Source organism: Chrysemys picta, chromosome 7 (assembly GCF_011386835.1).
Source record: "Chrysemys picta bellii isolate R12L10 chromosome 7, ASM1138683v2, whole genome shotgun sequence".
NCBI lineage: Eukaryota > Metazoa > Chordata > Testudines > Emydidae > Chrysemys > Chrysemys picta.
The window spans coordinates 50,805,324-50,875,335 of record NC_088797.1 but is presented as its reverse complement, the minus strand read 5'-3'; the positions used below and the strand labels follow the sequence as shown (position 1 = coordinate 50,875,335).

Here is a 70,012-nt window from a genome sequence, read left to right as displayed (position 1 = left end):
TGGTTTGGGTGTCGCAGGTGGAGTATGTGAGAGAACCTCTGTGCTAATGCAAAGTCATCAAACCTTTCAGTTGGCAAAACTACCCAGTTGAATAGACTGGGTATTTATGTGCAGAAAAAAAGTGTTTCCTGTTAATATTCAGCCTGCTCCAAAAGCAGCATCTCTAATGCTTGGACTTGGTATTGTAGACTGTGAAAGATGAGGGTGGCTTAAACAATTCACCCAGAACTTGGTGCACCTGTGCAAACCACCAGTGACTTGTATTCTGAGCACCTAGCTCTTGTTGTCTCAAAGTGCCAAGAGGGAATTCTTTGACTTTGGGTGTCTGGTGGAGTTGGCATCCCGCTTACAGCCATTTGCACTCAGTCCTACAGAATATATCTCATTGCAGATGAAATACAGAGACAGAGCTGCTGAACGGCGGGAGAAGTACGGCATCCCAGAACCCCCTGAGCCGAAGCGCAAGAAGGTGTTTGATGCTGGCACAGTGTATGTATTTGCCAGGCACTGTAGTGGCTTTCTAGAGTACATAACAAGCTTTCCTTAATCAAACGGTTTGTTCTCTTGTGTAGGAATTATGAGCAACCCACTAAAGATGGCATTGACCATAGTAATATTGGCAACAAAATGCTCCAGGCCATGGGCTGGAGGGAAGGTTCAGGACTCGGAAGGAAATGTCAGGGTATCACAGCTCCCATTGAGGTAAGCACGGTGTAGGAGGAGAGATGGCACTGGCTGTATGATCTGTTGTTGGCTTTGCCAATTACGGTGGAGGCTGTCCCCAGCAATTAGATGCTCTGAAGAAGTACTTTCCTGACTGTTGGAGCAGAATATGCTGCAACTAAGGTCTGAGCTGGCATGAACCCCCAGCTGTGACACCCTTCCCCAGTCATCAAGTATCTGCACCATTGTGGGAGTAGGGCTCCTGAAACTCTCCCGCAGCGGTGTGCACAGGATGGCATACATGTAGTTTTGAAAAGCTGTCTTAACAGGAAGGTAAACTTGTGCACGTATGTAGTGCAGCAGTCAGTGTTGGGGTCATGGGTTAAGTTAAGGGCTAGAACTTCACCATATTTACTATAATTCAAAATCTAGTTTTCTCTGACTTTAAGATGACATAGAAGTGAGCAAGGCTAGAGGTGCTTATCCTATTCTACTGCTCCAAGGTGGTCACTTCCATGCACATGTTCTAACATCCATTCTGACTCTTAGCTGGGCTGCGTCTGCCATGGTTTCTGTTTTGAATAGCAGCTTAGCTAACATGTGAGGCACATTCCCTCATCCTATTACGGCATGTTTCCTGGCAGTAGGTCAGTTGTGTGTACAGGTGAGACGTAAGCATGTAGCTCTTGCTGTATCTGTGGACTGGGGGCCTCTCCCAGAGACAGGCCTCCTAGTAATAAATCTACTTGAGGGACTTCAATAGTTGTTTAAAGGAGTGCAACAAATCTCTCATCTCCTCTCTCTCATAACATCTGCTAGGTGGCAGTTGACCTGATAAGAATTGTACTTATTTCCCACTGTAGCAGATTCTCTCAGGCAGCCAGCATAGGGATTTCAATAGTGGGTGCGGTGCGCAGGATATTGTATGCCCAATGCTAAAGTGCCTGTTTCCTTCCAGGCTCAAGTGCGCATGCGAGGAGCTGGCTTGGGAGCCAAGGGGAGTTCTTATGGAGTCTCCACGGCCGACTCATACAAGGATGCAGTGCGGAAAGCCATGTTTGCTCGCTTCACTGAGATGGAATGATGAGTTCCACACCCTCGAGGCTTACAAGCCAGCAAAGCACTTGACTTGTCTGTTACCTGGAACTGACTGTTAAACCCTGTGACCTTGGTGGCAGTGCCATGTTCTGAGTATGGGTTAGGATTAACCATTTCATTCCCTTGGACTGTCTTCCCTTCCAGCATGTAACTTCCATGATGGATTGTCTGAATTGCTATACCTTCATGCTGGAAAACTTGTGGCCAGACCAAAGGGGATGCTGCATCTTTATACATTCTTGTATATAGTGTAACATAATGTACTTTGATTTCGGAGTGCGTAGTGTCCATGTCACTCCAGGCCTCTGGAGCAGGTGAGAGATGTGTTAGCTGTGGTTTGACACTCTCTCCTCTCCTTTGTTGTATTGTCTCGTTTTGTTGGCACAACTTTCCTGTACATTTTGTATGATATACCTTTGTATAGATTTTTTTGAAGATTTTGATTCTAGTTGCCGGTTTTGGCTCCTTTCCAGAAGAAAAACACTCAAAACTGACCCTGTCATTGGTTCTCAGTGGTCGCTCTTATGGTTGAGATACACTCTGCAGGGTTGCAACTTCAAGGGTCAGATGAACTCTTGCTGGGGCAGTTGCTGTGCCCATGGCGTTGCCTGCTGGTACAGTTGGTTACTTTAGTAGGATTACATGTGCTATTCCTGTCACCCCTCTTATAAACCAGGCATCAGCCCTTGCCTGAAACAATGGGTACTTCAGCTAGTGAGGTAGTATGCTGTGAATCAGCCCTTCTGCTTGAACTGTTTAATATGTAAGTATTACCTGGTGGGGGAGGAGAGAGAGAAGCTAACCTGAGCCAGGGCTATGGCTGTGTTTTGTCAGTTTCAAGTAGGTGAGGTCTGTTTCATACACTCACTGCACTAGCCTGGAATTACCATTCTTGTAGCCTCTGTGTAACTGTCCAAAGCAGCCTGCTGTGTTAGTGCACCTTCTGGCTGTTTGGAATTGTGACTAGGAGCAATTTGCGAGTCCCCTTCCTCTGGCATGTCTTTATATATTTATATTGTAAATGTAACTTAAGTGCCATAGCTGGGAACCAAGCCCCACCCCTGACTTACAGTTATACCCAAAAAAAAACCCCTCCCCAGTACGTGCAGCTATGCTCCCGCACAGCCCTATGCTGGGGAGGTGGGTTGGGTCAGATAACACCACCTTTACTGCCAGCAACTAGACTTGGTGGCTAGTTGGGACAGCTAAGGAATGTAGGAGAGAAATAGCATCTGCCTAGACAGCTGTTCTGCCCTAAGCATCCCCTGTGTCTGCTGTTCTGGTTCCCTGAGCCTGGTCTCTACTACTGCCCAATCACAGGCACTGGGGCAGAGGTTTATCTTCCCACAACACTTGGTTCCCTTTCCCCTCCTCAGTGCTTGCTTCCTCTGAAAAGGGGCATCAGACCAAACCCTTCTCTTCATGAATCGGGGAGGCCAAGTTCTTAGCACTGGCCTCCTTATCTTGGCCCTAAGCTTGCCTTGTTTTCTGCAGATCTTACTCCTCACTGAAGCAAGTAAAAGCAGAATCTCAGGAGGAGGGAGCTCCAATTCACCCTCACAGGCTCAAATCATACTCTGTAGCCTGTGCTGGACACTCACCATCCAGCTGTACTAATGAAGCTACAGCGGGTGGGTGCACGTTTCTGGGCCTCTGGCATGCTGCACTCTGCCTTAAAGGAATGGATGGCTCCTGACATAGGATGGGGGAACTAGCCACCCTCCACTTGGGGCAGGCCCCTTCCATGCTTTCAGGCTGCTTGGGATGGGCATTGCATTTATGGAGCCCCTGGGTTTCAGCAAGCTTCAGTGTCTTCTGAGGAGATGCTCTCCACACCCAGATGTTACTGCTCCAGCTCATCTTCCACAAGCCCATGGGCAGAGATTCCAGCCCCCCTGCTTCCAGTGAATCCAGTCTTTAAAAAGGGCTATACCAGTAAGTTTGCCTCTTCTCTTCCCAGATCTGTCACAGCCCTGGGGTTCTGTTTTGGGGATGACTGGCAGCGTTGGCAACTTATGCTCTGGAATTACATCTGCTTGTGAAAAACAACTGCTAATGCAGCACCATGTACATGGGTCTGCAGATAGAGATATCATTCAAGGCTGCGAGCTTGACCACCTGCTTGTCCCTGCTGTGTGTTGACTCTGAAACATAATGTTGGCTGTCAATGTCGTTAACTATTTCAGTGCTGGCAACAAAGGAGGGGGTTTGTGTATTCTGAAGGCACACAATCTGTTGTAAGTGGACTCGCCTGCTCATCTGGGTTGGTGGAGCTTGTCTTGGGGGCGGAGCTTGAGGCTTGTCCTATTTCCCCACTTGTGTGATAGACATGCACTTGTCAGCTTCAATCATTTCTCATACTGCCATCTTTGCAGCTTCTGCCCCTCTACCCCACTTTCAAAATTGTAGCAAACTTTTTCTCAAATGTTTGTAATAAATTGGGGGACTTTCAAGAGCGGGAGGGGACGGGAGTAGGGATTCCACAACCACGAGGGTGTTATTTTGGTCCTAAAGAAGTGGCTGCATCTTTGTGTTGGATTCTTTCTATGGCCCCCACCAGCCTGGGCTGGGAAGTGAAACCCCTCTTCCCCTTTGACCTTTCCTAGCACCACTTGCTGGAAAAAATTTTCATACAGCTTTCAAGTCAGCCCGTGGAGCCAACAGGTAAATCTATCCAGTGCAGGGTGTGTGTGTGTATCTACCTGTGCATTTGTGTCCTTTGCAGAATTATTACAGAACTTGAAAAAGGCCCAGAGCTCTCCCTTGTGTCTCTGCTCCTTCCCCACAGGCCCACTCCTGTGGGCTGGGGATTGAACAGTCACAATATGTGTTCTGCAAGTGCTGCAGGGCCATGTTCTCCCCTGCTCCTCTCCTGAGGCCTAGTCTGCACCGTTTTTGTGCTGATCTCTATGGTTGTTAGGAGTGTGATTTCTCCCCCCCCCCCCCCCCCCCATATAGTTAAAGCAACACAAGCCCCTAGTATGGATACAGCTATGCTAGGCCCAAGGAGCTTTATTCCTGTGTAGCCTATTCACGTATGCACGCGTGAGCAGCCCAGTAAAAATGGCATCAACCATAGGAATATTGGCAACAAAATGTTCCAGGCCCTGGACTGGAAGGAAGGGTCAGGACGGGAAGGAAATGCCAGGGACTACCAGCTTCCACAGAGATGAGCACCGGCCTTCCCATTCAGAATTAATCTATACAGGCCTCAGCCTCTTAAACCAGTGTAACTGCATCCAGTCACTGATACAGAATGATCTGCATTGCTCCGTAAGCTGGGTGCAAGCAAACACTGTGTTTTAATATGGCTAAATGTAAATGCATGCATCTAGAAACAAAGAATGCAGGCCCTCCTTAAAGCATGGGGGACTTGATCCTGGGTAGCAGAGACTCAGCAAGATTGGGTGGGTGTGGCAGATAATCAGCTGAATGTGAGCTCCCGGTGTGCCACTGGTTAAAAGGGCTAATGTGACCCTGGGATGCATACAGGAATCTCTAGTAGGAGCAGAGAGGTTATTTTAATCTCTGTTTTTGGCACTGCTGGTGGAATCCTGGGTCCAGTTCCGGTGTCCACAATTCAAGAAAGTTGTTAAATTAGAGAAGGCCCATGAGAAAGATTAAAGGATTCAAAAGCCTGCCTTATAGTGCTTGATCTCCTTGAGTAGCTTAGCAAAGAGAAGGTGAAGGGCTGACTTGATCAGTCTATAAAAGTACCTTCATAGGGAACAAATATTTCACAATGGGCTGTTCAGTCTAGGACAGAAAAGTGTAACACAGCTCAATGGCTGCCAGTTGATGCTAGGCACATTCAGACTGAAAAGAAGGGGTACATTTTTAATCATGAGCATAATGAACAATGGGAACCCTTTACCAAGGGCTGTGGTGGGTTCTCCACCACAGGCAATTTTTAAATCACAATTGGCTATTTTTCTTAGAACTCAGCTGTAGGGATTATTGTGGGCTGGTCTCTGGGGGTCAGACCAGGGTCACCATGGTCCCTTCTGGCCTTGGAATCATGAATCTGCCCCGGGGATTGTGCTGCTTCCATTAACCGGGCCAGTTAATGCGCTGCAGCCTTTGCATGCAGACACGGCCCGCCGTGAGAAGTTGCAGAGCTCTACTGATCCCTGATCCCTGATCCCGAGGCTGTCCCTTTGCATGTTCCCGGTGTCCAAAACACAGTGAGAAAAGGAGCCAGGAACAGAGATGAGGCCCCTCCCCAACAACCTTGCATGCAGGAAAAATCTCTTGATTCTGCAATGGCAGAATATGGGAAATGGAGGGAGAGGAGGGGAACCTCCACTGTCCCACAGCTGGTCTGCAGCTGTAAACCCTAACTCACAACAGGGCCGGATTAACCTTTTGTGTGCCCAGCGCCAAAAATTTGTGGGCCTCCATGGAGGCAATGGAGCATGGCGGGTGGAGGTCAGTCCACAGAGCAAGGGGACAGCCAGGGACAATGGGGCAGGGCAGGGGCCGTCCCACTCTGCTCAGCCTAGTGCAAGGGCACTATTTACAAACTGGCAGTTGCCCGATGCACAGTGGCCCTGTGCTGCCAGCATGCCCCTTCCCCTTGGGGGGGGGGGGGTGGGCCCATGTTGTGCCACACAGCCCCCCCACCCCCTGACTCCCTATAGCCAGAGCCCCCATGGACCCAGTATGCCCAGCACCCACCCCAGACCCCTCCACAAATCCATAGCGCCCTGCCCAACACCACCCCTGCCCACAACCCCACCACAACTGCCCAGCACCCCCCACAGAACCCCCACTCCCTAGTGCCCCAACACACACATCTTCACCACTCCCTCACAGCCCAGCACCCCCTCCCCCCCTCCCCCGACACCTAAGAGACCCAGTTCCCCAAGCCCTGCCTCCCAGCCACACTCAGCGGCCCTACTGGGAGGTGACTGTCTGCCAGGCTGAGCTGGCAGCGCAGCCAGGGCTGGTCCCAGGGTGGGGAAATCGCTCCGGCCCCTTGAGAGTGGCACGATCAGCCAGGCCAGGGCCTGCCCCGACTGGGCTCCCTGAGGACCCACTTGCCGGGAGAGGCCCAGCCAAGGCCCCCCACTGTCGTCCTCCTGCACCAGCTGAGACCTGAGATTGGCCAGGCTTCTGCACCAGTCCCAGGCGGCTCAGCTCCCGGGAGACAGGCAGGCCCCTACAGGTGGTGGGAAGCAGGGCCCTACAGGTGGTGGGAAGCAGAGACTGCCCGGAGCCAGAGGTGCACTGGGGTCCGGGACAGCTAGGGGGCAGAGAGAAGCATGGGGGTGGGGATGGAGAGCAGCCTTCAGCCAGCCATCGTGCAGACTGAGAGGAGCAAGTGGTGGGCAGGACAGCCAGCAGGGTCTCGGGGCGCAGTGCAAGTGGAGCAGGCCAGGGCCCCTTCTGAGCATAGGCCTGGCTCCACGGGGCCACTGACGCCATTGTTCACGGCTCAAGCCTGACAGGGTTCCTGTGTGAAGGGGCTGTGGTGATGCACAACAGCCACTAGATGGCAGCCACTCCCCAGCAAGGCCCGCCCTTGCCTTCCCTAGGGCTCCGGGGTGGCGCCAGAGTTGGGTCCTGGGCTTGAGCGTGGAGGGTTTTGTCACAACCCTGTGCTCCTCCTGCCTGCTCCCTTCTCACCTGTCGGCTCTGCTCTGGGCCCCGTGTCAGCCACGGGTCACTGACCCCTGGCTAGACAGGCCTATCTCCCACCTTTGGAACCATGGGTGTGGGGCCTACAGGCTGAGCAGTGGTGGCGGCTCCAGGCACCAGCACACCAAGCGCATGCTTGGGGTGGCAAGCCGCGGAGGGCGGCAGTCAGACAGCCTTCGGCGGCTTGCCTGCAGGAGATCCGCTGGTCCCACGGATTCAGCGGCAATTTGGGGCTGGGTACGCCGAAGCCGCAGGATCGGCGGACCTCCCGCAGGCATGCCGCCGAAGGCAGCCTGCCTGCCATGCTTGGGGCGGCAAAAAAGCTAGAGCCGCCCCTGCTGAGCAGGTGACTCTGTGGGCCCAGCCCCACCCTGGTACGCCCAGCTGCAGGTCACAGACAGGGATGGGGACATAGGGGAGGGTTTGAGCCGGCCAGTGACTAACATAAACACCAGGGAGCAGAAGCCAGCCGGGGACGTGGAAATGGGGGGAGCACAGGGCCAGCGCAATCCATTAGGCGGTCGCCTAGGGCACTACAATTTGGGGGGCAGCAACCATGGCAGTATTTCGGCAGCGGGACCTTCCGTCGCCTCTGTGGGCTGCGGCATTTCGGGGCGGGACCTTCCGCCGCCTAGGGCGGTAGAAAAGCTGGCGGCGCTCCTGGGGGAGCAGCCACAGCTCTGTGTTGTGCCATGATCCCTCCTACCCCACAAGGGGGCGCTTTGGATAAGCTCCCAGCCCCAGGGCGTCTTGAGACCTGCTGGCCATGTGTAGCCTTGGGGCCCGCAATGGGACTGCTCAGCTCAGCCTCTGGCTAAGGATGCAAATCGAGGGGTTCCTGGCACCAGCAAATAACTGGGGGTTGACCCCACTCGCACAAAGCACATGGTTGGGGACATTTCACAGGGCTCTCTGGACATGCCTGACACTGATGCAGACTTGGGGGTTAGGGAAGAGGGCCCAGAACCTGGGGGAGGGGGGCTGGATCCTGAGCCTGAGCTGGGGGTTGAATCGTTGCCTGTGATGAGGTGGGGGCTCTTCCCTGGGACCCAGGGACCTCTCACCATCTGGAAGGTGCCTGAGGGCTCATTAGCACCTAGCTCTGTCGGGACCTCACTTCCGAGCACCCTCTGAGCACTCTGGCTGTGCCAGGGTAGGTGCCAGGCCTGCCTCGTGGTCTGGGGCGGGAACAGGCTCAAAGGGGCTGGAGGGTCCCTGAGGAAAGGAGCCCCATTCTGGGGACTGGGCTCCTGAGGGGAGTGGGTGGTAGTCGGTGTGGCTGATCAGATCATCCCAGCAGGGGATGCCAGGGCCTGGTGCAATTTGAGCAGTGGAGGCTTCTCTGCAGGGTCGCTGCACCATTTGGGAGCCTGTTAACCAGGGCTGGGACGTATGAGTGCCCCCTCCCCCTAGCAGTGCCCCCCCCCATCCCCTGTGAGCAGTTACAGGAGGGAAGTGGAAGCCAGACACCTGGTTTCTGTACCGGACTCCTTTTGTGGCCTCATGCAGGTCAGGTCTCCACTCGTAGGGTTACCATACGTCCTCTTTTTCCCGGACATGTCCGGCTTTTCGGCACTCAAACCTCCGTCCGGGGGGAATTGCCAAAAAGCCGAACATGTCCGGGAAAATGGCGGCTCTGCTCCTCCCCTGACTCTTCGGCTCTGTTTAAGAGCCGAGCTGCCCGAGCGCTATGGGCTTCAGGCAGCCCCCTTGCCTCCGGACCCCAGCCGCCGGCCGGGCACTTCCCCTCCCGGGCTCCGGCGGCGCAGGGTCCGGAGGCATGGGGGCTGCCCGAAGCCGGTAGCGCTGGGGCAGCTCGGCTCTTAAACAGAGCCGAAGAGTCAAGGGAGGAGCAGAGCCTCCGGCCGCGGCGGCTCTGCTCCTCCCCGACTCTTCGGCTCTGTTTAAGAGCCGAGCGCTAGGGGCTTTGGGCAGCCCCCATACCTCCGGACCCTGTGTCGCGGGAGCCCGGGAGGGGAAGTGCCTGGCCAGGGGCGCAGGGTCCGGAGGCAAGGGGGCTGCCCGAAGCCAGTAGCGCTTGGGCAGCCCGGCTCTTAAACAGAGCCGAAGAGTCAGGGGAGGAGCAGAGCCTCCAGCCGCGGCGGCTCTGCTCCTCCCCGATTCTTCGGCTCTGTTTAAGAGCCGGGCTGCCCCAGCGCTACCGGCTTCCGGGCAGCCCCCATGCCTCCGGACCCTGCGCCGCCAGAACCCGGGAGGGGAAGTGCCCAGCTGGGGGCGCAGAGTCCGGAGGCAAGGGGGCTGCCCGAAGCCCAAGCGCTACCGGCTTCACGGTTTGCCGGGCAGCCTCCAGACCCTGCGCCCCCGGCTGGGCGCTTCCCCTCCCGGGCGCTTCCCCTCCCGGGCTCCAGCTGCGCTGGGGAAGCGCTGGCCGTGGGCGCAGGTTCTGGGGGCTGCCCGGCAAACCGTGAAGCCGGTAGCGCTCGGGCAGCCCTTTCCGCGTGGCTGGGAGTGGGAGGGAGGAGGGGGCAGAGTTAGGGCGGGGAAGGGGCGGAGTTGGAGTGGGGCTGGGGTGGGGAAATGGGCGGGGCCAGGGCCCGTGGAGGGTCCTCTTTTTTTATTTATTAGATATGGTAACCCTACCCACTCGGTGCCTCAGTTTCTCTTTCTCAGGAGATGGAGCCCTGAGCCTTGCAGGGCTGGGGATGCTGAGCTGGGGATTCTTGCCGGGAGATTGGCCCCATGCAGGGACTGGGGGGCAGCCCAATCCCTCTCCTGGCAGTGCTAATGGGGTGCAGTGCTTGCCCCCTCCTAAGACACCTTGTCCATGGAGCCAGTGCCTGATTGCAGGGCACTGGGCCCGATCCTGGTGCTGGGATCCCTGACCAGAGAATGGTCCCTCCGTGGGCATGTGAATCACAGCAGCCCTCAGGACCATGTCAGCTCAGTGCCACCACGGTCCACAGGGAGCCAGGCCCTCCCTTGTCACTAGTGGGGGCTCTCATGCCTTCCTGGGAGGCAACTAGCGATCTGCAGCAGGAACCCCATCCTCTGCCCCCTGCCAACATGCCTCATTCTGCCGCAGAGGGACCCTCTTGGGGAGCCCCGTTTCCAGATTCCCCCCAGCTTTGCCACCCCACTGCGATGCCCGTTATTGGGCAGGCACCTGCCTGCTCACAATGGGCTGAGCCACAGCTGCGGCCCCAGCAGACAGGAGGGGCCTTTGGTCAGTGCCAGCCAGAGCGGGATTGCAGGCAGCAGCTCCAGAGCTGAAGCCCCTGCCTGGCTCTTATGACCTATCCTGGGGCAGGCAGCCTAGCAAGCCACCGCCCTGGAGCTGACACCTTGTGCCAGGGATGATCAGGGTCGTGCATTGCAGGGGTCGTAGGTGCTGTGCTGGCACAGAGAGGAGGCCCCAGAGCTGTACTGCCATGCCAGTTCCTTGCCCCACCTCAGGCCAGCATCAGCACCCAGCCATGAGAGGTTTTTCCTGCTCTCAGCTGGGTCCCCCCCGAGACTTCCCTTTTCTTTCTGGAAGCGGGGGGATGGGGGAGGCTCAAGGTCTGACTCATCCCCTTTGCCATCAGGCTATTTCTGAGCGAAATCGATAGACTCTGAAGGTGGAGAGACAAAGAAATGCATTTTATCGACCAGCTGAATCGCCATGCTGGGAAACTCTGGCCGGGAAATTGTTTCCCCTCCAATCAGAAACCATCACCCAGAGGATCAAAGCACTTTGCTGCGCTGCTGGCTCTTTGCCAGCCGGGCCTTGCACAGCTGGGGAAGGCGGGGTGTGTGCTAACCAGGAGGTTCCCTGCGGGGGGCACTGTCAGGTCAGAAACTGTGGCAGAATTCTCATCTGTTCCAGCCCTGGGTAGCACCAGCTCACAAGATCATAGAATCATAGAATATCAGAGTTGGAAGGGACCTCAAGAGGTCATCTAGTCTAACCCCCTGCTCAAGGCAGGACCAATTCCCAGCTAAATCATCCCAGCCAGGGCTTTGTCAAGCCGGGCCTTAAAAACCTCCAACGAAGAAGACTCCACCACCTCCCTAGGTAACGCATTCCAGTGTTTCACCACCCTTCTAGTGAAATAGTTTTTCCTGATATCCAACCTGGACCACGCCTCCTAGTTTAGTGTCATCTGCAAACTTGCTGAGAGTGCAGTCCACACCATCCTCCAGATCATTAATAAAGATATTAAACAAAACCGGCCCCAGGACCGACCCTTGGGGCACTCCGCTTGAAACCGGCTGCCAACTAGACATGGAGCCATTGATCACTACCCGTTGAGCCCGACGATCTAGCCAGCTTTCTATCCACCTTACAGTCTATTCATCCAGCCCATACTTCTTTAACTTGGCGGCAAGAATACTGTGGGAGACCGTATCAAAAGCTTTGCTAAAGTCAAGGAATAACACATCCACTGCTTTCCCCTCATCCACAGAGCCAATTATCTCATCATAGAAGGCAATTAGGTTAGTCAGGCACGACTTCCCCTTCGTGAATCCATGCTGACTGTTCCTGATCACTTTCCTCTCCTCTAAATGTTTCATAATTGATTCCTTGAGGACCTGCTCCATGATTTTTCTAGGGACTGAGGTGAGGCTGACTGGCCTGTAGTTCCCCGCATCCTCCTTCTTCCCTTTTTTAAAGATGGGCACTACATTAGCCTTTTTCCAGTCATCTGGGACCTCCCCCGATCGCCATGAGTTTTCAAAAATAATGGCTAATGGCTCTGCAATCTCACCCGCCAACTCCTTTAGCACCCTCGGATGCAGCGCATCCGGCCCCATGGACTTGTGCACGTCCAGTTTTTCTAAATAGTCCCGAACCACTTCTTTCTCCACAGAGGATTGGTCACCTTCTCCCCATGCTGTACTGCCCAGTGCAGCAATCTGGGAGCTGACCTTGTGCGTGAAGACAGAGGCAAAAAAAATCATTGAGTAGATTAGCTTTTTCCACATCCTCGGTCACTAGGTTGCCTCCCTCATTCAGTAAGGGGCCCAAACTTTCCTTCATTTTTTTCTTGTTGCTAACATACCTGAAGAAACCCTTCTTGTTACTCTTAACATCTCTTGCTAACTGCAACTCCAAGTGTGATTTGGCCTTCCTGATTTCACTCCTGCACGCCTGAGCAATATTTTTATACTCCTCCCTGGTCATTTGTCCAATCTTCCACTTCTTGTAAGCTTCTTTTTTGCGTTTAAGATCAGCAAGGATTTCACTGTTTAGCCAAGCTGGTCGCCTGCCATATTTACTATTCTTTCTACACATCGGGATGGTTTGTTCCTGCAACCTCAATAAGGATTCTTTAAAATACAGCCAGCTCTCCTGGACCCCTTTGCCCTTCATGTTATTCTCCCAGGGGATCCTGCCCATCTGTTCCCTGAGGGAGTCAAAGTCTGCTTTTCTGAAGTCCAGGGTCCGTATTCTGCTGCTCTCCTTTCTTCCTTGTGTCAGGATCCTGAACTCGACCATCTCATGGTCACTGCCTCCCAGGTTTCCATCCACTTTTGCTTCCCCTACTAGTTCTTCCCTGTTTGTGAGTAGCAGGTCAAGAAAAGCTTTGCCCCTAGTTGGTTCCTCCAGCACTTGCACCAGGAAATTGTCCCCTACACTATCCAAAAATTTCCTGGATTGCCTGAGCACCGCTGTATTGCTCTCCCAGCAGATATCAGGGTGATTAAAGTCTCCCATGAGAACCAGGGCCTGCGATCTAGCAACTTCTGCTAGTTGCCAGAAGAAAGCCTCGTCCACCTCATCCCCCTGGTCTGGTGGTCTATAGCAGACTCCAACCACGACATCACCCTTGTTGCTCACACTTCTCAACTTTATCCAGAGACTCTCAGGTTTTTCTGCAGTTTCATACCGGAGCTCTGAGCAGTCATACTCCTCTCTTACATACAACGCAACTCCCCCACCTTTTCTGCCCTGCCTGTCCTTCCTGAACAGTTTATATCCATCCATGACAGTACTCCAGTCATGTGAGTTATCCCACCAAGTCTCTGTTATTCCAATCACATCATAGTTCCCTGACTGTGCCAGGACTTCCAGTTCTCCCTGCTTGTTTCCCAGGCTTCTTGCATTTGTGTATAGGCACTTAAGATAACTCATCGATCGTCCCTCTTTCTCAGCATGAGACAGGAGTCCTCCCCTCTTGCGCTCTCCTGCTTGTGCTTCCTCCCAGGATCCCATTTCCCCACTTACCTCAGGGCTTTGGTCTCCTTCCCCCGGTGAACCTAGTTTAAAGCCCTCCTCACTAGGTTAGCCAGCCTGCTGGCGAAGATGCTCTTCCCTCTCTTCGTTAGGTGGAGCCCGTCTCTGCCTAGCACTCCTTCTTCTTGGAACACCATCCCATGGTCGAAGAATCCAAAGCCTTCTCTCCGACACCACCTGCGTTACCCATTCATTGACTTCCACGATTCGACGGTCTCTACCCCGGCCTTTTCCTTGCACAGGGAGGATGGACGAGAACACCACTTGCGCCTCAAACTCCTTTACCCTTCTTCCCAGAGCCACGTAGTCTGCAGTGATCCGCTCAAGGTCATTCTTGGCAGTATCATTGGTGCTCACGTGGAGAAGCAGGAAGGGGTAGCGATCCGAGGGGTTGATGAGTCTCGGCAGTCTCTCTGTCACATCGTGTATCCTAGCTCCTGGCAAGCAGCAGACCTCTCGGTTTTCCCGGTCGGGGCGGCAGATAGATGCCTCAGTCCCCCTGAGGAGGGAGTCCCCGACCACCACCACTCTCCTCCTCCTCTTGGGAGTGGTGGTCGTGGAACCCCCATCCCTAGGACAGTGCATCTTTTGCCTTCCAATCGGTGGAGTCTCCTTCTGCTCCCTTCCCTCAGATGGGTCATCTAGTCCACTCTCCGCATTAGTACCTGTAGAGAGAACATGGAAACGATTGCTCACCTGTATCTCCATTGCTGGTGCATGGACGCTCCTCTTTCTCCTTCTGGAGGTCACATGCTGCCAAACCTCCTCACAATCCTTCTGTCCCTGCTGCGCCTGCTCTGAATCTTCAGAACATTGTGGCCGTAGAAGCATCTCCTGACGTCTGTCCAGGAAATCTTCATTTTCCCTTATGCAACGCAGAGTCGACACTCATTTCTCCAGCCCTCGAACCTTCTCTTCCAATATGGAGACCAGCTTGCACTTTGTACAGACAAAGTCGCTTCTATCCTGTGGAAGAAAGACAAACATGGCACAACCTGTGCAGGTTACAACAGCTGATCGCTCACATTCCATATCACCGTCCTCTTAAGAGCTTCCTCAACTGCTGCAGGAACTACTCAGAGAAACCTGCAGATGAAAGCCTCAGTGCGCTCTCCCCACGCGAACTCCCGCTGTTAGCCTCTGCTGTTCGCCGCTCAGCTGGTTCGCTGCTGACTGCCCTTATATACCAGTCAGGCCCACTCAAGGCCCACCTGGAACAAAGCACTCCCAATTCACACTTTTCAAACAAACAAGCAAGCAATCAAGCACACGGTCAAACTGACCAACTGTCCCAGCAGCAGGCACTCAGATACTCACCAACACAGCCCCCCAATGCAGCACTTAGCGTACCTCCTCTTGGACAGCTCCCAGGCAAACTCCCGCTGTTAGCCTCTGCTGTTCGCCCCTGTGATCCTGTGATATTAGAGCAGTGACACTAGCCCAGTTAACAGATGGGGAAACTGAGGCACAGAATGAAACGGCTCGTCCCATGGCGCACAGCCACCCAGTATCAAAGCTGGGGATAGAACCCAGGAGTCCTGCCTCCCAGCCCCCTGCTCTAGGTACTAGACCATGCTCCCCTAATCCAGCCTCTGTGCTGGGCCTGATATTATTCAGTCACGCCCCTCATTGACCCCTTTTAGGGTCTTGGCCCTGTGCATCCCTCACCCCCCATGGCACTGCAGAGCTGGGCTTCTGTACAGTGGCATGGGGGAGGGTCAGAGGCAGCACCCCCAGTGCCATGTCCCCATTTCATGCCAGCTCCCCGTCTCCCAGCCCTCGGGACTGGGATCAGCTTTGGGGATCAAAGCATGGACGTCTCAGTGCAGCCTCTGTGCCCTGAAGGCACAGAATGACACAGCTGCTGGCAGGAGTGACACGTCTGGCCACAAGCAACTACGTCCTGAGGGCTGCAAACCCAGGCCCTGGCATCTGTTTGGAAGGTGGCTGGCTCCCTCCTCGCTCTGGCTCCAGCACTTCAGTGAGACTCTGAGTGAAGGATAGTTCTGATTCCCTGCCCTCCACTCTAAGCACTAGACCCCTGCCAGAGCTGCAGATAGATCGTTGCAAGCTTCCAGAGGGCTATCGCCACTCGCTTGTGAACTGTGAGGGCTGCTCTCATCCTGGTATTCTTGCGCTTTAGGGCAGGGGAAAGCAAGTCACAAAGTTCCATGAAAGTGCCATTACGCATGCGAAAGTTTTGCAGCCCCTGGGAATCATCCCAGACCTGCAACACTATGTGGCCCCACCAGTCTGTGCTTGTTTCCTGGGCCCAGAATCGGCGTTCCACGGCATGAACCTGCCCCATTACCACCATGATGTCCAAATTGCCAGGGCCCGTGCTTTGAGAGAAGTCTGTGTCCATGTCCTCATTACTCTCGTTACCACGCTGCCATCGCCTCCTCACCTGCTTCTGCAGGTTCTGGTGCTGCATACACTGCAAGTGCGTGGTGTTCACAGTGCTCATAACTGCCGTGGCGATCTGAGCGGGCTCCATGCTTGCCGTGGTATGGCGTCTGCACGGAAAAAAGGCATGAAATGATTCTCAGCCGTTGCTCTCACTGAGGGAGGGGGGGCCTGATGACATGTACCCAGAACCACCCGCGACAATGTTTTTGCCCCATCAGGCATTGGGAGCTCAACCCAGAATTCCAGCGGGGGCAGAGACTGTGGGAACTGTGGGATAGCTACCACAGTGCAACGTTCCGAAAGTCGACTCTAGCCTCGGTACTGTGGACACACTCCGCCAACTTAATGCGCTTAGTGGGGACACACACAATCGACTGTATCAAATCGATTTCTAAAAAATCAACTTCTATTAAATCGACCTAATTTCGTAGTGTAGACATACCCTTAGTCTCAAGCACTTACACACATCCACAACAGGTTAGTAAAACTCTCCCAACCCTCGATAATTACTGAAGCTGAGTGTAGCTCTCAAGTGGCACAGCGGCAGCCCGTCTGCCAAGATGCATCCAGAAGGACCGAGGAGGAACCGAGGCCCCAAGTCACACAGAGAGTTTATGACAGAGCCAGGGACTGACTGAACCCAGGGCTCATGCTAGTGCCCAGCCCGCTGGGCCAGCCATCTTGTCAGCCCCGTGGCTTGGGTGGAGACAGTGCTGCACTTGGGCTAGAGCACTTAGAGGGTGCCCGGGGAATGGAGGGACCCAGGGAACCCCCTGCTCCTGAGATCCAAGTCAAGTGTAAGGGCTTGGGATGGATGATCTGGGTGCCAAGGGAAGCTTCTGGATCCACAGCTGGCCTCCCCCTAGCCTCCTGGGAGCCTGGCGTGAGCCTGTTCAATGGAGCATGGGACCATAGAAATGTGAGGCTAGGCGGGCCTCGAGAGGCCAGCCCCCTGCGCTGCGACAGTAACCCTAGTCCAGCCCTGACAGGGGTTTGTCCAGCCTGTTCTTAAGCCCCCAGTGACGGGCTTGCACAACCCCCCTTGGAGGCTGTGGCGACGACAGAGGAAAGGAAACAGAACGCTAGGTCTGTGGTAGCTAGAAATCCTTAAAAGCTTTAAGCCGAAAAAGCCTCCCAGGAAAACTTTCTTGGGGTTTTTATTTTTCTCTTTACTTTGTTTACAACACTTTTTAGTGGTTACATTTTTGCGCATAGAAAAGCTAGGCAGTATACATGCACATAAGATAACGAATCCATCTCTTGAGCGCGTGAATGCCAGCTGCGAGGAAACAATCAAATCAGCCAAAAGGTTTTCCCAAACACAAACCCTGGATTGAAGGTTACTCCTGCTTCGTTGCCATGGGAGCAGTTTGCCGCGCCCGTGGGCTGGCGATTCGGGAGCTATGCATTCCTACAGGAGGCCTGTTCCAGAGCTGAACGGCCCTGAGAGTTAGAAAGTGTTTGCTAATATCTAACCTCCATCTCCCTTGCTGCAGAGTGAGCCCACTGCTGTTTGTCCTCCCTCCAGTGAGCATGGAGAACAACTGATCCCCATCCTCTTTATAGGAGCACTTAACTTATTTGCAGACTGTTATCAGGTCCCCCCTCAGTCTTCTGTTCTCAAGACTGACCAGGCTCAGTTTTTTTAACCTTTCCCCATAGGTTTCTAAACCTTTGATTATTTTTGTTGCTGTCCTCTGGACTCTCTCCAATTTGTCCACATCTTCCCTAATGTGTGGCACCCAGAACTGGACACAGTACTCCAGCTGAGGTCATGTGGTTGCATCCCTGACCAGCTTGGCTAATAGCCACTGATGGACCTGTCCTCCATGAACTTACCTAGTTCTTTTTTGAACCCAGTTATAGTTTTGGCCTTCACAGCATCCCCTGGCAATGAGTTCCACAGGTGACTGTGCATCGTGTGAAGAAATACTTCCTTTTGTTTGTTTTAAACCTGCTGCCTGTTAATTTCATCACTAGTGCAGTGCAGAGTGGGACAATTACCTCCCATATCTTACATAGAACACTCTTATTAATACACCCCAGAATTATATTAGCCTTTTTCACAGCAGCACCGTACTGTTGACTCATTTTCAATTTGTGATCCACTATCACACCCAGATCCTTTTCAGCAGTGCTACCGCCTAGTCAGTTCCCCCTTTGTAGCTGCGCCTTTGATTTTGCCTTCCTAAGTGAAGTACTTTGCATGTGTCTTTATTTAATTTCATCTTGTTGATTTCAGACCAATTCTCCAGTTTGGCAAGGTCATTTTGAATTCCAATCCTGTCCTCCAAAATGCCTGTAAACCCAGCCAGCTTGGTGTCATCCACAGATTTTATAAGCATAATCTGCACTCCATTATCCAAGTCATAAATGAAAATATTGACTAGCACAAGTCACAGGACTGACTCCTGCAGGACTCCACTAGATACGTCCTCCCAGTCTGACAGTGAACTATTGCTAAGCTACTTTTTGAGTTTGATCTTTCAACCAGCACATTGAAGGCCACAGAACCTCCCCCACCCACTCCTGTACCAGATCTCTGACCTCTGGCTGAGTTACTGACATCCTCACATCATGGTTTAAAGACTTCAAGTTACAGAGAATCCACTATTTACACTAGTTTAAACCTGCAAGTGACCTGTGCCCCATGCTGCAGAGGGAGGTGAAAAGCCCCCAGGATCTCTGCCAGTCTGACTCCGGGGAAAATTCCTTCCTGACCCTGAGAGCGAGACCCACCAGTCAGACACCTGGGGAAGAATTCGCTGCAGTAATTCAGAGCCCTCCCCATTTGGTGTCCTATCTCCAGCCGTTGGAGGTATTGGCTAGTAGTGGTCATGGATTGACTACGTGCCATTGTAGTCAGTCTCATCATCCCGTCCCCTCCACAAATTTACCAAGCTCAGTCTTGAAGCCAGTTAGGGTTTTTTGTCCCCAAAAGGCAGCTGTTCCAGAATGTCCCTCCTCTGGTAAATGCCAGTGTAGCTACTCCTGAGTCACCTTGGGGACCTGAGAGGGTGTCAGGTGCCTGAAACGCAAGCCGGGTGACCAGCAAGAGACCTGGCCCTAGAGCAGGGGGCACTGGGAGATCAGCACCCCAGGGCCCAGGCTGTAGCGCCACCGTAAGGAGGCTGGGCTAAGCCCATACTCCTGACACTGGGCTGGGCAGAGCGGGGCTTTGTCAGACTGAAAGTTTCAGAGGAGGTTTCTGTCAGGCCCCGTGGGCCTAGAACACAGGCCTATGGTACTGCTAGGCTGCTGGTATCCCCATGCTGCCACCCTGCTGGCCGTCCACTGCCCTCTATGAACACAGACCCAGGAAGTCCCGCCTCATGGGATCTGAGAGACAGCAGCCTCCTGGCTCCTAATTGGCTCCCTGCCCTATATAAACCCAAGGGGCGTTCCAGGAAGTATCCAGATCTCCTATAGCTGCTGTGACCATCCCCATGCCTGAGCTTGGCCCTTCCTTGATTTGGACTTTGCCTCCTAACCTGCAACCTGACTCAGACTCTGATCCTTGGGACCAGCCCTGGACCAGGCCATCTCTACAAGCTCCTGCACTAGTCCCAGCCTCAGGCTGGATCCCGCTTTGACCTCTAGGCTTGGCTGCCCTGACAGTGTTGTTGTGGGTTGATGGGGTAACAGCCACATGCCATGGGGGGAAATCAGCAGTCGGGAGGGAGGGGATGAGTGCCAGGCATAGCCCCCGACCCTGTCCTCCCGGCCCCTGGGGACACATCCATCTTCTGTCCCAGTCAGTTGTGCCCATTGCACTGGGATCTCACAGCCAGCCCAGGATGCGTGGCTGGGAGGTCCCTGCGGGGTGACTCCGATCTGTTTCCCAAATCAGAATGAAATCCTGCTCCTCTCCTCTGTGGTGGCCGTGGCTTCAGTACCAGGCGGTGAGCCCGAGTCCATGCCAGCCACGGTGTGCAGGGCTAGTCTGTGCAGCTGGGTGCCAATAGGCCAGGCTGCGCCCTGTTGCTATGACTGTTTATTAGGTGGATTACGGTAGGTGTAGGAGCCACTGCGCTAAGCACTGCACAAATGCAGAATGCTGCTGACAGTCCTAATGTGCTGGGCTGGCTGCATGCTCCGGGCAGACTCCGAAGCCATGGCAGGAGTGGGGATGGCAGGTGAATACACGACAGGGGCCCTGAGAGACAAGCCAGTGTTCTCCAACTGGGCGTGTCCGTCCCCCCGCCCCCCGGGATCCAGGCCGAGGTAAATGCTAGCTCCCAGGACTGAACTGAACTGCAGCCTGGGTCCCACCCTGGCCTGGCCAGAGCATCGATCATGGGACTGGTTGGGAACGCTCCTCGCAGAGCATCTCAAGGTCCCTAATGATGGGTGTTGGGGCAGGTGGCCCCAGAGGTGCACCTCTGTCCAGTGCCCCTTGTGGTCTCCATTCCCCTGGTGCCCGGGAGTGTGCAGCTGACTCTGCGCATGGATGGCAGGGTATGGCTCCCCTCCCCCTTTGGGCCTGGCTCAGCGGGGTGATGCTCCATAGGGTTGCTTGTTTCAGGGTGTGGCTGAAGTGGGGCCCAGCGCTCAGAGTGCCCTCAGGGAGAATGGCCCGCGGAGCAGTGCTGACAGTACAGGCAGGCCTCCCTGTTTCTTGGTTCCAGCCTCCTTCCACCTACCTTCTCCTCCCCTGCGCCGCCTGGCTTCCCGCCTCCAGAGTCCCTCGGGCAGCTAGTGAGGGACAGAGAAGCAGGTCTCAGCGATTTCCCTCTCCTCCATTCCCCTTATGCAGCTCCCCTCTATGGCCCTGCCACGTATCCCAGGCTTTGCTGGGAGCTCCCCACACAACCAGCACTCCTGCCCCCTCCCCACAGCGCCCCCTGCTGGGAGAGGCTGCAGTTGGTGTAGCCGGGCGCTTCCCCCACATCCAGTGCTCCTGCCTCGCTCCCCACTGCACCCCTTGCTGGGAGAGGCTGGGACTGAATTAGCTGGGAGCTCCCCTACAATACCCCTGCCCCCGGCTCAGGAAAATGAGAGCAACTTCACACAGAGTTTAGGTTCTTCTCTAAGTAACAAAACTGGGATCAAAACTTCCTGTCTGCACAATCCGTGCCCCGGAGAGGCTGGAGTCTGACACCTTCATTAATTCTGAGTTCTGGAGCGAGATCTCATGGGGAGACAGGCGCGGGGCCCTGCTTTGTTTGGCCAGACACAAGTGCATTTCCAATGCTGTGCCTTGCCTTCCCCGACAGATGGAACAGGCCTGCCTTTGCCCCTCACTCATGGGGAGCGCGCCATGCGACAGCGAACCAATGGAACTGTTTGCAGGCAGCTTCGGGAAATGCAATTCCTTTGCAGAACAGAAAGAAGCTTGAGTCCTTCGCTGAAATGCACTTTCCCCTTCCCCTGCTCTAGCCAGGAACCCAAGCCAATGCCTGATGTCACCGAGGTAAACCCCCAACTGCACAGCGTTACCATGGCCACCGAAATAGTTACAAAAATATTATTTTTGGGAGCTATATTTTGCCAGTGACCTCATGGAGTTTTTTTCTCAGCAGATAGAGCGGGCCAGTAATTGCCCATGTCATTTAACTCTGGTCAGCCAAGCTCCCCTCCCCCCCGCAATTCCCATCCTACCCTCTGCAAATGACTACTCAACCCTGTTCTGTTTAGAGCTTTTGCTGGGTTTTGAGGATTTAATAATACCCAGCTGCTGAATGGGAGGGAGGGGAAGGGAGCCAGGTGCTGCTGGGACTTTCTTGCTGGTGTGCGTTGGGGTGTTGCTGCCTTCTGCAGGATGGACTCAGAACAGCTCAGCTTGGTGTCATAAGCCCTATACTGCTGAGAGCAAACAGTGATTCTCCTCTAGAGCGCATGGTGAGAGTCTGTGTTGGTGGAGCAGGAGGATGCGTTTTTAAACATCAGAGGGAGGCTGGTCTTGCAGTTCAGATCTTAACCTAGTGCATTCACAAGAGTGGTGTTCCAATCCCATCTTGACCCAGACCTGAATTTTTATGCATCCGAAGAAGTGGGCTGTAGTCCACGAAAGCTTATGCTCTAATAAATTTGTTAGTCTCTAAGGTGCCACAAGTACTCCTGTTCTTTTTGCTGAATTTTTATGTGTCTCAGTTTCCCATCTGAAAAATGGGGCAATAATTAGAGGCCTGTGTTTTTTTCTCTCAAAAATATGGGGAAAAAACCCTATAGAATGAAAATCTCTCCCTCCAGCGGCAGCTCTTGTCCTACAGGCTGGGCCCAGCTCCCTGCTCTGGGCAGTGTGACCTAGTACACAGGATTACAGTGCCATTCAGGCTTGGCCAGGCGCCCCCCGGGGCTCTGCAACCTCCAACCCCCAGGGCATGTCCAGCTAAGTCAGACAAGAATTTACAAATCCTCAAATGCCCGTACCTTGAATACTGCACACAGTTCTGGTTGCCCCATCTCCAAAAAGATATATTAGAATTGGAAAAGGTACAGAGAAAGGCAACAAAAATGATTAGGAATATGGAACAACTTCTGTATAAAGAGAGATGCCTGGTCTACACTACGGGTTTAGGTCGACTTTAGCAGCGTTAAACCGAATTAAGCCTGGACACGTCCACACAACGAAGCCCTTTCTTTCGACTTAAAGGGTCCTTTAAACCGGTTTCTTTACACCACCTCTGACGAGGGGATTAGCGATAAAACCGGTCTTTGCGGGTCGGAATTGGGGTAGTGTGGACGGAATTCGACGTTATTGGCCTCCGGGAGCTATCCCACAGTGCTTCATTGTGACCGCTCTGGACAGCACTCTCAACTCAGATGCACTGACCAGGTAGACAGGAAAAGACCCGCGAAGGTTTGAATTTCATTTCCTGTTTGCCCAGCGTGGAGAGCACAGGTGACCCCGCAGAGCTCATCAGCACAGGTAACCGTGATGGAGTCCTCCCAGGATCGCAAAAGAGCTCCAGCATGGACCGAACGGGAGGTACGAGATCTGCTCGCCATATGGGGAGATGAAGCAGTGATAGCTGAACTCCGTAGCAGTAAAAGAAATGGAAAAGTATTAGAAAAGATCTCCAAGGCCATGAAGGACCGAGGCCATAACAGGGACACACAGCAGTGCCGCGTGAAAATTAAGGAGCTACGGCAAGCTTACCACAAAGCCAGAGAAGCAAACGGAAGGTCCGGGGCAGAGCCGCAAACTTGCCGCTACTACGCGGAGCTGCATGCGATCCTAGGGGGTGCAGCCACCACTACCCCAACCGTGTGCTATGACTCTCTCACTGGAGAAACACACAGGGAAGACGGTTCGGGGAACGAGGAAGATGAGGATGGAGGTACTGTAGGTAGCTCACAGCAGCAAGGAAGCGGAGAAACCGGTTTCCCCAACAGCCAGGATATGTTTGTGACCCTGGACCTGGAACCAGTAACCCCCGAACTCACCCAAGACCCTCAGGGCACACAGGAGACCTCTGGTGAGTGTACCTTTGTAACTATTTGTAAACATTACAAAAAAAAAGCAAGCGTGTTTAATGATTACTTTGCCCTGGCAATCGCGGCCAGTACATCTACTGGAAAAGTCTGTATGGGGATGGAGCGGAAATCCTCCAGGGACATCTCCAGAAAGCTCTCCTGGTTGAAATGGGGTGATTTTATTAAGGGGACATTCAGAGGCGCCTGTTCCTGCTCTTCTGACCAGAAATGTTCCCCGCTGTTAACCACGCGGTGGGGGGAGGGGTGAAGTGATCATCCCAGAGAATCGTGTGTGTGTGTGTGTGTGGGGGGGGGGTTTACTTGTGTTTGTGCCGCATGTTAACCGGGAAACCGCAGCCCCCTCCTTTTACATTGAAACCCCATTTTAAATGGACAACCCAATTCATCCTTGATATGGGAAATGCGCTGCTGTTTGCAACCTTTCCCGCATGTTAAGAAGGTTAAAAAACCCAAAACACTGTGGCCTACGATGGCTGCCTGCAAGCCGAAATATGCGACCTTGTAATGAAAGAGTTTACCCATTGTTCCCTAAAATGTGTCTTTTTTAACCACCTCTCCCTTCTCCTCCGCCAGCTGCAAATGTTTCTCCTTCGCAGAGGCTCGTGAACATTAGAAAGAGAAAACGTAGGACGAGGGACGAGATGTTCACGGAGCTGCAGATGTCCGCCCAGGCTGATAGAGCACAGCAGAATGCGTGGAGGCAGTCAATGACGGAGATGAGAAAAGCCCAATATGAACGAGAGGAGAGGTGGCGGGCTGAATGGCGGGATGAAAAGAGCAAGTGGCGGGCTGAAGACGATAGGTGGCGTCAGCTTGCAGACAGACGGCAAGAGGCAATGCTCCGTCTGCTGGAGCATCAAACTGATATGCTCGAGCGTATGGTTGAGTTGCAGGAAAGGCAGCAGGAGCAGAGACCGCCGCTACAGCCCCTGTGTAACCAACAGCCCTCCTCCCCAAGTTCCATAGCCTCCTCACCCAGACGCCCAAGAACACGGTGGGGGGGCCTCCGTCCACCCAGTCACTCCACCCCAGATGATCGCCCAAGCATCAGAAGGCTGGCCTTCAATAAGAGTTAAAGTTTTAAAATGCAGTGTGTCCTTTTCCATCCCTCCTCCCCCACCCATCCCAGGCTACCTTGGCAATTATCCCCCTACCTCTGTAAGGAACTAATAAAGAATGCATGAATGTTAAAAAAAAATGACTTTATTGCCTCTGCAAGCGGGAGGGGAGGGTGGGGTGGGGTGGTTGGTTTACAGGGAAGTAGAGTGAACCGGGTCGGGGGGGGGGGGTTTGGAGGGTTCATCAAGGAGAAACAAACAGAAGTTTCACACAGTAGCCTGGCCAGTCACAAAACTCGTTTTCAAAGCTTCTCTGATGCGCACCGCGCCCTGCTGTGCTCCTCTAACCGCCCTGGTGTCTGGCTGCGCGTAATCAGCGGCCAGGCGAGTTGCCTCAACCTCCCACCCCGCCATAAAGGTCTCCCCCTTACTCTCACAGATATTGTGGAGCGCACAGCAAGTAGCAATAACAAGGGGGATATTCTTTTCGCTGAGGTCTGAGCGAGTCAGTAAGCTGCGCCAGCGCTCTTTTAAACGTCCAAATGCACATTCCACCACCATTCGGCACTTGCTCAGCCTGTAGTTGAACAGGTCCTGACTCCTGTCCAGGCTGCCTGTGTACGGCTTCATGAGCCATGGCATTAAGGGGTAGGCTGGGTCCCCAAGGATCACGATAGGCATTTCAACATCCCCAATGGTCACTTTCTGGTCCGGGAAGAAAGTCCCTTCCTCCAGCTTTCGAAACAGAGCAGAGTTCCTGAAGACGCGAGCATCATGTACCTTTCCCGGCCATCCCACGTTGATGTTGGTTAAACGTCCCTTGTGATCCACCAGGGCTTGCAGCAGCATTAAAAAGTACCCCTTGTGGTTTACGTAGTCGGTGGCTTGGTGCTCCGGTGACAAGATAGGGATATGGGTTCCGTCTATGGCCCCGCCACAGTTTGGGAATCCCATTTCAGCAAAACCATCCACTATTGACTGCACGTTGCCCAGAGACACTACCCTTGCTATCACCAGGTCTTTCATTGCCCTGGCAAATTGGATCACAGCAGCCCCCACCGTAGATTTGCCCACTCCAAATTGATTCCCGACTGACCGGTAGCTGTCTGGCGTTGCAAGCTTCCACAGGGCTATCGCCACTCGCTTCTCAACTGTGAGGGCTGCTCTCATCTTGGTATCCTGGCGTTTCAGGGCAGGGGACAGCAAGTCACAAAGTTCCATGAAAGTGCCCTTACGCATGCGAAAGTTTCGCAGCCACTGGGAATCGTCCCATACCTGCAGCACGATGCGGTCCCACCAGTCTGTGCTTGTTTCCCGGGCCCAGAATCGGCGTTCCACGGCATCAACCTGCCCCAGTGACACCATGATTTCCACATTGCTGGGGCCTGTGCCTTGTGAGAGGTCTATGTCCATGTCAATTTCCTCATCACTCTCGTCGCCGCGCTGCAATCGCCTCCTCGGCTGGTCCGGGTTTCGCCTTGGCATGTCCTGGCTCTGCATATACTCCAGGACAATGCGCGTGGTGTTCATAGTGCTCATAATTGCCACGGTGATCTGAGCGGGCTCCATGATCCCAGTGCTAGCTATGGCGCCTGGTCAGAAAAAAGGCGCGAAAGTAGTATCTGATGGACCAGGAGAAGGAGGGAGGGCGGGGTGACGACATGGCGTATAGGTACAGGAACAGGGAGAAACACAAACAACTGTCACACAGAATGGTCCCCCCAAAGATTAAAATGAAAACCCTGGGCTTAGCAGGCCATTGATTTCACGGAGGAAGGGGAAGCATATGAATACAGAACAAATCTATTTTTTACATCTTAAGGTGGCAGCCGACGGTGCAGCATGAGTGACAGCCATACCCATACCAGTATGACGATGACGGATACCAATCATAAAATACCATCATCTGCCAAAAGGCAAGGGGCTGCTGCTGTGTAGCAATGCAGCCCCACGTCTGCCAGCCCCACGTCCGCCAGCACCCAGCATCGCCCTCGGCCTCTTCTGGGTGCTTAGCAGACAATACTGGGCAATTGGCAGAAAATAGTATATTACGACTGGTAGCCATCATCATCGAAACAGTAGCATGTCTGCCCAGGTGGCCATGATTGACAGCCACACCAATACGATGACGACGGGTACCAGTCATAATATACCATCGCCTGGCAAGGGGCTGGTGCAATGCAGCCCTACGGCTGCCAGCCCCATGGCTATCACTCATGCTACACCGTCTACCGCCAAAAGGCAGTTAGCAGCTGCTGCTGTGTAGCAATGCAGTCCCACGTCTGCCAGCACCCAGAGGACATATGGTGACGGTGAGCTCAGCTGAGCTGAGCGGGCTCCATGCTTGCCGTGGTATGTTGTCTGCACAGGTAACCCAGGTAAAAAGGCGCGAATCTATTGTCTGCGTTGCTGTGACGAGGGGGGAGGGGCCTGACGACATGTACCCAGAACCGCCCGCGACACTTTTTTGCATCATCCGGGCATTGGAATCTCAACCCAGAATTCAAAGAAAAGGCGCGAACCGCTTCTCAGCTCTCTGAGCTGTGGCGCAAACGTAGTATCTGACGGACTAGGGGAAGGAGGGAGGGCGGGCTGAGTGACGACATGGCGTACAGGCACAGGGAATTAAAATCAAGAACGGTGGCTGTGCATCAGGGAGAAACACAAACAACTGTCACACAGAATGGTCCTCCCCAAAGATTAAACTGAAAACCCTGGGCTTAGCAGGCCGTTGATTTGACGGAGGGAGGGGGAAGCAAATGAATACAGAGCAAATCTATTTTTTACATCTTAAGACGACGGTGCAGCGTGACTGATAGCCCTCGGCATCTTTCTGGGTGCTTGGCAGCAAATACGGGGCGGCGTATGACGATGGTCTTCAGGCCTATTGCACAATCGGCTGCTCGGGGAAGACTCTGCTAACGTGCGATGACCCGACTTGTAATAGGACGGCTAATAGTCGTAATACACCATTTACTGCCAAAAGGCAAGCCCCACGGCTGCCAGCACCCAGATCGCCGATGAAGGCTACCAGTCTACTGCACCGTCTACCGCCAAAAGGCAGTTAGCAGCTGCTGCTGTGTAGCAATGCAGTCCCACGTCTGCCGGCACCCAGAGGACATATGGTGACGGTGAGCTGAGCTGAGCGGGCTCCATGTTGTCTGCACAGGTAACCCAGGTAAAGAGGCGCGAATCTATTGTCTGCCGTTGCTGTGATGGGGGAGAGAGGGGCCTGACGACATGTACCCAGAACTGCCCGCGACACTGTTTTGCATCATCCGGGCATTGGGATCTCAACCCAGAATTCAAAGGGGCGGCGGAGACTGCGGGAACTGTGGGATAGCTGTGGGATAGCTACCCATAGTGCAATGCTCTGGAAGTTGACGCTAGCCTTGTACTGTGGACGCGGTCCGCCGACTAGAGCACCTAGAGCATTTTATTGTGTGGACACACACAATCGGCTGTATACAACCGATTTCAATAAAACCGGCTTCTATAAATTCGAACTAATTTCGTAGTGTAGACGTAAGAAGTCTGGGACTGTTCATCTTAGAAAAGAGATGACTAAGGAGGGATATGAAATTGAGAATAGTGTGGAGAAAGTAAATAAGGAAGTGTTGTTTACCCTTTCACATAACACACGAAGCAGGGGTCACCCAATGAAATTAATAGGCAGCAGGTTTAAAACAAACAAATAAAAGGAAGTATTTCTTCACACAATGCACAGTCAGACTGTGGAACTCGTTGCCAGGGGATGTTGTGAAGGCCAAAGCTATAATGGGGTTCAAAAAAGAACTAGATAAGTTCACAGCCAGACGCAGTCACAGCCACAGGTAGTCTTGCTTTGGATACCCACATGTACCATTGGCTGATGGCGTTTGCCATGTGGGGGACCAAACCCCATCATGACACCGGCCTCTCCCCACCTGGGGGATCCAGCGGGCGGGATGTCCCACCTAGTCCAGCCTGCTTAGGAGCCCTCTGCCTGGCCCCATCCCTCATGTCGGTTCCCTGGAGCGGCCTCCAGACAAACATAGTGGAGCTCCCATGGCCACACAGACTAGGAGGAGCAGTCAGTGGTGTAGGGTGACCAGATGTCCCGATTTTATAGGGACAGTTCCAAAATTTGAGACTTTTTCTTATATAGGTGCCTATTACCCCCCTTTTTTCACACTTGCTGTCTGGTCACCCTACAGTGGCGGCAGCGTCCCCCAAGGACCAGCGCCCTCCAGGGGTGAGGCCCAGTGCTGGCCCAGGGAGCCCTGTGGAGAGAAGGCTGGGAACAAAGGGGAAAGGGGCCCGTGGCTGGGGCATGGACAGGTCGATTTCCAAACCCGCCTTCCTCCCTCTGAGCGGCCAGGGGCGCAGTGCTGGCCCTGCTGCCCACAGCCTGCCCTTCCCCCATGTCTTCTCTTCTCCCATCACCAGTCACTGAGCAGCCTCTGCCCTGCACCAAGCAGGGCCGGGGAAAGGTCATTGCCAAGGGACCTTGTCTGGTCTGGCAATTGTACTCCCTTTGCTCTGCCCTGGGCTCCTCTTTGCAGCCCAAAGAAGCAGCCCCAGTAGATCACAGGGCCACCTCACAGAATAGTCACGTTGCCTGGGGGTTGCAGGTTGGTGCCACTCTGTGCTTATCTCCTCCCATATTCAGCCAGCTTCCCAGGGCGAGCTGGGTGGGTGGGAACTGGCAGAGTGGAGATTAGGTGGCTGGGTGGGAGGGGTGGGGCTGTGAGCTGCAGGTGCCGAGATCAGAGTCCAGGGCTTTCCCCACCAATCGCAGGTCAGCATGAGTGTCTTCCTGCCCAGAATTTGCCTCTCCCTGGTTGCCTGTTAGCAGGAGAAAGGCAGCCTGTGGGCAGTACGCTCAGAGGCACTGGGAGCCCTATGAAAGGGATTCCCATACTTGGTGTATCCACGCCCAGTGCACTGCCTGAGGGGAAGACACTGAAGTCGGCCTTTAGGCTGCAAATTTCAAAGCTGCCCAAGGGTGTTCCACTTCTTGGAAACCCGAGCCTTGCCCATCCAGAAACCTCCTAGGACAATTACCAGCTAGGAGCCTCAGCTGAGGTATGTCGGCTCAGCTCCGCTGAAATCTGGAAGGTTCTCGCTTCGAGGTTGGCCGGAGCCCGGGTGAAGCCAAACGTCAAAGTGTTTCTCTCCCATTGTGTCGTCCAACCCAGGATAAGCCCTAGAGTCCCACAGTCCAAGGCCAGAAGGGCCCAGTAGAGCATTGGGTCTGATCTTCTGCAAGTCACAGCCACCACCACTCCTAACACCCGCACACTATCCCAGCCCTGCTCCAGACTGACCAACCCCACTGCACAGAGCAGCTGGTAGGGCTGTTTGACTCATTTCCCACCTGATGCCCTCTGGAGGGCAGCCATTCCCTGAGCAATCCAGCTGTGTGTCACAGTCATGCAAGGAAATGGTTTTGGGGGGCAGAGGGTGGGGGTTGCACCCTGTCACAGGGTGACAGGTCCCTTTAAGAGGTAGTGGATCCAGCCCCACCTGGGCCCCACATGGCTCTCCTCCCATGACAGGTAGGTCTGTTATCCGCACAAAATTCTCTGCTACTCGTACACTCTAGGGCAAGGGTTCGCGCAACAATTTTTTTGGTGGTCTCAAAATGTGGCCACCAACTCTCACTGATGGCCGCATTGACACTTTTTTCCTAAAATAATTAACTTTAGAAAAAACAATTAATGTATATTTGTAGGAATTTTTGGCAGACGCAATAACAAAAATAATGCTGCCTCCCCCTTCTCTCCCCCCCCCCCGCCCATCCAGGGAAAAGTGATATTTATATATTTGTTAATATCACAGCACATTTAGTAGCTATCTGGGAGGCTATGAAAAGTGATAAGTGATATTAACAAACATACAAGTATCACTTTTCACAGATAGCTAGTAAGTCTGCTGGGAAAAGTGATACTTGCATGTTTGTTAATATCACTTTTCTCAGCAAGGACCCATTAAGCCCTGGATGCAGGGGGGCCAAGGGGGAGGCAGCAGGGGCCAGAGGTGATGGTGGGATGGATGTGGGGCTGGGAGAGGCAGCGGGGGCCCAGGGCAATGCAGGGATGAATAGAGGGCCATGGGAGGCAGCAGGGTCCGGGGGAAGGCGGGATGGATATAGGGTTGTGGGAGTCACTCAGGACCAGTGATGGGTGTTGAGGCAGTGGCCCACTGTTGCATGGCCACAGCTAGGGCCAGGACTGGGGACAGGAACTGTGTGGCTGGAGCCAGGGATTGGAGCCCACTGCTACTCAGGCGGAGCTGTGGGTCAGCGCCCAGGGTCAGTTCCTGCTGTCGCACTGCCACACACTCCTACTCGGTAGCACCTAGGAGACCTTGTCATTGACCAGGACCCCCTTGCACGAGTCACTGTACAAACACAGAACAAAGACAGTCCCTGCCCCAAAAAACTTACACTCCTTTGGTCTCATGGCTACTCTCCTTGTGTGTTACCTTCCCTTGCCTCTCGCAGCAGCTCTAACTTTCCCCAGGCCTCTTTGGCCCAGATTAAAGTTGGTGTGACCTAAGGACACCTTAATGCCAACTTGAAAGGGGGTTACAGGAATGTCCTGACTCTGTGTACATTCTGGGTCTCCAAAGGATGTCACGTGAGGTCTTAAATGACAACTGAGGTCATTCTGGTCATTAATAGCGTTGTGAAATGTATGTACAGATGCTATGTCAGGAGCGATGTATATATGCCGAAAAGCTGTTCTTAGAGCCTGTGTCAAAGTCTGAGTCACAAGCAGAGATGAAAGAAGAGGTTTGCTGTCAGATATGAGATGCGTATTGACCTGTCTCTCTGTCAGATGTAAATTAAGCATTGTAAGTTAACACAATGGATGCCCATTTACATGCGGTTAGTGAAGAGAAGTGAAGTCAACAGGAAAGGAGCACACAGGACAAACAAGCCACAGGTGGTTATCCTGCCTCTGAGGATAGACAATGAACTTTGGGAATATAAGCAGAAGGCAAGAGAGACACCCTCTTATCCTACACCTTGGCAGTAAACAGATGGCATGTTTACATTCATGAAAATGCCATCTCAGCCAACCTTGGTTAAATATGCTGCATAGGATTTTGGGCACCAGATAAACTTCTTTTGAAGGGAGATTAGCCTGTTAAGTTTAGTCTCTAGAAAGTGAGTTATAATTTGTGTCATATGTAACATTTTGTTTCCAATATCCTCATTGGCTATCACTTGAATCTTGGATAATAAACTTATTCTTGCTTTCACTATACATTAGGGTGACCAGATGTCCTGATTTTATAGGGACAATCCCGATTTTTGGGTCTTTTTCTTATTTAGGCTCCTATTACCCCCCACCCCCATCCCGATTTTTCACATTTGCTGTTTGGTCACCCTACTATACATGTATCTCAGTGCTGTGATGTTAAGCAAGGTGCTGATCCCGAGTTGACTCAGACAAGCTGGTATGTTCTGTGCCTTCAGGGCCAGCAGACCTGGCGTTTCTGTGAGTGTTCAGTGCAGAAGAGTCTGAATGCTCCAGGGGACTGGGGGTGCACCTGTTGTTAACCTGCCAGGTAATGTACAGGCTGGCCTACCCCAGAAAAGAGTGCTGAAGTGGCTAAAAGGCTGGCGGTGTTAGGAAACTGACACCCACTTAAGCACAGGCAAGACTCCCTCATGTTGGAGGCGGGGCGGGGGATAACAAGATGACTCCCAGTCCTGGGTACCCTGAGAACCGTCCCAGCAGGGAGTGCTGGTTCCTGCAGCCCTCTCCCCTTGTAGGCAATGGGTCACTGGGTGGCTCCCTCAGCAATTGGCAGGGTGGAATTCCAATGTAATGAGAGAGTTTCACAATAAGAGGAGAGATAAAGGGATTTAAAAAGCAAAGCCCCCAGAATTACACTTGGCACAAGCTAAGCTAGGCAAAGCCTTCTTGACCAAAGGGACAGACAGGGAACAACACAGGTACATGGCCCAGATAACAATTCCCATCTCCAACTCCTCTGTCAGCATCCCAACATCCGCCCTGGTCATCTGACAATCACTGACCTTATGCCCCGTTGTCTGGGGATTCACGCCAAATCCAGGGAGATCAACCGCTCCCCGGTCACACCCCAGCTCCTCCAAACCCCTTGGTTACCATCTCCCCCCTACCCCGGGTGTGCCTACCTAGCAGTGCAATGGCTTGAAACCTTGATGGCCCCCCTGAGCCATTGTTTTCTGAGCCCCAGAGGGTGAGTTTTCTGACCTGACTCCGACTCTCCCTCCCCCCACCCGGAGTCAGCCCCACTTGTTGCCCTGGGGAGTGGGGGGTCAGGTCTTCTCCTCCCTTGCCCAGGGGCATTGGTGCACCAGTGCTGCATGTCCCACTTCCATTGGCTGTTACTGTCTGCAGTGCAGTGAGAGGAGCTGTGACTCCTTGGCATGCTCACTCTGCAGCGCACACAGTGCAGCGAGGAAGTAGGGCCCGTCAGGAGTGGGGCATGCAACTGCCGCCATGCCAACCACACTGGCTGGAGGAGGAGAGCCCAGCTGGCCTGAGCCCGAGGGGGTCCAGCTGGTGTCCAATCCGGACCTGATGCTTGTATTCGAGTCCCGATTGGCTGGGGTCAGGTTGTGGAGCTCCCCTCCCCTCATTGGGAATTAAGGACAGAGGCATGTGTCATTGGTCACAAGGCCCAGCTTCTCAAAAGTGACACATGATTTTTTGAAGGGCCCATTTTGAGACTTCTTAAAGGACCTGCGCTACAGAGGGCAGCTGCTCAGGAACTGGGAGCCCATAAATTCAGACACCCAAGCCCACAAGTCAGTTTTGATGTTTGCAGCAGGGTGAGTCACAGGATCCGAGAAAAACGCAGTGCGGGAGGTGATCTTGTTTATTGGACCAATGTCTGTTGATGGAAGGGACACGCTTTTGAGCTTCTGTAGCTCTGGGGAAGGCAAGCAGTGTCACCGTTTCGACACGGTAATTCTCAGATCTCCCGGGAGACTCAGTGGCCCATGTCCCAGTCTCAGGTTCTACTCTCGGGGCATTAGTTTAGTACAGTAAGTATAAAGTCTGTCAGTGTCAGCCACCTGCTCCACACACTGATTGTGTAGCAGTAGAACAATGTGAGCTGGGGGGTGGTTTTTTTTGTAACCAATATAGTTATACTGTACTGGGATAACTCCCATAAGGACTCAGTTATACCAGGATAAAGGAGCCTTAGGTATTGATTATTATCCTTCCTGCATGGGAATAATATACTGGTCTAAGCACCGTTATACTGTGTGATAAACTCAGGACACACGACTGTAAGCGGGGGGGGGGGGGGGGGGGAGAGTAGAAAACAGTCCCAGAAGGGTAAAAGGCCCTCCTCCCAATCAGGTCAATCAGGTTCAGCTGAAAAGGAGTTACCAGAGATCAATTAGGATCAGCTGAGAGGGAGTTACCTGAGGTCAATTAGGATCAGTTGATCCAACTAAGGGCTGCCTGAGACCTTTTTAAACCCTCCCCTGGTGGGAGAAGAGGGAGGAAGAGAGAGAAGGAGTCAAGCTGCCAGTAGGCAAGTAGCAGCAAGAGAGCGAGCCTCTCCAGGAAGGGAGGCTGTATTCCCTCACATAAGGGAGAAAAACAAGCAAAACAAGCAAAAGACTGGCTGAGAGAAGTTGCGGACTGCCCCTGTGCAGCCAAGAGGGACGATTTTACCCCAAGCCCATCTCACCAAGGCTAAAAACAGCTGATGCTGGTGAGACTGAGAAGGTGCCTTATCACAACTGCTATATCTGCCTCCCTACTAGGGGTTGTATTGTTTTACTTAGCCCAGTGTAGGTAAAGCAGTCAGTACAGTCGTTGTGTGGAGAGACCCCCGAAGCTGGTCTGCACACGGGGACACATGCGCCTGGCGTTGCCAGTCAGCGCTCTCCCAGCAAAGCCTGGGAAGTATCAGTCAGGGAACATTTGGCAGTTCTTCAAGTGCTGCTCCTGTGAACTGGGCTCTGGAGACTCAGTGCACATGGAGCGTGCTGGGGTCTGGAATCTCTCTGTTGGCCTTCCCTTTGCGAGTCCAGGATTCTTCTGCCACAGTAAAGCCACAAGGTCACTGTAGCGCCTGGAACAGATGACCGAGGAATTTTGCCTGCACCAGCTTTAGCAGAGGGGGCGCTGGGGGAAGGGTTGTGGGGGCTCTTTGAAGTTGGGTGAGTCATGGCAGGTGGGTCTGGGACTGACCAATCAGCTGCTGGGGCTGATCCTGCCAGCTGCCCTCCCAGATCTCATCTTCCAGAAGATTCTGGTGACCCAGCCAACAGGATACCGACTGGTGCAGTGTCTTGTTGGTGCACCGGAGAGCTTCAGGAAGGAGCTGAGGAGATCTGTGCTCTGAAACCAGCTCTGTCAGCTGTTGTGGAATTTTGGAAGGACCTGCGCTGGGTAAACCCCAAAATATTCATCCCATCCAGGAAGACACCTGTGAAGGTTGTGCTTGGGCTGGAAATGGAGCTGCTGACAACAGCCAGAGCTCTGTGCGTTGCTGGCATCTGTGAAATCCCAGCATGAGAAGCAGCACTGGGAAAGCCATGCACTCATCACACCTTGCTTGGTCAGCCGGTGCAGCGCCAGCTGAGAAAGAACTTGTCATCACCACCTACAGCAGAACACTCTGCCTGTCCAGCAATTTCCAATCAAGGATCTCCAAGCCCTTTATTATTACTCTGGGTTTGGTAACAGTAGTGCCGAGAGGCCTGACCCAAACTCGGGGGCCTGCTGTGCCAGGTGCTGTACAAACACATAGCACGAGACAGGCCCTGCTCCACGGAGGTTCCAGTCTAAATAGACAAGGCGAGGTGGTAGAAATGAATAATTATGACCCTTCCCATTTTGCAGACGAGGAACAGAGCCCCAGAGAGATGCAGCAACTGGCCTCTGATAACCTAGGAAGTTAGCAGAGGAGGTAGGGCTTGGACGCTGCTCGCGAGTATCAGGCCACCGCCTGAAGCACCTAATCACCCTCCAACTCAGTTTCGTGAGCACCGACTAATAAAGCTAAGTGCCCTTCTGGGACAGGGAAGAAGGTGGATCGGGGGAACTACAGGCCAGTCAGCCTCACCTCAGTCCCAGGAAAAATCATGGAGCAGGTCCTCAAGGAATCAATTTTGAAGCACTTAGAGGAGAGGAAAGTGATCAGGAACAGTCAGCATGGATTCACCAAGGGCAAGTCATGCTTGACTAACCTAATTGCCTTCTATGATGAGCTAACTGGCTCTATGGATGAGCGGAAAGCAGTGGATGTGTTATTCCTTGACTTTAGCAAAGCTTTTGACATGGTCTCCCACAGTATTCTTGCCAGCAAGTTAAAGAAATATGGGATGGATGAATGGACTATAAAGTGGATAGAAAGCTGACTAGATCATCTGGCTCAACGGGTAGTGATCAGTGGCTCCATGTCTAGTTGGAGCCGGTATCAAGCAGAGTGCCCCAGGGGTCGGTCCTGGGGCCAGTTTTGTTCAATATCTTCATTAATGATCTGGAGCATGGGGTGGATTGCACCCTCAGCAAGTTTGCAGATGACACTAAACTGGGAGGAGTGGTAGATACGCTGGAAGGTAGGGATAGGATACAGAGGGACCTAGACAAATTAGAGGATTGGGCCAAAAGAAATCTGATGAGGTTCAACAAAGACAAGTGCAGAGTCCTGCAGTTAGGAAGGAAGAATCCCATGCACTGCTACAGACTAGGGACCGAGTGGCTAGGCAGCAGTTCTGCAGAAAAGGACCTAGGGGTTACAGTGGACAAGAAGCTGGATATGAGTCAACAGTGTGCCCTTGTTGCCAAGAAGGCTAACAGCATTTTGGGCTGTATAAGTAGGAGCATTGCCAGCAGATCGAGGAACGTGATCATTCCCCTCTATTCAACATTGGTGAGGCCTCATCTGGAGTACGGGGTCCAGTTTTGGGCCCCACACTACAAGAAGGATGTGGAAAAATTGGAAAGAGTGCAGCGGAGGGCAACAAAAATGATTAGGGGGCTAGAGCACATGACTTATGAGGAGAGGCTGAGGGAATTGGGATTATTTAGTCTGCAGGGGGGATTTGATAGCTACTTTCAACAATCTGAAAGGAGGTTCCAAAGAGGATGGATCTAGACTGTTCTCAGTGGTAGCAGAGGACAGAACAAGGAAGTAATGGTCTCAAGTTGCAGTGGGGGAGGTTTAGATTTGATATTAGGAAAAATTTTTTCACTAGGATGAAGCACTGGAATGGGTTACCTAGGGAGGTGGTGGAATCTCCTTCCTTAGATGTTTTTAAGGTCAGGCTTGACAAAGCCCTGGCTGGGATGATTTAGTTGGGGATTGGTCCTTCTTTGAGCAGGGGGGTTGGACTAGATGACCTCCTGAGGTGCCTTCCAACCCTGATATTCTATGACAGCCGTCATGGGGCCGATTCCACAGAGGAACAAGGACGCCAATGTGTTCAACTGGAAGTGCCTAAAATCGAAGTTAGTGCTGTGGCAAACAATGAAAAAGACACCTGATTTTCAGAGGTGCCCTGGGAAGAGAGAGATACATCTCAAAGTCATGCAGGCCACCACTTGTAACACCACCTCCAGGTGGGTTATCAGCATTGGGGATTGAACTGAGGCTGCTGGTGCATAGAATGCAAGGCCAGAAGGGACCGTTGCAAGCGTCTAGTCTGATCTCCTGCATAGCATAGGCTGTAGGACTTCCCCACAATCATTCCTAAAAGCAGAGGCAAAGTGTCCTCAGCCTGGATCAGGCTCAGCCACCACTGGGGCGCCCCATACCAATTGGGTGTGGGTAACCGAACTCCTGGCCTTGTAAGGTGCTGAGTGCTTCCGAGGGCGAGTGTGTGTGTGGGAGGAGGCGCTGCATGCACTCTGCTCTCTCAAGGTCTAGGGGAGATCAGCCCCTGGTAGAACTGGGCCCTGCTGGGAGACACAGGCATTGCATGCTGGGATGTGTTCTGGTGCCGTGGGAGCTCCGGGTGGGAAGGGGCAGTGGATGTTGAGCCAGAAGCACTCCTTGCAGGAGTTGGCAGTGCCAGGCCTCTGTCCCTGAGCTTGGAAAGTGCATGTGTTTCCCAGAGACCTGAGGCTGCCAGGCTGGCTGCCAGCTGCTTGTCAAGCCTCACAGTGGCAGGGCAGGTTGTCTCCCCGTTCTGGGGCTTGTTGTTGCAGCCTGATGTTTGTTTCGGCTTGTCGGCCGCCTGTGCTGTTCCTCTGCTTTGTAAAAAAAGGAACAAGGTACTGGCAGATGCTCTCTGCTTTTCAGGACGAGATGGGTATGGAATCATCTCAGTCGCAGCTTTAGTGAATTTCTACAAGGCAGCCCCTGGGAAGGCATCCTATGGCTCTGACACTAGGATCCAAACCTCCATCCAGTGGAACACATCATCTCGCCTCTTCTGAGAGACAGCAAACAGACAAATGTAAGGGGACTGTTGCCCCCTTACTAACGTTCAGTGGAGGTGTTTTGGTTGGCTAGCTCCCAGCACAATGGGGAGAGGCCAATGCTCCAGATCAGCCTAATTAACAGGGCGGGCAGGCTAATCATGGAGTCAGGAGGCCAGGGGGGTCCCATCCTCCGTGTGAGCTGGAATGGCCTGAGTCAGACAGAGTGGGGCCGAGCTAAGGAGAGAGCAGGGGCCCAAGCTAAGCTGCTGGAAGCAGAGCTGCAGCCCCAAAGCCAGAGCACAGCCCAGAGAGAGCAGACCTGCCCTGGGAGGAGAGCTGTAGGAGCCAGAGGGGCCAGACAAGCAGCCAGGAAGCAGGTCAGAGCTGGGAGCAGAGTCACAGAAGCAGCCTGCAGAGCCGACCTGTCCTGGGGGCAGAGCTGCAGCAACCAGAGCCAGAGAGGCCAGAGAAGCAGCCCAGGGAGCTGGAGGCAGAGCAACAGCAGCAGCCGTGCTGAGGCAGAGTGGAGCTGGAGCTGGAGCTGGGGCTGAAGCTGGAGCTGGAGCTGGGGCTGGAGCAGTCCGGAGCTGGGTGCGGTGAACAGCTGGGAAGAGTGAGAGGGACCCTGGGCAGTCGGCCCAGCACAGGGAGACACCTCAGCCAAGAGGCTCTGCAGGCCAGACGTGAAGGGGGATTGTAACCCTGTCAGGGCGGGGGCAATGCTGGGAAGAAGGGTCCTGCCGCCTAGAGCCTGAGGGTATGTCTACACTACGAAATTAGTTCGAATTTATAGAAGCCGGTTTTATAGAAATCGGTTGTATACAGCCGATTGTGTGTGTCCCCACATAAAATGCTCTAAGTGCTCTAGTCGGCGGACCGCGTCCACAGTACCGAGGCTAGCGTCGACTTCCGGAGCATTGCACTATGGGTAGCTATCCCACAGCTATCCCACATTTCCCGCAGTCTCCGCCGCCCATTGGAATTCTGGGTTGAGATCCCAATGCCCGGATGATGCAAAACAGTGTCGCGGGAGGTTCTGGGTACATGTCGTCAGGCCCCTCCCCCTCCGTCACAGCAACAGCAGACAATAGATTCGCGCCTTTTTACCTGGGTTACCTGTGCAGACAACATACCACGGCAAGCATGGAGCCCGCTCAGCTCAGCTGAGCTCACCGTCAGCATATGTCCTCTGGGTGCCGGCAGACGTGGGACTGCATTGCTACACAGCAGCAGCTGCTAACTGCCTTTTGGCGGTAGACGGTGTAGCATGACTAATAGCCGTGGGGCTGGCAGCCGTAGGGCTGCATTGCACCAGCCCCTTGCCCTTTGGTAGAAGATGGTATATTACAACTGGTAACCGTCGTCGTCATACTGCAGTGGCTGTCAATCATGGGCACCTGGGCAGACATGCTACTGTCTCGATGATGATGGCTATCAGTCGTAGTATACTATTTTCTGCCAATTGCCCAGTATTGTCTGCTAAGCACCCAGAAGAGGCCGAGGGTGATCTGGGTGCTGGCAGACGTGGGGCTGGCAGACGTGGGGCTGCATTGCTACACAGCAGCAGCCCCTTGCCTTTTGGTAGAAGATGGTATATTACGATTGGTATCCGTCGTCATCATACTGCAGAGGCTATCAGTCATGCTGCACCGTCGGCTGCCAGCTTAAGATGTAAAAAATAGATTTGTTCTGTATTCATTTGCTTCCCCTTCCTCCGTGAAATCAACGGCCTGCTAAGCCCAGGGTTTTCAGTTTAATCTTGGGGGGGACCATTCTGTGTGACAGTTGTTTGTGTTTCTCCCTGATGCACAGCCACCTTTCTTGATTTTAATTCCCTGTACCTGTACCTGTACGCCATGTCGTCACTCGGCCCACCCTCCCTCCCGCCCTCCCTCCTTCCCCTAGTCCGTCAGATACTAGTTTCGCGCCTTTTTTCTGACCAGGCGCCATAGCTAGCACTGGGATCATGGAGCCCGCTCAGATCACCGCGGCAATTATGAGCACTATGAACACCACGCGCATTGTCCTGGAGTATATGCAGAGCCAGGACATGCCAAGGCGAAACCCGGACCAGCCGAGGAGGCGATTGCAGCGCGGCGAAGAGAGTGATGAGGAAATTGACATGGACATAGACCTCTCACAAGGCACAGGCCCCAGCAATGTGGAAATCATGGTGTCACTGGGGCAGGTTCATGCCGTGGAACGCCGATTCTGGGCCCGGGAAACAAGCACAGACTGGTGGGACCGCATCGTGCTGCAGGTGTGGGACGATTCCCAGTGGCTGCGAAACTTTTGCATGCGTAAGGGCACTTTCATGGAACTTTGTGACTTGCTTTCCCCTGCCCTGAAATGCCAGGATACCAAGATGAGAGCAGCCCTCACAGTTGAGAAGCGAGTGGCCCTGTGGAAGCTTGCAACGCCAGACAGCTACCGGTCAGTCGGGAATCAATTTGGAGTGGGCAAATCTACGGTGGGGGCTGCTGTGATCCAATTTGCCAGGGCAATGAAAGACCTGGTGATATCAAGGGTAGTGACTCTGGGCAACGTGCAGTCAATAGTGGATGGTTTTGCTGAAATGGGATTCCCAAACTGTGGTGGGGCCATAGACGGAACCCATATCCCTATCTTGTCACCGGAGCACCAAGCCACCGACTACGTAAACCGCAAGGGGTACTTTTCAATGCAGCTGCAAGCCCTGGTGGATCACCAGGGACGTTTCACTAACATCAACGTGGGATGGCCGGGAAAGGTACATGATGCTCGCGTCTTCAGGAACTCTGGTCTGTTTCGAAAGCTGGAGGAAGGGACTTTCTTCCCGGACCAGAAAGTAACCGTTGGGGATGTTGAAATGCCTATCGTGATCCTTGGGGACCCAGCCTACCCCTTAATGCCATGGCTCATGAAGCCGTACACAGGCAGCCTGGACAGGAGTCAGGACCTGTTCAACTATAGGCTGAGCAAGTGCCGAATGGTGGTGGAATGTGCATTTGGACGTTTAAAAGCGCGCTGGCGCAGCTTACTGACTCGCTCAGACCTCAGCGAAAAGAATATCCCCCTTGTTATTGCTGCTTGCTGAGCGCTCCACAATATCTGTGAGAGTAAGGGGGAGACCTTTATGGTGGGGTGGGAGGTTGAGGCAACTCGCCTGGCCGCTGATTACGCGCAGCCAGACACCAGGGCGGTTAGAGGAGCACAGCAGGGCGCGGTGCGCATCAGAGAAGCTTTGAAAACGAGTTTTGTGACTGGCCAGGCTACTGTGTGAAACTTCTGTTTGTTTCTCCTTGATGAACCCTCCAACCCCCCCCCCCGACCTGGTTCACTCTACTTCCCTGTAAACCAACCACCCCACCCCACCCTCCCCTCCCCAATTCGAGCACCGCTTGCAGAGGCAATAAAGTCATTGTTTTTTCACATTCATGCATTCTTTATTAATTCCTCACAGAAGTAGGGGGATAATTGCCAAGGTAGCCTGGGATGGGTGGGGGAGGAGGGATGGAAAAGGACACAGTGCATTTTAAAACTTTAACTCTTATTGAAGGCCAGCCTTCTGATGCTTGGGCGATCATCTGGGGTGGAGTGACTGGGTGGCTGGAGGCCCCCCCACCGTGTTCTTGGGCGTCTGGGTGAGGAGGCTATGGAACTTGGGGAGGAGGGCTGTTGGTTAAACAGGGGCTGTAGCGGCGGTCTCTGCTCCTGCTGCCTTTCCTGCAGCTCAACCATACGCTCGAGCATATCAGTTTGATGCTCCAGCAGACGGAGCATTGACTCTTGCCGTCTGTCTGCAAGCTGACGCCACCTATCGTCCTCAGCCTGCCACTTGCTCTTTTCATCCCGCCATTCAGCCCGCCACCTCTCCTCTCGTTCATATTGTGCTTTTCTCATGTCCGACATTGACTGCCTCCACGCATTCTGCTGTGCTCTATCAGCGTGGGAGGACATCTGCAGCTCCGTGAACATATCGTCCCGCGTCCTCCGTTTTCTCTTTCTAATGTTCACTAGCCTCTGCGAAGGAGAAACATTTGCAGCTGGTGGAGGAGAAGGGAGAGGTGGTTAAAAAAGACACATTTTAGAGAACAATGGGTACACTCTTTCATTACAAGGTCGCATTTTTCCTCTGCCTGCCGGTTTGGTATGAGAGATCACTCACGCAGTGCCCCAGGCAACATATTTCGGCTTGCAGGCAGCCATGGTAGGCCACAGTCTTTTGGCTTTTTTAACCTTCTTAACATGCGGGAAAGGTTTCAAACAGCAGCGCATTTCCCATATCAAGGATGAATTGGGTTTGCCATTGAAAATGGGTTTTCAATGTAAAAGGAGGGGCTGCGGTTTCCCGGTTAACATGCGGCACAAACCCAAGTAACCCCCCCCCACACACACACACACGATTCTCTGGGATGATCACTTCACCCCTCCCCCCACCGCGTGGTTAACAGCGGGGAACATTTCTGTTCAGAAGAGCAGGAACGGGCACCTCTGAATGTCCCCTTAATAAAATCACCCCATTTCAACCAGGTGACCGTGAAACATATCACTCTCCTGAGGATAACAAAGAGAGATAAGGAATGGATATTGTCTGCATGCCAGCAAACACCGGGACCATACGCTGCCATGCTTTGTTATGCAATGATTCCAGACTACGTGCTACTGGCCTGGAGTACATGAAGGAGAGCTTTCTGGAGATGTCCCTGGAGGATTTCCGCTCCATCCCCATACACGTTAACAGACTTTTCCAGTAGATGTACTGGCTGCGATTGCCAGGGCAAATTAATCATTAATCATTAAACACGCTTGCTTTTAAACCATGTGTAATATTTACAAAGGTACACTCACCAGAGGTCTCCTGTGTGCCCTCAGGGTCTTGGGTGAGTTCGGGGGTTACTGGTTCCAGGTCCAGGGTGACAAACATATCCTGGCTGTTGGGGAAACCGGTTTCTCCGCTTCCTTGCTGCTGTGAGCTACCTACAGTACCTCCATCCTCATCTTCCTCGTTCCCCGAACCGTCTTCCCTGTGTGTTTCTCCAGTGAGAGAGTCATAGCACACGGTTGGGGTAGTGGTGGCTGCACCCCCTAGAATGGCATGCAGCTCCGCGTAGAAGCGGCCAGTTTGCGGCTCTGCCCCGGACCTTCCGTTTGCTTCTCTGGCTTTGTGGTAGGCTTGCCGTAGCTCCTTAATTTTCACGCGGCACTGCTGTGTGTCCCTGTTATGGCCTCGGTCCTTCATGGCCTTGGAGACCTTTTCTAATACTTCGCCATTTCTTTTACTGCTACGGAGTTCAGCTAGCACTGATTCATCTCCCCATATGGCGAGCAGATCCCGTACCTCCCGTTCGGTCCATGCTGGAGCTCTTTTGCGATCCTGGGACTCCATCACGGTTACCTGTGCTGATGAGCTCTGCGTGGTCACCTGTGCTCTCCACGCTGAGCAAACAGGAAATGAAATTCAAACGTTCGCAGGTCTTTTCCTGTCTACCTGGTCAGTGCATCTGAGTTGAGAGTGCTGTCCAGAGCGGTCACAATGAAGCACTGTGGGATAGCTCCCGGAGGCCAATAACGTCGAATTCCGTCCACACTACCCCAATTCCGACCCGCAAAGGCCGATTTTATCGCTAATCCCCTCGTCGAAGGTGGTGTAAAGAAACCGGTTTAAAGGACCCTTTAAGTCGAAAGAAAGGGCTTCGTCGTGTGGACGTGTCCAGGCTTAATTCGATTTAAAGCTGCTAAAGTCGACCTAAACCCGTAGTGTAGACCAGGCCTGAGAGCGTGTGGCCACCGACAGAGCAAGTGTCCAACCCGCAGTGTCTCTGCAGCACAGCCAGGGCCTGAGAAGGAGGCCTGGGACCTACAAGGAACAGACAGTGAACTGCCCTGACGTTCCAGAGACGCTGTTTGTGATGTTCCCTGCCACAGAGCAGGGTGATGTGTTTTCCTTTAACCGTTCCCATTTTTTCTTATTCTTTTTTTTAATTAATTGTTAATTAAACAACTTGTATTTGCTTTAAATTGTATGTAATGATCAGTGGGTCAAGGAGGTGCCCAGTGCAGAGAGAGTACCCCGGAGTGGGGACACCCTAGCCCCTGTCCTGGGTGACCAAAGCAGGGTTGGGGGTCAAGCCCCCCAGGAATCCTGGGCCCAGCCTTGTTGGGGTTACAAGGACTCTGCCAGACAGGAGAGTGGAAGGGGTGTCCTCAAGGGCAGGGAGGCCTCTGGGTAAAGGAAGTGGGAGCAAGGACTCAGATCCTTGGGGGGAGGGATAGCTCAGTGGTTTGAGCATTGGCCTGCTAAACCCAGGGTTGTGAGTTCAATCCTTGAGGGAGCCCCTTGGGGATCCGGGGCAAAATCAGTACTTGGTCCTGCTAGTGAAGGCAGGGGGCTGGACTCAATGACCTTTCAAGGTCCCTGCCAGTTCTAGGAGATGGGATATCTTAATTAATTAATTATAAAAATAATTAATCCTTTTGCTAGCCCACTTCACCGGGGTAGTGCAGAAGCCAGGAAAGTTCCCCACAATAGCAGGACCATTCTCCCGCTTACACAACGACAAACCTCAGTAGGCAAGGCTTGGATGTGACCAGTGCAGCGTGAGAGGAAAACCACTGAACCAACAACATTGCTTTCAGCAACCGGAGACTCCAGCAAGCGTTCTCTTATCAAAAGAGCCTGGGATTAATATCCCCTGCACCCAACATTGCTGCTGGACGTGTTCAATCAAATGCCTGAATTGTGTCATCAGTTTCTCTTTGCATTGTTGTGGTAGGACCTGGGGGTCCCAGTCCTGGATCAGCCCCCTTGTGCTAGGTGCTGTAAAGACAGCCCACCTTTGTTATCTCTGCATTCTTACCTAGCCCCCCATCACTGGGGTAGCTGGCACCTCACACCCCCTGGGAGCTAGGTCAGTGCAGTTATCGCTGTTTTACAGCCAGGGAACTGAGGCACAGAAGGGCTGAGGGACACAGGAAGGCTGCACTGGAGCAGGGGTTTTAACCCAGGTTTCCAAGGTTCTAATCTAGAGCCCTCACCACTGGGCCATGCAAACAAAGAGCTAGAGTTCACCCCAGAGAGCTTCCCACTTACTGCTGGACTCAGCCTCTTGCCCTGTTCAGATCAGAGTGACAAGCAATTAAGGAGCTGGGGTTCCCTTTAGCAGGGCATACAGGAAGAGCCATGGACTGGCTCCTTTTCTGGGGAAAGCAGAGATCTTGCAAATGTTCGGAAAGCAAGGGGCGGCTCATCGCAGGCACTCCTCGTTGGCGGGGCAACAAAAAGGGGGCATGAAGCAGCTCTCTCTGTGGAGCTTGGGGGTGGTGCGAGCCCTGGTGGGCAGGTCTCAGCAGAGGGGTTGGGAGAGGCACCTGGCTGCAGGCTGGGGCCGGCAGGGTTAACCCCAGGCAGCAGTGGCAAGGGTGGCTGGGGGCTCCCTGTGGAGCGGGCATTGTGGCCTTCATGAAGTGCCTTCAGTCCCCTCCCTACCTGGCCCCCTGCTCCCCAGGTAGGAGTGGAGAGAGGAGCCAGCTCTGTTGCCTGGGGGCTGCATGCAGCCAGTGTCAGGGGAAGGGGCCAGGGCGAGCCGCTGCCGCCTGCCCCGGGCCCAGTAGTCTCAGGACCATGTGGCCAACAGGTAAGGGGGGCTGTGGGCTGGTCAGGCTTCTCCTGGGAATGAATGGACTGCATGGAAGCATGGGGCTAAAGTTGGGCTGCTCTTCCCGGGAACGGGTCCAAGCAGAGTTGGGCAACAGCTGGGCGTGGAGGCCCCAGCCAGTGGCCAGGCTGGGGGGACGAAGGAGAGGGGCTGGGGGTCACTGCAAATGGCGGGGGGAGGAGGAGGGGGTCTGCAGCAGTGTTCTCGTTAGAGCTGCTATGCTGGGGGAGCAGCGGGGTGCATGTGTCACTTGCGGGGAATTCTCTCCCACCCACATTCCAGAGAACAGGAAAAACGTTTGTTCTTTGTGCACTGGCTGAGCCAAGTGTCCAGGATTCATGGCAGATAGAGCAGCCTCTGAGGCCCAGGAAATGCCCGGGCTCTGGCAGCACTGGTGCGGCTGCTATTTAAGGGGCTGCCTGACATCAGCACCTCCAGGAGCCTCTGCAAACTGCACCATCCAGAGCCACCTGGAGCCTGCACCCTGAACCCTCTCCCACACCCCAATCCAATGTCCCAGCTCAGAGCCTCCTCCTGCACACAAACTCCCACCCTCCCACACTCTGAACCCCTTGGCCCCACCCCGGAGTCCCCTCCTGCACCCCGAACCCCTCATCCCTGGCCCCACCCCAGAGCCTGCACCCCAGCCAGAGCCCTCCCGCACCCCAATCCCCTGCCCGGTGAAAACGAGTGAGTGAGCGAGGGCGGGGGAGAGCGAGCGACAGAGGAGTGGGAATGGAGTGAACGGGGATGGTGTCTCGGGGAAGAGGCGGGGCAAGGGTGTTCAGTTTTCTGAAATTAGAAAGTTGGTGACCCTACTAAGGGCTGGGGAGACCCAGCGGGGAAGCTGGATCCCTGGCCCTAGGGCTGGAGACACAGTGCGGGAGCTGGAGCCCAGGCCAAGGCTGGTGTCTGGTGGTCCTGTTTTCAGGCTGCTGTTCATTTGCATGGGGTTCAGACTGAGGCAGGGGCTGCACACACAGCATAACCAGGCCAAGCCAGTGCCCCAGCAGGCCATAGGCTGCAGCACCTCATGCTGCCTGTCCAAAAGGGCAGTAGTTGGAGCTGGTGTTAGCCCATCATGTGCAGGGGCGTCTCCAGGCACCAGCGCACAAAGTGCGTGCCTGGGGCGGCCTGCCGGTCGCCGTGAGGGCGGCAGTCAGGCTGCCTTCGGCAGCATGCCTGCGGGAGGTCCGCCGATCCCGTGGTTTCGGCGGCAATTCGGCGGCGGGTACACCGAAGGCGCGGGACCGGCGGACCTCCCACAGGCATGCCGCCAAATCCACGTTACCAGCGGACCTCCATGCTTGGGGTGGCAAAATACATAGAGTTGCCCCTGATTATGTGTTTCTCTGTTGGTTGGGGTGCGTGGAGCCGATCACTGGGTGTGCATCAGAGCTATGTGCACAGGCCGTCCCCAGAGCCCAGTGCGATGGTGTCCGCTCCAGAGGCGTCAGGCACATGGTGTTTTTCAGGCTGTGGGCTGCATATAAATCAGGTCTTTGGGTCCAATCGGGCACCTCCTGAAGCTCCCGATATATCATCACAGGCACAGCCTTTGCAGCAGAGCCCTGGCAAGCTGCCCCTGCCATGCAGCCCTAACAGGGGCAGGTGGGTCATGGTGGGAGGGAAGCAGACACCTCTGGTGTTTGCTGTCCTGCTTTTCAGCAAGCGGAGGTGCCATTCAACCCTGGGATGCTAGAGCGGCAACCTAATCCCTGCGCATTTACTACTTGTACAGTCAGAAAGTGATTTCCTTATGACAACCCCCCCACCCCCCGTCCATAGCAGTTGCTCAAGGAAAGCTGACACTGAGGGCTGCATAGAATCATAGAATCATAGAATATCAGGGTTGGAAGGGACCTCAAGAGGTCATCTAGTCCAACCCCCTGCTCAAAGCAGGACCAATTCCCAACTAAATCATCCCAGCCAGGGCTTTGTCAAGCCGGGCCTTAAAAACCTCCAAGGAAGGAGACTCCACCACCTCCCTAGGTAACGCATTCCAGTGTTTCACCACCCTCCTAGTGAAATAGTGTTTCCTAATATCCAACCTGGACCTCCCCCACTGCAACTTGAGACCATTGCTCCTTGTTCTGTCATCTGCCACCACTGAGAACAGCCGAGCTCCATCCTCTTTGGAACCCCCCTTCAGGTAGTTGAAGGCTGCTATCAAATCCCCCCTCATTCTTCTCTTCTGGAGACTAAACAATCCCAGTTCCCTCAGCCTCTCCTCATAAGTCATGTGCTCCAGACCCCTAATCATTTTTGTTGCCCTCCGTTGGACTCTTTCCAATTTTTCCACATCCTTCTTGTGGAAACTGGACACAGTATTCCAGATGAGGCCTCACCAATGTTGAATAAAGGGGAACGATCACGTTCCTCGATCTGCTGGCAATGCCCCTACTTATACAGCCCAAAATGCCGTTAGCCTTCTTGGCAACAAGAGCACACTGTTGACTCATATCCAGCTTCTCGTCCACTGTGACCCCTAGGTCCTTTTCTGCAGAACTGCTACCTAGCCATTCGGTCCCTAGTCTGTAGCAGTGCATGGGATTCTTCCGTCCTAAGTGCAGGACTCTGCACTTGTCCTTGTTGAACCTCATCAGGTTTTTTTTGGCCCAATCCTCTAATTTGTCTAGGTCCCTCTGTATCCGATCCCTACCCTCTAGTGTATCTACCACGCCTCCTAGTTTAGTGTCATCTGCAAACTTGCTGAGAGTGCAGTCCACACCATCCTCCAGATCATTAATAAAGATATTAAACAAAACCGGCCCCAGGACCGACCCTTGGGGCACTCCGCTTGAAACCGGCTGCCAACTAGACATGGACCCATTGATCACTACCCGTTGAGCCCGATGATCTAGCCAGCTTTCTATCCACCTTACAGTCCATTCATCCAGCCTATACTTCTTTATCTTGGCGGCAAGAATACTGTGGGAGACCGTATCAAAAGCTTTGCTAAAGTCAAGGAATAACACATCCACTGCTTTCCCCTCATCCACAGAGCCAGTTATCTCATCATAGAAGGCAATTAGGTTAGTCAGGCACGACTTCCCCTTCGTGAATCCATGCTGACTGTTCCTGATCACTTTCCTCTCCTCTAAATGTTTCATAATTGATTCCTTGAGGACCTGCTCCATGATTTTTCCAGGGACTGAGGTGAGGCTGACTGGCCTGTAATTCCCCGGATCCTCCTTCTTCCCTTTTTTAAAGATGGGCACTACATTAGCCTTTTTCCAGTCATCTGGGACCTCCCCCAATCGCCATGAGTTTTCAAAAATAATGGCTAATGGCTCTGCAATCTCACTCGCCAACTCCTTTAGCACCCTCGGATGCAGCGCATCCGGCCCCATGGACTTGTGCACGTCCAGTTTTTCTAAATAGTCCCGAACCACTTCTTTCTCCACAGAGGGCTGGCCACCTTCTCCCCATACTGTACTGCCCAGTGCAGCAATCTGGGAGCTGACCTTGTTCGTGAAGACAGAGGCAAAAAAAATGTGTGCAACGAGATGTGTGTGTGTGTGTACAGCTAGGGGTGTGCATATATGTGTAGGCAAAAGGCTGTGTGGATACCAGCATGCACCCACCACACATGCAAATAGGAGTGAGCTTGTATGTGTGCAGAGAGGTGTGGGAGACAAGGTTGGTGTGTGAGTGGCAGGAGCCCTCCATAGGTCCCCATAGGAAAGGGAGGCAGGGGTGAGTGGTGCAGGCACCTGCCTGATGTACGGGGATTGGGAGGGTGCATACTCAGTCCAATACATCCATCCTAACTGTACACAGTGCTCCCTGCCTTCCCGAAACCCCAGGCATTCTGGTTTCAGGGGGCTCCTGAGGGTTCTTATGGGTCAGAGTTCATGCTGCCAGCAGGACCCTTGCAATGCTGCTAGCACATGGTCTAGAGCAGTGGTTCTCAGCCTTTTCCATACCAAGCCCCTCCTCCCTTCTAGCTGGGATCTGGCTGTGACCCCCTTGCCAGCTAGCCACCAAGTGGGCGAGCCAGGGCGGGCACGACCCAAGGCTCAGGGCCCCTGCTCGCACTCACATTCTTTAGGACCATGCTGGGAATGGTTTTGCCCAGCAATTAAACCCCACTTGCCAGTGGCGCCGCTGCCAAGAATTGTTGGCAGAACTTTCCTAATGTAGATGGGGGCCCCCGGGGCTATGAAAGGCGACACCTCACAGCTGCCAAAATGCATGGCTGAGTAATCAGAACCATGGCCCATTGCTACACGCTTCCCATCCCTGCCCCCGGCCTGAGGGCTGCAGCGCAGCACCTGAGCACGGGCAGCACCACTTGCAGCAGAGTAGGGAAGGCCTCTACATTGTCTGTGCAGGGTAGTGCCCCCTGTTGTTCACCTACCGTGTGGTGCTGATTTAGCGCCTGCGATCATGGACTCTGCTGGAGGAAGGGGGGGTGGGGTGGAAAACCTGTCACAAGGTCCGTCAATGGCTATTAGCCAAAATGGTCAGGGATGCAATCCCATGCTCTGGGTGTTCATAAGTCTCTGACTGCTAGAAGCTGGGACTGGATGACAGGGGATGGATCACTTGAAATTGCCCTGTTCTGTTCATTCCCTCTGAAGCATCTGGCATTGGCCACTGTCAGAAGATAGGATACTGAGTTAGATGGACCATTGGTCTGACCCAGTATGGCCACTCTTATATTCTGTAGTTTCCTTGGAAGACTTATGCCTCATGGATTCATACACACAATAGCACTTCATGGGTTAAATTTCACTAGTGTTTTTGAGGAGTCAAAGGGTACATGGATGGGTATTAAGAGTTAATCCACTGAGGACTGTTAAATACACAGCTCAGTGCACTGCCATTTCTGAGCAAATCCCAGACACGTTCCTAGGATCCGCTGGGTTGGAAGAGAGTTTTTGTGCATCAACTAGTCCCCTTATCGCATTGTGTCAGAGCCAATTTAATTACGCTTAGCCGAGCCCTGCTTGCTGACCTTAGCCCACGGACTTCAGTGGAACACTGGCTATCAGAGGTGGATCTCTGTTGGAGAAGAGCATTGTCTGATACCTCGCTCTGGGCAAGAGAAGATCGAGCTTCCTAAAGCAGCTCCGAAATTAAACAAGAAACTTTTATAAAACAAAACTATGCAGAGTCCCCGATCCCTTATCAGCGAGTCACAGGGAGCTGAAGTCAATGGAAGTTGAAGTCAATAGAATTGTGCTGGCTTACACGAGAGACGAATTTACTGCAGAGATGCACTGGCATCAGAAAACCCAGAAGAAAAGCCGCTATGGAAGTCCCAGTGCAATTTTGCAGACTTGTTCTTCTTTGGCTAAGCTACAGAAAGTCACACCCGCTGCAGGTCACTTCCCAGAACTGAACCCAAATTCCAGGACTTGTGAGGTTCTCTTGTCATTAGATTATAATAATAAACAATATTAATTGATTAATATTAATTGGTGGAGCTTGAGGGCCCCAATCGGGACATAATGAGCTATGTACATTTTATGTACGTTCAAATATCAAACCTTTATTTTCCCGTATGAGTGACAGAAAAAAAAATCTACCTGAAATCACAACCATGTATTTTTGTCTTGTTCCCTGGGAAAGAAAAGAAAGTTCTTGACAGATTCCTCTGGAGCTGTGAAAGCAGCATCCCCCCCAAAACCAGAGCACGTTCGCAAGGAAAACGCATTGTAATGTTCCCAAGTTTGAAGCAATTGACTTGCAAGTCCAGAATGCCATGCCCGGGTAGGGCAGAACCCCACGGTTAGTGAAGAGGTGCTGGAGAAGACTGTGCCATATGAACTAGGAGCAGGGATGATGCTAGTGTCATGCAATCCCACCATCTCTGCTACAGCATAGTGGTGTGAGTGACTGTCTTGCCCAGTGGCTCTCTCACTGGGATCTGTGGATAACTCCCTTGGCTGGCTGGTTGCTGCTGCTGGCTCCTCCTTCTCCTTTCCAGCTGTTTCTACAGATGTTCCAGCTCTTCCTTGCAAAGAAGAACCACCAGGCCTATAAATGCAGCTGGAAGTCAGAAGGAGCAGCCGTGCTGCCGTCTCTAGGAGCTGCTGCTATGTAGAAGGAGAGGGATTGAGAGCTGCTGTCAGGGGCCAGAGCAGGGTGCCAGGGCTCGAGGCAGCTGGGCGGGTTGTGTGGGGAAGCAGAGGGTGGGACAGGAATGGAGTGGGGGGAGGAGGTTGTGGCCAGAGGAAATCAAGAACCAAAAGGGCAAAAGACCCAACACGTTCACAGTGCTGATGTTCTTGACGACATTGCTAACACAGCTTGCCCATGTCAGCCTTGGCTGCGGCAGCCACAGGGATGTCATGGGATCATGAATGGGAGGGGAAGGGGCCCGCATCCGAGACCCCATCTCTTATGGAAGGGAGTGTGCACTGGTCTACTTTGAGGGGGGAAGACAAAGTGTATTTCCTACAGAAACCAAGAGATCTGCTGGAGAGGCATGTCCTGGTCTAATACGAATACCAAGCACTTCTCATCAGGAAATCTCAAAGCACTTTAGCAAGGAGGGCAGCATAATTATCCCCATTTTACAGATGAGGAAACTGAGGCACAGGGCAGGAGCCGATCTAGGAACTTTGCCCCAGACCACCCAGCAGGGCAGGAGCCGATCTAGGAACAGAACCCCTGTCTCCAGAGTTAAAGGCTCCATCTGCTAGACCACACTGCCCCCCGATGATTTGAGGGGATAAACCAGAGCTATTATGCAGCTGCCCAGCTGGGCTAAGAACACCCAGCCCCTGTGAGGACTCTGGGGTAGGGGGTGTGACAAAGTTGGGGATTTTAGTAGTATTTTACATGAATAATGTGTGCGCGCCTCAGTCTCCCTGTCTGCTGCATGTTTAACAAGGTGGAGGGAGAAGGTTTGTTGTTGCAGAGGACCAGGTGTGACTCATCTGGCACCTGGGACCCCCAGACAACAGCCTGGAGATGGGGAACCCTAACAACTGGTGACCTGGTGACTAAAAGGCCCATCCCAGCTTGGTAGTCAGCCGGTTCTGACTAGTGGGAGGACAAAGGACTGAGGAGAGAGGACCCGGGTGACCTGACCAGCTGTTCCAGACAGAGGGGAACAAAGGATGGAAGAGAGAGGGCCCCAGCAACCTGTTTACCTGGGATGGAAGGCAAAGAACAGGGGAGGAGCTGTTGGGGCCGGTGATATTGGATGCCCGGCTTGAAAGCTCAGGGTCTCGGGACTGGAGAAGAGAGCAGGCAGAGTCCACCTGGATGCAGGGGAGACTTAGATGTACTGTGCTGAGGAAGGCCAGGCCTGAGGATCCTGAGAGTTTCCTATGCTCTGTTCAGACGCTCAACAAACCCTCCTGTTTTACCCTCCTGTCTGAGAGTTGCTCCGGTGTAGAGAACAGGGTTGCATTATTCCCTCTGGGAGTGGAGGCCCCGGGGATCCAGAGCGAGTGGACTCTCTGAGGGGGCCCATGGTCAGGCCGGCTCCAGCTTTTTTGCCACCCCAAGCGGCGAAGGGAAAAAAAAAAAAAAAAAAAGCCGCCATCGGCAGCACTTTGGCGGCTGCTCTACCGCGCCGTTTCATTCTTTGACGGCAATTCAGTGGCTGGTCCTTCCCTCTGAGAGGGACTGAGGGACCCGCCGCCGAATTGCCGCCGAAGACCCAGACATGCCGCCCCTTTCCATTGGCCGCCCCAAGCACCTGCTTCCTGCGCTGGTGCCTGGAGCCGGCCCTGCCCACGGTGAGAGACAGGCATGCTAAGGCTCTGAAAAGTGTATTTCCAGGAGGCAGAGGGGCCTACGGCTTAACTCCCGAGAGAGAGTGGACCACCGAGAAAGGCTGTCTCAGTGAATGGGGTTCCCCCCAGGGACTGTACAGGGCCAAGAGTGGGCACAACCTGGGAGTCCATGATGGGGGGGGCCCTTACAAAGACCATTTCTTTACTAATTTGTGTCTTTGCAACTTTTTTTTTAGACAAGAGAATGTGCCTGGGTGTCTGTGTATCCCAGTTTGGGTAGGTGGCAGTGGGATCAGTACAGAGGAGGCCCAATGAGTCAATCTAAGCAGAATTATATTAGATCACGAATGGGGGAGGAAAAAGAGGAGAAAAGCAAAAAGTGTGAGGGACTCATCTCCCTGACCTCAGACTCCGCCCTGAAGCTTCGGGCCTTGCTAGCTACACGTTCCGTAGGGATCACTCCAGTGACATTCCTCTTCCAGGCTTTCCTTTTCTTTCTGGACTTTGCCAATGAGCTCACATGGCCTTTAAGACAGCCTGGATCTGGAGGCAGAGCTAGTTCCATTAGGGTTACCCTTTGGATGGCGTGATGGGCTGTGCTCCCCACTCCATCTCTGAAGGAGTTGAATGAGGCCATCGGGTGGGGGTGGTGGTGCTATCAGCCAATTAGCCTAAATCTCCCCCTACCTTTGCAGCTTGAGTGGAGGGTTCTAATTAGAAGGAAGCTCACCTATGTGGGAACAGGTGGGGCTTCTATAAAGCCAGGAGGAAACCTGCAGGCTCTCCCTGAAGTAAGGGAGAAGGAAAGGGAGCTAGGAACCCCTGCGAAAAGGGGTAGGAACCCATGAGGAAGGGATTACCTAGTAGGCTTAAGAGAGAGGGCTCTGGCTAGGAAGGCAGGTAAAGAGAAGCTTAAAAAAGCACGATAGGGAATAGTCCAGGGAAGAGAGCAGTAGGGTTGGTGAAGGCCCAGGCCTTCACTGCTTGCTGTAGGGCCTTGAACTGGAACCCAGAGCAGAGGGTGGGTCTGGGTTCCCTGCCACCCACTGCAGAGTGGTGTTGGTGGGGGCAGAGATGCCAGAATCACTGTGGGAACAACATAGGGCAGTGGGCATGACGGCTGCCTGATGTTGCTGGGGCAGAGATACGTGGAAAGATGCCCCCTCCCACCCAGAATGAGAAATCACAGCATGACCTGGCTGGAGTGCCAAGACACAAAGCAGCCATACTGTGACTCTGTGAGCAGGAGAACAGCAATGGTGGGAAACCAGAAAGTGGGCATTGAACCGGGCAGACCTAATTCCCAGAATCTCCCAAAGGGGGCGCCACCCAGTGGTGAGTAGAGCACATTGCTCCAAATGAGCTGGTGAGGGAAGGGGCTTGCAGCAGGTTGGGGGGAACCATGTGAACCCTGGATTGAGGCTATCCATGGAGCACAAGGCCCCGGCAGGTGAGAGACAGCAGCGTGCTGACCGGAGAAGCCACTTCTGAGTCAATTTTGTGGGTTCGTGTATTGTGCTCAGCACTGCGGTGTCTGGGCGCCCTGCAGCTGGGCATTAAGTGGCGTGACTCACATCTGTCCAGTGTGGTTAGCCACAGAGATTAAGGCCAGAAGAGCCTGTCACCCGACCTGAATATCACAGGCCACCAGCACCCACACACTACACCCAACCACTGAAATCAGTCCAAAGGGTCACAGCCCACAGGAAACTAGACAGTTACTTGCCACAGGCAGAGAACAGGTGGGACCCGGGTGCACCAGTGCCAAAGGCACCCGCCATGGCAGAGAAATGGCACCTGTGACCCAAGAATCTTGTCAGACCAGCTGGCCGGGGGGGTGCAGGGAATCTCCTGAGTCGTTCTAGTTCACCACAGAATGTCACATGAGGTCTTAAATAAAAGCTGGTGTGATGTCCCTCTGGTCAGTAATCTCTTTGAGACACGTCTGAACAGATCCTAGGTAAGGAGCCATGTGCCTGAAGGCTGTAGGGATTGGACACCAGCGAAGGTGAAAACCGGGTTCTCTGTTAGCTGAGTACACATCTCTTGTTAACCTGCTGACATGTAAATTGAGTCTTGTCCCATTCACAGTGGGTCTCCTCTCTCCCACCTGAACTGCATGTAAATGAAGGGCTGTATGAACTAGCAGGGAGAGAGGAACAGCAGGGAGGACGGTGTATTTGAAGGGGTTGCTGGACTATGTTTGCGGGGCAGAGAAGACACCCAGCCTCCTTCACTGAGGACATAGGATAGTGGCCTTGCTTCAGGAGAAAGGGGTCTCAGCTGGGCTTGCCTGAAAATGCTGGTGAGAACTTTAGGTGAGATCAACCTTTTTTGACAGGAGGTTAACTCATTAGTGAGGTTGTGACAGGCATGATCAGCAGCACCTTGGGGCAGGCTGCAGGCCCAGCTGAGGGCAGTTCTACACTTTCTGGTGGGGGCCATGAGCCCCTGGGTAACAGTCTCTGGGCTAGCCAGGTAACTGGGGAGGAAAAGGAAGCAAGGGGCAGCTCAGGAGGAGCTGGGCTGGGGAGTGAGCATGGGCTGGGGAGTGAGGGCTGCAGGGAAGCTGACCTTGGCTGTAAGCCTGTATTGCCTTGTGTTACTATGTGATAGGGAAATAAATACACCCCCTGGGGTAAGATAAACAGCCCAGTGTGTATCAGCACTGGCCAGGCGCCTCGATGTCTAGTTGGCAGCCGATATCAAGTGGAGTGCCCCAGGGGTCGGTCCTGGGGCCGGTTTTGTTCAACATCTTTATTAATGATCTGGATGATGGGATGTGTGATGTTGCACCCCATAATGCTTTATGGAAATATGCTTATGAATGTACATAACTGGAATGTGTTTTATGCTACGTATGCCATGTAACATATCTCTGTAAAGGTTATGATCTACTAAATATATTCATCTTATTTGTATGCATGTATCACTTTTGTATTCAAAGTTGTGAATATTGGCTGCGTACTTGTTTGATTTTAAGTAGCCTTTAAGGCATTTGGTCAGCTTCTTGAGAAAGGAATGTGCAAGTTAAGTGCCCAATCAAGAAACACATAAGCTAACGATGAACGTTGAGATACCAATCCACATCTGAGATTTCCTGGGAATGTGGCCTGGCTTGTAAGGATTGAGTCATGCATGGACATGTGAGTTGCCCATGTGACTCCAAAACTCCATCTTGGGGCTGGATTTTGCATAGGAGAGAGGAGGGGGTCTCCACCCACAAGAGAGAGTCTATTTAAGCCCCTGGGAGACCCCTCCATTTTGTCTTCAGCTGGTTTAAGAGATAGCGTCTTCACCCCCAAAGGACACTTGAAAGAAACTGGAAGAAAGGACAGTAACCACAGGGGTGTGAGTGATTGCTGGACCCAGACTAGAAGGAGGCTAGTCTGTAAAAGAAGCTTATTGGAACATCTCTGAGGGTGAGATTTCTTCTGTAATCACTTTCTTACTGTATTAGGTTTAGACTTGCATGTTTTATTTTATTTTGTTTGGTAATTCACTTTGTTCTGTCTGTTATTACTTGGAACCACTTAAATCCTACTTTTTGTATTTAATAAAATCACTTTTTACTTATTAATTAACCCAGAGTAAGTATTAATACCTGGGGGGGAAACAGCTGTGCATATCTCTCCATCAGTGTTATAAAGGGCGAACAATTTAAAATGAATTTATTTGGGGTTTAGACCCCATCGGGAGCTGGGCATCTGAGTATTGGAGACAGGAACAGTTCTTAAGCTGTTTTTAGTTAAGCCTGCAGCTTTTGGGGGATGTTGTTCAGACCTGGGTCTGTGTTTGCAGCAGGCTAGCGTGTCTGGCTCAAACCAGGCAGGGCACTGAAGTCCCAAGCTGCCAGGGAAAACGGGCTCAAAGATAGTCTCAGCACATCAGTTGGCAGTAACCAAGGGGGTTTCTGTGATCCAAACCATCACAGGATGGATTGCACCCTCAGCAAGTTCACAGATGACACTAAGCTGGGGGGAGAGGTTGATACACTGGAGGGTAGAGATAGGGTCCAGAGTGACCTAGACAAATTGGAGGATTGGGCCAAAAGAAATCTGATGAGGTTCAACAAGTCCTGCACTTAGGATGGAAGAATCCCATGCACTGCTACAGGCTGGCTAAGCAGCAGTTCTGCAGAAAAGGACCTGGGAATTACAGTGGATGAGAAGCTGGATATGAGTCAGCAGTGTGCCCTTGTTGCCAAGAAGGCTAATGGCATATTGGGCTGCATTAGTAGGAGCATTCCCAGCAGAACGAGGGAAGTGATTATTGATGAGGCCACATCTGGAGTATTGCATCCAGTTTTGGGCCCCCCACTACAGAAAGGATGTGGACAAATGGGAGAGAGTCCAGTGGAGAGCAACGAAAATGATGAGGGGGCTAGGGCACATGACTTACGAGGCGAGGCTGAGGGAAATGGGCTTGTTTAGTCTGCAGAAGAGGAGTGAGGCGGGATTTGATAGCAGCCTTCAACTACCTGAAGGGGGGTTCCAAAGAGGATGGAGCTAGGCTGTTCTCAGTGGTGGCAGATGACAGAACAAGGAGCAATGGTCTCAAGTTGCAGTGGCGGAGGTCTAGGTTGGATATTAGGAAACACTATTTCACTAGGAGGGTGGTGAAGCACTGGATTGGGTTACCTAGGGAGGTGGTGGAATCTCAATCGTAAGAGGTTTTTAAGGCCTGGCTTGACAAACCCTTGGCTTGGATGATTTAGTTGGTGTTGGTCCTGCTTTGAGCAGGGGGTTAGACTAGATGACCTCCTGAGGTCTCTTCCAACCCTAATCTTCTATGATTCTGTGGTTCACTGAGTAGGGCCCGCAGCGCCCTGTGACAAAGGTTGAGTCTCAGAAAGCATGTTAAGACTTTGTTTGCTATGTAACCATTTGTTTCCAACAAGGATGGAGCAGGTTTATGTGATGCTGCCAGCATTGGAGGCTATCCTGGGCCACAGATCTGCGCATTCCTTAGCCATGGGGCCTGTGATTGCTGAGCCTTTCATTTGTTTCCAGCGTTCTCACTCACTACTAGAACCTCTAATCTGGGGTAATAAACTCGCCTAGCCATATATCTCAGCGATGGGATTCAGCAAAGCGCAGAGTGCCCAGTGCAGGAGGGGCTGGATGCGGCAGGGGACCCTCTGAGGACTCAGAGGCTGGTGAATGCCTATTTCTAGCTGTGCAAATAGCATGAGGTCTGTGGGGGCCCGGGAAGCAGGGCTGGTGCTGCCAGCGGCTGGTGGATTTCCCCAGCAGGCACAGACCGAGTCTGTCTCCCGGTAAGGGCAGGTGGGGGTGAGGTGCCCTGGGGAGCGTCCCAATACCCAGATAATCCTGGCCAGTGTCCAGCACCCGCACTCTGCACAGGAAGGGGATCTCCCCCACCAGGTCCCTGTCAGTCTGAACTGGGAAGGAAATTCCTTCTTGAGCCCACTCACGGTGATCAGTAAGACCCTGAGCATGGGGGCAAGACCCACCAGCCACGCACCAGAGAGAGACAAGGCTCAGTGCCACTTTGGAGCCCTGACCTGTGTTCATCTCTGGCTGTGGCCACTCAGAGGGAGTAAATAAAAAGCCAAAACCAAACACGTTTGGGGAGGGGGAAATCCCGTCTGGCTCCCTGCAGGTGACAATTGACACCCTGATGTATGAGCTTCTAGGGATGTGAATCAGATGTGAGCCCTGGGTAGCTAAGCCCTGCCCCCCACCTCGCACGCAGCCCCATCATACAACTGCACTCAGACATGTGTCCGGCTCACATCCAAAACTAACTACAATGGTTTGCTCCCACAACTCCTCTGGGGGTGCTGCTCCAGAGCCTCACCCCTCCTTTCCAGCCTGAATGTGTTCATGGCCAGTTTATGTCCCTTTGCTACTGTGCCAACCTTGTCCTTAGTGTGATTGACCTTTGAACCCTGACCTGAGCTCTTAAGCTTTTATTTGGGGGGGCTTTTGTCTTGTCAGTTATATGTTAGGATAAGTGGAGATGCTATAATGCAAGTAGGGGAGAATACACTATAAAGCACCCTGAAATAGGCCTACTGAGGGCTGGCAGTGAGTGTAAGTTAGCCAGAGTGTTTGATGAAGGGTTATGAGGCTCCCAGGGGGTTTTGCAATACACATCTTGTAATAAACAAGTAAACCACAAAAGAAGTGTTTGGGCTTGAAACAACAGATTTCGAGGGGCTTTTTCATGTATGTAACCATGGAGCTAACTTCACTGCTGTGTTGACAGTATTGGGCAATGTAGTGAGGCAAATAACTTATGTTAGCAATCAGAACCCCAAATTTTTTAGGGGCTTTTTGAATTTTTGACTTGTTTTGTAATCTCAAGAATATAGACCTTGGTATTCTTGAGATTAAAGAAAAAAATAAAAGAAGCCGCCCCATAATAACCATTCAGTCCTTTTAGTTTACATCTTAAGAAGCTAGAAAGGGCGGAAGCCCAGTTTAGCACCCACTACAGGTCACAGCTAAACACACAGCATAGCCTGAGCACAGGGCGAGTCACTTTGTGCACACACATGGAAGCTAAACCGTAAAATGTGGATTACAATGGTAGCATTTTGCACTTCTATAGTACCCCGACCTGCGGATCTCAACCTGCTTTACAGCCCTGGATGAGTGACTCAAACACAAACTCCACTGAGGTAGTTAACAGGGAAACTGAAGCACGGGACAATTAGGGGAGAGATTTTCAGACATGTACGTGCATCAGTTTGCCTTCTTTGCACAGGCACTCACCACAGCTGTTTGTGCAAATGGCCAGCTAGACCCAGAAATGGCTGTTTGCCCCTGGGTGTGCCATCACCGAAATGGTGCATGTAATTCTGAAAGTCTGGCTCCCTGTGACTTGCCCAAGTTCAAAACAGCAGGTCTGTGGCAGATCCATGACTAGAACCCAGGCATTCTGATCTGCAGGCCTATGCCTGACAGGCCCCTCTGGGCTCATGGGGAGCGGAGTGTTCTTGCGGGGGAGGGGGAGGAACTAGTGGATACCTGCAAAGCATCTTGGCCATGAAAAAACCATGATGTAAATGCTAAATATCCCTCTGAGGGCTCCGTGGGAACACTGGGCATTATCACGCCACTGTGGCGGGTTGATGGCCCTAGCCATGTGCTTCCTGCGTCTCCACTTGGGCAGTAAAATGGTTCGGGTGTTGGGTGCAGTGCACGGGTGCTGCAGGAGCTGGTGGTCTGTGATATGCTGGAGGTCAGACTAGATAATCTGATGGGCCCTTCAACTTTACAAGGGTACAATGAGAAAACCTGTTTTTATCCAGATCAAGTGTCTCCAGTCCTCAGCTGTACTGGGGGGCGGGGGGGGGGCGGTCTTTGGGCCAGTTAGAGCAGAGGTTCTCAAACTTCATCACACTGGGACCCCCTTCTGACAACAAAGTTACTACATGATCCCACCAGGGGGGCAGAGGCTGGGCCTCATCGTCTTGGGTGGGGGAGAGAGGGGAGCACAGCCCGAGCCTCGCCACCCTAGGTGGGGGTGGAGCTCAGGCTTCAACTTCAGCCCTGGGTCCCAACAAATCTAATGCTGGCCCTGGCAACCCCATTAAAATTGGGTTGCGACCCACTTTGGGGACCCAACCCACAGTTTGAGAACCGCTGAGTTAGGGAGTTGCTGGAATGGCGGAAATACTTCAGGTCTGAGGTGAGTTCTTTCATACTTCGCGATCAAATCCAAAGTGGCATCTTGCTTTGTGTTGTGGGGGTTGCCTCTGCGCCCTACCAACCTTCCCACCATCTATCCCACGTGCCAGGCAATCTTCTTGCCATCTCCGATAGAAACACAGAGCAGCGTAGAAACCTATAGAACAGCACAACCAAACCCTATCCTTCCATTTAATTTAAAACTGGGTTGTCAACTTGTCCTGCCTTGGTTTCCATGACTCTGTCCTCTCCAGGGTCTCCTCCTACCTCTCTAATAGCTACTTTGGCATGTTCTTCACAGATTCCTCCTCATCCCCTCTCCAGGTCTCTATTTGGGTTCTTGGTCCCCTTCTCTTCTCCCTCTGTACCTTATCTCTGAATAATTTCACCTGCAAACACAAATTCAACTACCATCGTTATGCTGACGACTCTCAGATCCCTATTCTCCAGACCTGACTCCTGTCCAAATGAAAATCTCAGCCCGATTCTATGGTAATATAAATAGTAAGCAGTTAGGCACCTTTTTGGTGTCAGAGAGCCAAAGCAATGGGAGCCGTTGCCGAACATGCCGGGCTAGACAGGAGCTGAGCAATCTAGGCAGAGGGGTTTTGCTGGGGGCGGCACACGAATGCTGCAGGGAGCTGTGCGTGTCTGTGTGTCGGAAGTGGTCAGTGGCAGGCAGGGAGAAGCAAGAAAAGTGCTGGTAATGTGGTGCTGAGAGAAAGCAGAAGAGGGAGCTTTTTGGGCAGAGGGCTGGCTGGAAAAAGACTTGGAACTATGAGCAAAGAACTTGCCTCCTGACTGATTCCTGCTGTGCTCAGGGAAACATTCTTTGTAAATTAACAGGATTGTCATTTCCTCCTCCTGATGGAAACCACCCACGAGATACCCACCCCCAATACTGACTAACCATTCAGGGCAAAAGGGGTAACAGTACTTAAGTGACTTTCAGTGGCACTCAGGTTCCCAAATCACTTAGACTTTTTCAGCAATTGTACCTGTGGTCACAATACCCACTGCTAAACATTTGAGACCCATTCTGCATTTGGGGCTCAGCTATGCTCTTAAACTGTCAGCAGGTGGTGCTGGGGAGCACAGGAGCAGAGATACCCCGGGGGGCTGCAAACAGAACACTCTATAGCTTAACCAAGAGCCATCATAATCACCTTATCACACACTGATCCCCTCGTACAGAGCCTTACGCAGAGAACCAAGAATGTACTGTTAGGGAGAGCCAGGCCCCAGTTCCGAGCCTGTTGCCCAGGCCAAGCGCAGGCAGAAACGCTGCCAAATCTGTCTGCCTGTGAGTCCCCACAAGCTCATATATTTTTATCAGATGCATTAAAACACGGTGCGAGGCAAGAGCAGGTGTTTCTTACTCTGCGACTTGGGGTTACAGGCAAAGGGGTTGGATATTTAACTCCTTCCTGGGAGTTTGGATGTGTGGGTCTGGCAGACAAAGCTCAGTTAGGAATGGGGAGAACAGAGGGGTTGGTGTTGTTGGCTGAAATGACCCAGTTGCTGTTTGACCTGTGCTGTTTGGTCGCAAAGGCTGTTGCTGGACTCGTTTGGGAGGGGTGAGCGTTTTCAGCTGCTTTTGTGCCCTGCGAGTTGGAGGGGATGAGCTTTGCTGGTGAGTGGGAGGGTGGGTGCCGGGGGGCAGACCAGCTGTCATCTCCCTCAGAACAGCCGCAGGGATTCTGCCAGTGGCAGCAGGGCCCAGTGGGCAAGACACTGGCCTGGGAACCAGGAGACTTGGGCTCTGTTCCCAGCCCTGCCACTGACCTGCTGGGTGACCATAGGCAAGTCACTTGGGCTCAGCACCTCAAAGGCATTTAAGCGCTAGCTGATTTCAGTGGGAGCTGGGCACCTCATACCTTTTACCTGCTGGGCTTTCATGTTTAGGCACATTGTAAGGTCTTTGCGGCAGGGACTTTCTCTCGCTCACTAGGTGTTTGTACAGCACCGAGCGTGCTGGGGCTCTAGAGCTCGACTCTGGCCTCTCAGGGTTACTGGATTATAAAGAGTGCTGTTCACAGCTGGCCCACCTCGACTGTCTTGATCACGGTGAGCCCCATCTTCCTGCTCCTCGCCCATTTGTAACGCTGAGCACAGAAGCTCCTCCAGGTGTTTTGGGGGACTCAGGCCATTTCTGCTTGTGCAGCTGTGCCCTGGAATCCCTGGCTCTGGGGGTGGGTTGGTACCTTGCACTTGTCACAGGCATCCTGCAGTGCAGCTTGTTCTGCCAGGCGCGCTTGCTGCACCTCACAGCCGGGCTGCAGCTGCCGGCACCGACACTCCTTGGGCCTCCCGTTCCCTCTCACTGAGGTCCTGCTCCCCCCAGAGTGTCGCTGCAGACCCTGACCCACTGGTGATCTCAGCCAGCAGAGCAGGCCGTCCTGTCCCACTGCAGCCTGCAGTGGAAACCTTTCCGCTGAGGTTCCCTCGCTCTGTTCCCCTCTACATGGGGGGAGGGGATGCAGTTAAAGTCTCCCACCCACTTCAGCTGGCGCACGGAGCCCCAGAATGCCTGGTTGCCAAGGTTACCCACCTGTGGGGGTCCCTGGGGTGCAGCAGAGCGCTCTCGCTAAGACAGCGCAATTAGCCAGGTGGATTTTTCTGGTGGAACTTTATTGCCTGGCGGGGACACCCATTTCCTCCGCACACTCCGTCCCCCACCTGCCATTCACTCCGGCATGCTTCCTCCCCCGGTTGAGGGAATCAGCACGCCTCTTGGCATGCTCTGCCAGGAGTCTGCCTATGTGTGACGAGGGAGGGCAATCCCCCCCTCAGCCCATCACTGGAAGCCTTGTGTTAGCGTCTCTGCATTTGTTTCCCTTTCTGCCTTTTCATGGTGCTGGGCTTCTGGTTGGGACTGCCGGCAGAGGGCAGAAGCTGGAAACCTTCCTGCGGAATCGATTCTGATGGTGGGGGGACCCTCCTGCGCCTTCCTCAGGCTTGGGTAGTTTTTGTGAGATAGGCTCAGACCCAGAGCCTGGTGTCAGTCACAACACAGATTGGGTGGGTTCACTTGGCCCAGTCTAATCTAGGGGAGATTTTGAGGGCAGTCAGGCACCAGAGCCTCAAAAGTATTTAGGCACCCAACTCACATTCGTTTCAGTAGCAACTCATTGAAAATCTTGTCTCTGGTTCATTTACCTGCCTCCCCGGCCAAATGGCATGAGTGACTGGCTCTGGCCTTTGGCTGTTTACACACCTGGCCTAATCTGGTTCCAGGTTCAGTTTCCAAGCACCATGCCCAAGTTTCTGGGGCGGGGGGTGCAAGGGTTTGGTTCAGGCCCATACTTGCTTGGGGTGAGGCTGAGCTCCCACGCCCCAGCCAGGGGGCAGCTCTCCTCCCTCCCTTGCAATGCAGCAGGTGGCCAGGAGGGTTGCTGCAGAGTGGGGAAGGAACAGATGCTGCTCAGCGCGCTCCTGGCGCCAGCATTGCTGCTGGGAGACAGCACCCCTGTTGCCTCCCGGTAGCCATGCGGCTGAGCCCAATGCTCCTGTTTAAATGTTGCAGGGTGTGGCTTTGAGTGCATCTTAACCCAGTCCCCCTCGAGATCCACAAGCAGCTCCTGGGCCAGAGGTGGGGCACGCAGCCTGGCCCCTGCTCCCCCAGTGGTTGGATGCAGCAAACCAGCTGGTGCAGTGATGCCCAGTCATAGGCCCACACTCAGCCCGTGGGCGGAGAACGTGCAGCGGCTCAGGTCTGAGAATTGGGACTGCAGCCCAAGGGCCCTGTTGTGCAGCGGGGGCCCCTCTCGGGGAGAGGGCTAGCGGCGGCTCAGCCTGGGTGGCTCCCTGTTCCCTGGCAAAGCTGCCATCCCACCGAGCCGTTGTCCCGCTGGTCTCTGCGCCTGTAGCCAGAACCCACCAGCCATTGAAGCAGGGTGTTGGGGGCTGAGTCTGGGGCGGCTGCTTTCTGGGTCCTCAGGAAAGTCACCAAGAGAGGGCTCAGTCTGTCTCCTGCCAACTCCCCATGATAGTCAGGAGACACTCAGAGCCGCTGCAGCCCAGAGGCAGGGCTATACAAGCTGGGGACAGGAGGGAGTTCAAGCTCAAGGCTCCCCTTCAAGGGTTCTCCAGCATTAGCACTGCGATTGCACCTATGTGCTGCACTGCTGCCAGAGCTGTGCTGGATGTGGATGCATAGACAGTGTGCGCCGCTCTGGGCATGTGCTGTGGGCAAGAGTTTCAAATGTGCGTGGCTGTACATGGGAGACGTGTGGTGGGTGCATGTGCACGGTGGATGTGTTAAAAGTGCTGCATGGCTGGATATGCACATATGCCTGGGTGGGTGCAGGTGTTTGTGTGCAGTAGGAATTGTGTGTGTGTTGGGTAATATGTAGAGTGTGTGCATGTATGTGCCGTGTGTGTAGGGAATGTGTGTGGATGTATGTGTGTAGCATGTATTGGCATGTGCTCTGTTGCAAGCTAAAGTAGGAGCAGGTGTGACCTATTTCTTGCTGCATTGTTCTGCGTCTCCTTGCTGCAGCCCGATCCATTCACATCTCTGTTAACACCTCGGCTGGCGCAGAATGGAGCCACTTCCCAGCAAATGTGCTGTTCCAGCATTCCTGAGCAGCAGGGCCCAATCCCCCTCGCAGCGCAACCTCCACCCACTCCGGCGCGGTCTCCGGCTCGGCTGGAGATGCAGCAGGTGTTTCCGTTCGCAGCTTCCCTGACGATGCTTTCCTCTGGATGCTTTTCATTTTCTGGCCTTTCTCCCCAAGGAAACGTGGTTATTAAACTGGGAGGCATGTGAATTCCTTTGCAGCTCCCTCACCTCTGACTGCTGCTCCTGATTGGCCGGCTGCTGCAGAGCATTGTGGGAGATTAGCCTGCAATTTATCATCCTTATGGGGCAACCTCTCGCCCTCCTCATTGTGATGCACTGCTGCCGTCTACTGGATGGAATCAGAACTGGGCAGATGTGTGTCATTGTCCCTCTGTGGCAAAGGGGTGGGAGTGATTCCCATTTAGCCGGAGTGGAAGGGGTTGGGGCAGCGGGCATGGCCACACGGGAACAGCCTTTGCCATTGCTGGGAAGTTCCACATGTCCCTGATGGGCAGCAGGTTGGCCACTGTGGACTCCTGCCTTTGGGCCTGCAGGCTTGTTAATGGGTATTGCTATGCAAAGGCCGTGGACCGGAGAGTCCTGCAGGATCCCGAGAGCCATATGGGAGGAGGAGAGCAGTGGTCACCAGCCACAGGGATGCTCCCCAGCACTGGTGCTGCATGCACTTATCCAATAGGCCCAATCCCCCAGGGTCTCCAAAGAGGCACTCATGTGCTGGGGCCTGGTGCTTCACCATTGCCTTCTTCTCATCCACTCAGTGGGGGCTGGGCTGGGGAGCAGCCCAAGTCCCATGGTGGGTTGCAGCTCGCACTGTGGAGCGGGAGGGGTTTGCCACTGGCTATCCCACAGCCTGAGGAGAGCAGCTAGAACCGAGGCTCCTGCAAATAACGCATGTTGGCTGCCCATTGGGGGTGCTCATGCTGCATTTACATTTGGCCCCATTAAAACGTGTGTTTGCGTGTGCCCAGTTTACCAAGCCCTGCAGATGGCTCTGTATTAATGACCTGTCCTCTTCACTGTTTACACCCCCTCAATCTTTGTGTCCTCTGCAAACTACAACAGTGATGATTTTGTTTTCTTCAGGTCACTGACAAAAATGTTAAAGCACAGGGCCACGAACTGAACCCTGTGGGACCCCCAGGGGAACACACCCGCTGGATGATGATTCCCCATTTCCAGTTAGAGTTTGGGGCCAGTCAGTTACTTGGTTTTTAATCCATTTAATGTGGGCCAGGTTGACTTTTTGTATCATTCTCGTTTCTTAATCAAAATGTCGTTGCGGTACCAAGTCAAATGCCTTACAGGTCTCTAAATCTATTACATCCACACTATTGCTTTCATCAACCAAACTTGTAATCTCATCAAAAAAGATATCAAGTTAGTTTGACAGGATCTATTTTCCATAATCACATATTGATTGGCATTAATTATATTGCCCTCCTTTAATTCTTTATTGAGTCCTATGTCGGCTGCTCCATCATCTTGCCCAGGATCAGAGTCTGACTGACAGGCCTATAACGAGTTGGGTGTCCCATTTACCCTTGTTAAATATAGGCACAATGTTAACTTTCATTCAGTTGTCTGGAACTTTCCCAGAGTTCCAAGACTTATTGAAAATCCACATTAATGATCCAGAGTGCTCCTCAGACAGCTGTTTTAAAACTTCTGAAGACAAGTAACCTGGACCTGCTGATTTAAAAATATTTAGCTGTAATAGCATTCTCCTGAGCTACTGCTGGAATAGAGCAGTAGTTTTCAAACTTTTGCATTGGTGACCCCTTTCACACAGCAAGTCTCTGAGTGTGACACCCCCACCCCCCTTATAAATGAAAAACACTTTTTTTGTATTTAACACTATTATAAATGCTGGAGGCTAAGCGGGGTTTGGGGATGAAAGCTGACAGCTCGCGACCCCCACAACCCTCAGTTTGAGAATCCCTGGAATAGAAAGTGTTTCTTCCTATGAAATGACTACATCATCTGGCTTTTTCCCAAATAAAGACTAGAAATATTTATTGAACACTTTTGCCTTTTCTGCATTATTACTGATAATTCTACCATTTCCATCTAGTAATGGACCAATGGCATTGTTAAGATATACTTGGAAAACTCCCTTTTGTCCTCACCTCTGCTGGCCATAGAATTCTCTTTGCGTCTTTCTACTTCCCTTATCCATTTTTTTTTACAATTCCTAGCTTCTGATTTATACTGATTACTATCAACTTCCGGTCTTCCATTTGTTATATGTATTTTACATACACACACACACACACACACACACACACACACGCTCCTTTGGCTTTCTCTGTAAGCCAGTATTACTTTTTAACCAATGTATCCTTCTTTTTCAATTATGGGATTGCGGCTTTTGGGGCATCTAGTAAAATGTTCTTAAACAGTTCCCTATTATTATTCACATTTTTCTATTTAAATTCTCTCTCTGAATAGATTTGGCTCATAATTGTTATCAGCACCAAGTATCGATATTATAGTTTGAACTTTATTCTGTTTGCACATAACACATATATTCAAATCATGATCACTTGTATTTAAGCTACAACTATGTTTTAGGTCTTTGATCAATTCCTCCATATCTGTCAAGATGTAATTGAATATAGAACTCCCCTGGGTTGGATGTACAGTGACAATTTCTGAGATATGTAAATGGGTATGCATGGCAATAGATGGAGGGGTGTCTATTTAGATAGATTATAGTAGTGCTAGCTCTAATGTAGTTGAGGTTGAATGTAGCTTTCTGTTTAAAGGTGGACTGTTCTAAGCCCTCTAAAATTAGCCTGCTGGCTAAGTGTGTATTGCAATTTTCCGGACCTCATGTAGGTACTGGGTAGGGTTAGTGGTCCAAAGTTGGGGTTGTTTGAGGAAGGGATTTCTGAGATACATATCCCCTAAAAACTGCATTTTACAAAACCAATTTGTTCTAACTTGTGGTGCACAAACTCTGGCTCTGAATCCTCCCCAAAGAAGTTATACAGGGTTATGTTAGGAACGCTAGATCTGAGCATCAGTAGCTTGAGCCAAAGAGAATTCAATAGGCAGCAAGGCTAAGGGTCTGTTAACCTGCTTGGAAGCCCTTCAGCTGCTCTTCCCCTAGGCATGAGGTGGCTCAAGGTGACGCGCTGCGCTCATTGGATCTGCGCTGCTCCCATGCACTGAGAGCTCATGCCCTACCCTGGAAGGACTTTACAGACTATGCGAGCAGCGGCAGCAAACAGGGTGGCTAACAGGGGAGTTTGAGAGGGAGTTCTCATTGGAGGAGAAGGTACCTGTATTTGCATCTGTCCTTGTTGTTCTTGTGTGTTTGTTTGTAGGGGCCGGCAGGGGCTGGGTGCTGGGAAGGACGCCGAGCCCTGAGTAGGGGGCGGGGCTTGGCTGATCAAGGGGCCCATAAAAGCGGCCGCCCAGCCAGGCAGCGGTACATCTGCGAGCAGCGGCAGCAAACAGGGCGGCTAACAGGGGAGTTTGAGAGGGAGTGTGCAGGGGGAGGCAGGAGGGCGCAGTGTGTTCTGTACTCCATTCCCCCAGGTGTTGTGGGCAGGGACCGCAGCAGCCATGAGCCAAGCAGCAGCAGCAGACAGAATGCAGATGGCGACATGTGGGAGCTGTGGTATGTATATAGTCCTAGCAGGAGACCTGGAACTAAGGTATGTGTGTATGAAGTGTCGCCTGATAGTGTTACTGGAGGAAAAGATTAAGGGGCTGCAGATGCAGGTAGATACCCTGGTGGAGTTTAGGCGGGGGTTTGAGCAGCTGATGGAGGAAAGGCAAGGGGGGGCTGAAGGAGAATGCCCTATGGCGGAGGTAGAGGCAGAGGTAGAGGACGGTGAGAGGGGAATGGAGGGGGGAGAACATGGGAGGTGGAAGCATGTGACTGTGAGAAGTAGGCCAAGGAAAAGAAGGGCCAGTGAGGGGGGAATAGAACTCAGGAATAGGTTCGAGTGTTTGGATAGCGAGGTGGAGGGGCAGCAGGTGGCGACTGAAGGTGGGAGGGTGAGGAAGAAGAGAAGAGCAGCTAGTCCAAGAGAGAGAGGGGAGGAGTTGATGGAGACAGCACCAATTCTGGGCCCCGGGAGGATTCAGGAAGGCATAAGGGGGAGCATAAGGGAAGATAGGAACAGGCACAGGTCAGGACTAGAGGGATCGGAGACTAGATTACTAGATCGCACTGTTGCCAGGCAACGGCAGGTGTATGTGATTGGAGACTCTTTACTGAGGAGATTGGACAGGCCTGTGACCAGGGCGGACCCGGAGAACAGAAGGGTGTGCTGTCTCCCGGGCGCAAAGATACGCGATGTGGACCTGCGGTTGAAAAGGATCCTAAAAGGAGCAGGTAAGAACCCCTTGATAATCCTTCATGTGGGAACGAATGACACGGCTAGGTTCTCGTTAGAGAGGATCAAGGGAGATTATGCCAGGCTGGGGAAGACGCTCAAGGAGATAGAGGCTCAGATTATCTTTAGTGGGATTCTGCCCGTTCCGAGGGAAGGGCAGCAAAGGGCTGATAGGATTGTGAGAATAAATAGTTGGCTAAGGGAGTGGTGCTATAAGG

General features: G+C 53.0%; 3 protein-coding genes across 6 annotated transcripts in view; 2 read left to right on the top strand and 1 right to left on the bottom strand.

Moving 5' to 3' along the window:
* The window catches only part of RBM5 (RNA binding motif protein 5), a 25,858-nt gene extending 23,603 nt beyond the window's left edge, over positions 1-2,255 (top strand). For all 4 annotated transcript variants that reach the window (XM_008174664.4, XM_024111176.3, XM_065551416.1 and 1 more), the window contains 3 exons: positions 392-489; positions 573-702; positions 1,622-2,255. In XM_008174664.4, the coding sequence (XP_008172886.1) occupies positions 392-489; positions 573-702; positions 1,622-1,747 (354 nt within the window). In that variant the 3' untranslated portion in view covers positions 1,748-2,255. The remainder of the gene's footprint in view (positions 1-391; positions 490-572; positions 703-1,621) is intronic.
* A 20,613-nt stretch (positions 2,256-22,868) lies between these two features.
* On the top strand, positions 22,869-24,504 carry LOC135972668 (uncharacterized). Its single transcript, XM_065551410.1, has 2 exons — positions 22,869-23,409; positions 24,002-24,504. The coding sequence occupies exons 1-2, from the start codon at positions 22,869-22,871 to the stop codon at positions 24,502-24,504; spliced, it is 1,044 nt and encodes a 347-aa protein (XP_065407482.1).
* A 16,737-nt stretch (positions 24,505-41,241) lies between these two features.
* LOC135972667 (uncharacterized) lies at positions 41,242-43,599 on the bottom strand. The gene is made up of 2 exons (XM_065551409.1): positions 42,693-43,599; positions 41,242-41,887 (listed from the first exon to the last, which is right to left on the bottom strand). Exons 1-2 carry the CDS (start codon positions 43,228-43,230, stop codon positions 41,385-41,387), a joined length of 1,041 nt encoding a protein of 346 aa, XP_065407481.1. The 5' UTR covers positions 43,231-43,599; the 3' UTR covers positions 41,242-41,384.
* Positions 43,600-70,012: the final 26,413 nt, after the last annotated feature.

Excerpts from the sequence above, each read along its gene's own strand:
- LOC135972668 (XM_065551410.1), top strand. The coding sequence starts at position 22,869 with ATGGAGTCCTCCCAGGATCGCAAAAGAGCTCCAGCATGGACCGAACGG. Across the intron at positions 23,410-24,001 it reads GGGCACACAGGAGACCTCTG|CTGCAAATGTTTCTCCTTCG; the intron begins GTGAGTGTACCT and ends CTCCTCCGCCAG.
- LOC135972667 (XM_065551409.1), bottom strand. The coding sequence starts at position 43,230 with ATGGAGTCCCAGGATCGCAAAAGAGCTCCAGCATGGACCGAACGGGAG. Across the intron at positions 41,888-42,692 it reads GGGCACACAGGAGACCTCTG|CTGCAAATGTTTCTCCTTCG; the intron begins GTGAGTGTACCT and ends CTCCTCCACCAG.